The sequence below is a fragment of the Selaginella moellendorffii genome, unplaced genomic scaffold, assembly GCF_000143415.4.
Source record: "Selaginella moellendorffii unplaced genomic scaffold, v1.0 SELMOscaffold_55, whole genome shotgun sequence".
NCBI lineage: Eukaryota > Viridiplantae > Streptophyta > Lycopodiopsida > Selaginellales > Selaginellaceae > Selaginella > Selaginella moellendorffii.
The window spans coordinates 1,165,328-1,226,521 of record NW_003314316.1 but is presented as its reverse complement, the minus strand read 5'-3'; the positions used below and the strand labels follow the sequence as shown (position 1 = coordinate 1,226,521).

At 43.3% G+C, this 61,194-nt stretch overlaps 13 protein-coding genes and 1 long non-coding RNA gene across 18 annotated transcripts; 8 read left to right on the top strand and 6 right to left on the bottom strand.

The window, feature by feature from the left end:
• The first annotated feature begins 14,030 nt into the window (after positions 1 to 14,030).
• On the top strand, positions 14,031 to 15,085 carry LOC9653988 (transmembrane emp24 domain-containing protein p24delta9). The gene is made up of 4 exons (XM_002982908.2): positions 14,031 to 14,287; positions 14,476 to 14,688; positions 14,755 to 14,831; positions 14,893 to 15,085. The coding sequence occupies exons 1-4, from the start codon at positions 14,075 to 14,077 to the stop codon at positions 15,035 to 15,037; spliced, it is 648 nt and encodes a 215-aa protein (XP_002982954.1). The 5' UTR covers positions 14,031 to 14,074; the 3' UTR covers positions 15,038 to 15,085.
• Positions 15,086 to 17,459: 2,374 nt separating this feature from the next.
• Positions 17,460 to 18,884, bottom strand: LOC112350889 (pentatricopeptide repeat-containing protein At4g02750-like). The gene has a single exon (XM_024687873.1). The coding sequence runs from the start codon at positions 18,882 to 18,884 to the stop codon at positions 17,460 to 17,462; it is 1,425 nt and encodes a 474-aa protein (XP_024543641.1).
• Positions 18,885 to 19,297: 413 nt separating this feature from the next.
• LOC9662066 (transmembrane protein 70, mitochondrial) lies at positions 19,298 to 20,038 on the top strand. Its single transcript, XM_002982907.2, has 2 exons — positions 19,298 to 19,355; positions 19,408 to 20,038. The coding sequence occupies exons 1-2, from the start codon at positions 19,328 to 19,330 to the stop codon at positions 19,953 to 19,955; spliced, it is 576 nt and encodes a 191-aa protein (XP_002982953.2). The 5' UTR covers positions 19,298 to 19,327; the 3' UTR covers positions 19,956 to 20,038.
• On the bottom strand, positions 19,976 to 21,106 carry LOC9653987. 2 transcript variants are annotated; one of them, XM_002982780.2, is made up of 7 exons: positions 20,901 to 21,106; positions 20,801 to 20,834; positions 20,668 to 20,738; positions 20,501 to 20,595; positions 20,381 to 20,448; positions 20,223 to 20,333; positions 19,976 to 20,162 (listed from the first exon to the last, which is right to left on the bottom strand). In XM_002982780.2, the coding sequence occupies exons 1-7, from the start codon at positions 21,079 to 21,081 to the stop codon at positions 20,024 to 20,026; spliced, it is 699 nt and encodes a 232-aa protein (XP_002982826.1). In that variant the 5' UTR covers positions 21,082 to 21,106; the 3' UTR covers positions 19,976 to 20,023. The 2 variants fall into 2 exon arrangements, with proteins under 2 accessions (XP_002982826.1, XP_024543560.1); XM_024687792.1 differs by having other exon boundaries at positions 20,801 to 21,106.
• LOC112350850 lies at positions 20,236 to 20,927 on the top strand. Its single transcript, XR_002993910.1, has 4 exons — positions 20,236 to 20,348; positions 20,392 to 20,620; positions 20,696 to 20,748; positions 20,821 to 20,927. It is a non-coding gene; the product is annotated as an uncharacterized LOC112350850 (long non-coding RNA).
• Positions 21,107 to 21,146: 40 nt separating the features above from the next.
• Positions 21,147 to 22,138, top strand: LOC112350849. Its single transcript, XM_024687793.1, has 7 exons — positions 21,147 to 21,297; positions 21,353 to 21,443; positions 21,496 to 21,550; positions 21,620 to 21,694; positions 21,752 to 21,814; positions 21,887 to 21,943; positions 22,016 to 22,138. The coding sequence occupies exons 1-7, from the start codon at positions 21,171 to 21,173 to the stop codon at positions 22,088 to 22,090; spliced, it is 543 nt and encodes a 180-aa protein (XP_024543561.1). The 5' UTR covers positions 21,147 to 21,170; the 3' UTR covers positions 22,091 to 22,138.
• Positions 22,139 to 22,239: 101 nt separating this feature from the next.
• Positions 22,240 to 23,973, top strand: LOC9653986 (UV-B-induced protein At3g17800, chloroplastic). Its single transcript, XM_002982906.2, has 2 exons — positions 22,240 to 22,978; positions 23,045 to 23,973. The coding sequence occupies exons 1-2, from the start codon at positions 22,407 to 22,409 to the stop codon at positions 23,886 to 23,888; spliced, it is 1,416 nt and encodes a 471-aa protein (XP_002982952.2). The 5' UTR covers positions 22,240 to 22,406; the 3' UTR covers positions 23,889 to 23,973.
• Positions 23,974 to 24,022: 49 nt separating this feature from the next.
• Positions 24,023 to 25,901, top strand: LOC9662065 (FH protein interacting protein FIP2). 2 transcript variants are annotated; one of them, XM_024687790.1, is made up of 11 exons: positions 24,023 to 24,255; positions 24,333 to 24,442; positions 24,602 to 24,736; positions 24,800 to 24,955; positions 25,009 to 25,092; positions 25,146 to 25,192; positions 25,252 to 25,325; positions 25,396 to 25,454; positions 25,511 to 25,570; positions 25,620 to 25,700; positions 25,766 to 25,901. In XM_024687790.1, exons 1-11 carry the CDS (start codon positions 24,054 to 24,056, stop codon positions 25,817 to 25,819), a joined length of 1,062 nt encoding a protein of 353 aa, XP_024543558.1. In that variant the 5' UTR covers positions 24,023 to 24,053; the 3' UTR covers positions 25,820 to 25,901. The 2 variants fall into 2 exon arrangements, with proteins under 2 accessions (XP_024543558.1, XP_024543559.1); XM_024687791.1 differs by having other exon boundaries at positions 24,137 to 24,251.
• A 61-nt stretch (positions 25,902 to 25,962) lies between these two features.
• On the top strand, positions 25,963 to 29,738 carry LOC112350848 (myosin heavy chain, cardiac muscle isoform-like). 2 transcript variants are annotated; one of them, XR_002993909.1, is made up of 8 exons: positions 25,963 to 27,323; positions 27,394 to 28,080; positions 28,147 to 28,687; positions 28,760 to 28,922; positions 28,981 to 29,105; positions 29,161 to 29,355; positions 29,488 to 29,526; positions 29,626 to 29,738. XR_002993909.1 is itself a non-coding variant. In XM_024687788.1 (3 exons), the coding sequence occupies exons 1-3, from the start codon at positions 26,115 to 26,117 to the stop codon at positions 28,678 to 28,680; spliced, it is 2,430 nt and encodes an 809-aa protein (XP_024543556.1). In that variant the 5' UTR covers positions 25,963 to 26,114; the 3' UTR covers positions 28,681 to 28,792. The 2 variants fall into 2 exon arrangements, 1 of the variants encoding a protein (XP_024543556.1); XM_024687788.1 differs by lacking the exons at positions 28,981 to 29,105; positions 29,161 to 29,355; positions 29,488 to 29,526; positions 29,626 to 29,738 and having other exon boundaries at positions 28,147 to 28,792.
• Positions 29,637 to 31,353, bottom strand: LOC9653985 (4-coumarate--CoA ligase-like 1). Its single transcript, XM_024687789.1, has one exon. The coding sequence runs from the start codon at positions 30,739 to 30,741 to the stop codon at positions 29,662 to 29,664; it is 1,080 nt and encodes a 359-aa protein (XP_024543557.1). The 5' UTR covers positions 30,742 to 31,353; the 3' UTR covers positions 29,637 to 29,661.
• A 178-nt stretch (positions 31,354 to 31,531) lies between these two features.
• Positions 31,532 to 35,002, top strand: LOC9662064 (E3 ubiquitin-protein ligase UPL5). 2 transcript variants are annotated; one of them, XM_024687899.1, is made up of 4 exons: positions 31,532 to 33,017; positions 33,078 to 33,912; positions 33,984 to 34,570; positions 34,636 to 35,002. In XM_024687899.1, exons 1-4 carry the CDS (start codon positions 31,725 to 31,727, stop codon positions 34,897 to 34,899), a joined length of 2,979 nt encoding a protein of 992 aa, XP_024543667.1. In that variant the 5' UTR covers positions 31,532 to 31,724; the 3' UTR covers positions 34,900 to 35,002. The 2 variants fall into 2 exon arrangements, with proteins under 2 accessions (XP_024543667.1, XP_024543665.1); XM_024687897.1 differs by having other exon boundaries at positions 31,532 to 33,912.
• An 82-nt stretch (positions 35,003 to 35,084) lies between these two features.
• LOC9662063 (aquaporin SIP1-1) lies at positions 35,085 to 36,112 on the bottom strand. Its single transcript, XM_002982778.2, has 3 exons — positions 35,794 to 36,112; positions 35,403 to 35,675; positions 35,085 to 35,332 (listed from the first exon to the last, which is right to left on the bottom strand). The coding sequence occupies exons 1-3, from the start codon at positions 36,079 to 36,081 to the stop codon at positions 35,183 to 35,185; spliced, it is 711 nt and encodes a 236-aa protein (XP_002982824.1). The 5' UTR covers positions 36,082 to 36,112; the 3' UTR covers positions 35,085 to 35,182.
• Positions 36,113 to 36,159: 47 nt separating this feature from the next.
• On the bottom strand, positions 36,160 to 37,536 carry LOC9662062 (ER membrane protein complex subunit 3). Its single transcript, XM_002982777.2, has 8 exons — positions 37,362 to 37,536; positions 37,200 to 37,293; positions 36,999 to 37,118; positions 36,889 to 36,937; positions 36,737 to 36,836; positions 36,628 to 36,689; positions 36,488 to 36,564; positions 36,160 to 36,433 (listed from the first exon to the last, which is right to left on the bottom strand). Exons 1-8 carry the CDS (start codon positions 37,511 to 37,513, stop codon positions 36,329 to 36,331), a joined length of 759 nt encoding a protein of 252 aa, XP_002982823.1. The 5' UTR covers positions 37,514 to 37,536; the 3' UTR covers positions 36,160 to 36,328.
• A 252-nt stretch (positions 37,537 to 37,788) lies between these two features.
• LOC9662061 (disease resistance response protein 206) lies at positions 37,789 to 38,295 on the bottom strand. The gene has a single exon (XM_002982776.2). It carries the CDS (start codon positions 38,293 to 38,295, stop codon positions 37,789 to 37,791), a length of 507 nt encoding a protein of 168 aa, XP_002982822.2.
• Positions 38,296 to 61,194: the final 22,899 nt, after the last annotated feature.

Genomic DNA, 61,194 nt, shown 5'->3' with positions numbered 1-61,194 from the left:
TATGAAAAAACTTAGATAGATGGAGCTCCACTACTTGAACCATATCCTCATCATCACCATCCTCAACAATCATCTTAGAGACTATAATGTCCAAACCGAAATCCATTGTATGAGCAACTATCAGTGCAAGATAAACTTGTGTATTATAACCGCTTAAATGCTCTACTTTCTATGGTGTGGCTACCTAAGACTCTTCACAACCTGTAGCTACCATTATCTACTCCTTCTTACCTTGAAGACAAGAAACCTTATCATTGCAAAAGATAGCAAATTTGGGTTTAGGCATTGTGTTCTCTAAGATGATTTCTAAGGATGGTGATAAGTTAGCCTCTATATAGGCCTATAGAGGGTTCTAAATGTATAATAAAGATAGTGATTGAAACCATGGCCAACCACCAAAGATATTAATTTGACTCTTATTGGATTGTGACACTTCTTCTTCTATGTCTTACTTAAGTCTAACCCCAAGCTCTATAGTGGTATACTGAAATTGTGCTAAATTCTATTTAACACTGTTTTATGAGTATGAGCTAAATACAAAGAGCTATTACTGGCAGGGTATTTTGAATGCATATTGAACCCTCATTTTATAGTGTAACAATCTTGGAGTTTGACTCCAAATTTAGATGCGCTACAAATTTTGATAATTGTTAGATTGGTTTTAATCCAAACCACTTGCTCCTATATATAATCTAAGGTTTTTATACTAATTGAATATGCATATTTTTGACACTCACAACTAGCAATCTATATTTGTTTCAATTTTTTAATATAGGGTTTTTTAAACTAAGAATCCCTTTTTTTTAGTATACACTTGAAAATATATCTTTTACTAACAACCTAGAACACCTCTATGAAAGATTTGATCCTTCACTATAGCACACTTGATTTTGACCTTATATCATATAATGAAATTACCATAGGATAAACACGAAATTAGACATAAGTGCTAAGGAAATGGAGCAATACTCAAGTCTTAAAGCCTTAAACTATTGAGCAAAGGAGGTAAACTTCAAAACTTATAACTAATGAATGAAGGGATAAAGTTATGAAATACTTTAGAGCAACCTTAGAGTATTTCAAATCCTAATGTGAAGGTTAGCATGCAAAATAAAGCCAAATGAAATTTAGCACAATTTCACTATAGAAGTGGCCTAATATAAAGATGTGGGTACTCCATGCGCCTAAGCTTAATATAACAACAAACCTATTATTCATTATCCAATAACAAATTAGCACATTCATTAACTTAGGAAGTTAGGACATTATTCTTATAACTTAAGGACTAGCAGAATTCACCTGGTGACCAAACTTCAACTGCTGGAGCACCATACCTATACACACCAACCTTGCATTTGGGTCCAAGACTAACAAATGATAAAGCAATGCATACAGGAGAAGGCACACAAAAGGTAAAGCTTGACCAAAATGACTTTCCAAGTGATCCATAAACTACCAAGTTTCCATCTTCTTGCATAAGTGCCCAGCAATCAAACCCAAACCCATGAGTTTTAGAGCTCCAAAGTGACTTGCTAGTAGTATATATATAGATGATCAGATTGCAAGTGTAATCCATAAACAATACAATTACTCCAATTTGTGGATGCCCTCCTAGATGAATTTGCTGCCCAGGACCAAGCCTTGAAAAGGGGGTGCTTTTTGTACCACTAATTAGTATGGTTGAGAAAGGGTTGCAAAACTTAGGAGGTGGGTTTCCTTGAGTTAAATTGAGTGATTGAAGATTAATCCAACTTGGATTTGCATTAGAGCCAGTGACTAAACGTGTGTAGCCCCGGATCATGTAGGAGACTCCAAACACCCCAATCTTAGTGACAATTACAACTAATCCATAGGCAGAACGAGCATTAATAATCTCGTCATTAATTTCATCCATAGTATCTCCAAGTGTTGAGTGGATTCTCAAGTTGGAAACATATCTATTAGATCCAATAACAATTGGGCATTGTGGAGGGAAGACACTGAAAAAGTAGAACCCCATCTGAAACAATATCCCATTATAGTTGAATTCTCCAGTAAAGGTAGACCCTTCATATGTGTTGCTATTTGTTCCCAAAGGTATTCCAGCCATCATAAGTTCTGAAAGGTAGTAACCAACTCTTGTTGCTTGATCCAACAGAAGAACATGGTAATCCCCATAGAAGGGGGTATAAAAATATACTATAGAGTGAGATGAACTAAGAAAACATATACTCAAATAAACGAAATTTATAATGCTTTGCTGCTTCATTTATCTTTAGGGAAATTCACTTACCCATTTCACAAATTTAAACAAGTTCCATCAGCACAAAAGTCCAAAAGAACACAAATTAAAAAAATTTCCATCAGCAAAAGAATTCAAAAGTGACTGAACAAGTGCACCACATAAATCATCTATATCTCTACAAGTGTACCTCTCTAGTTGTATGCTTGGAAACAGTACTTTTTAATAAAAACATTTAATCAGCACAAAAATCCAAAAAAATGCTTTAACTCACAAATTAAAACAAGTTCCATCAAAAGTGACTGGACAAGTGTACCACATAAATCATTTATAAATTTGGATGTGTACCTCTCTAATTGTATGGCTTGGAAACAGTAATTCTTAATAAAAAAACATTCAACAATTAGAACTGCATTGATTGATAAGATCCTATTTAAAAATAGTGGGAACTTCTTAGGACAAAGTAGTTTATAAGTCATTGGACATGGGCAAAGGTATCCAGTGAGTGGTGAGAATAGCTAGTGTCACAGCCTTTGCTCTTTGAGTTTCTAGAATAAGAACCTATCATCCATGATCACAAAAACAAATATATACACTGGATGAGCTCCTCAGCTGGTGACTCACATGACCAAGAAGATCAACCATACAAGTGTAGTGATCCATGGAAGGAATCCCTCCAAACTTGTCCTGGATCGAGGATCTAAACAGGCCCCCATGACTGCATGCCAAGAGAGTGGTGCTCAACACCCACGAGGATCAATCTCCACTGCACTATGTTCCATGACACCAAGTTCTTCTCCAGCATGGAATCAAACACATCTCTCTCATTTGCCAAGCTGCCACACTTGCCATACGTGTTGACAAGTGAGTTGTTCACCCAAGAAGCCACTGTCTTGTGTGATAATATGAACTGCTCAACCATCAGCCAAGTTGGATTGCTGCGTCTAGGGCATTGAAAAATCCCACCTTGTTGATGCCAATGCCCTCTAGATCCATGAGCCAAAGAATCACTGGCATGGATTAGCATTGGTACCAATCTTCTGATCCAGATGTTTGGCAACTGCCAGTCGGTTGTCAAGGCCAAGGCAGTGTTTGATGGCCTGCAAGAGGAATCTCTACTCAAAACAGCGCGAGGATGGTCTTCGAGAAAATGCCATTTCCAAGCATTGTGACATGGAATGCCATCCATGGTGCATATGTACAAAGGGAGTTCTTTGAGATGGTGGATTTATTTCTGATATTCCCTGACAAAGATCCAGTATCCTGGAACACCATGGTCATGTCAGGAATCCCCCAATTCTTGCCACATTCCTGACTCTCGCCGGATTCCTGACCTGCAGACCACATTCCTGACTCTCGAGACACTTCCTTATTCCTGACTCTCGAGACACTTCCCGATTCCTGAGTCTCGAGCCACATTCCTGATGATGATGTGGCGCCTCCTCGACCTTAGCTATATTTACGCCGTCCTCGATCCAAGAGTGGTGGAGCTTCATCAACCTATAGTATATATAGGGTTAGCCTTGTTCCATTTCTCCACAATCTGAATCAACGCCAGTTTAAGGCCTCTTCTTTGTTTCCACTAGCTTTTCTCTTTGTCTTTTTGCATTTTCCAGTCTTGATCTTGTCAGGGGTTTTGACAGTTTGATTCAGATTGTGTTTTTTTGTTTTTTGATTTAGCTCGTTTTGATTGTTTGATTACCTTTTGCCTTTTTGTCCCCCTTTTTTCTTTCTTCTTGCCAATGGAGTCTCCAAGCCATCCTGATTTCTTTGCTGAAGTCCTTGCAAAAATCCAGTCTGAGAATACCGAGCTGAAGGCGACCCTTCTTCGCATGCAGCAGGAGCTTGCTTCACTTTCGGCTCAAGGATCCAGCAAAGTTCCTGAACTGAAGGTGAGCTTCCTGGCGAAATTTTCAGGCAAGCGTTCGGAGCTTCGTGGATTCCTGAACCAGATGGAGTTGATCTTCGCACTTCAACATCGGCGGTACCCTACTCCCGAGTCTCAAATCGGCGTGATTGGGACGTTGCTCGAAGGTGCAGCTTTGTCATGGTTTTCTCCTCTTCTGGAGAAGAGCATGAAAGGGGTCGTGGTTCCAGAGCTGATGGATCTTCAATTGTTCAAAGAGAAGCTCGAAGCATGTTTTGGCGAGACGGATCGGGTTCGGGCTGCTACCACAAAGATGAGACGTCTCTCTCAGGGGTCTCGTCCTGCCTCGATCTACGCTGCAGAGTTCCAACTCCTTGCTTTGGACACTCAGTGGGATGAGTGGGCCCTGATTGACCAATTTCGTTTCGGCCTCAACAACGGTGTCAAGGATTTGTTGCTCACCATGGAGGATCCCAAGGACCTGTCGGATGCCATCAACAAAGCTATTCGATGTGACAATCGTCTCTTTGAACGTCGTCAGGAAAGTCGCCGCGCCGCTGTTTTTCCGTCCCAGACTCAGGAATCCCAGCTTGAGTCTTCGGGGCATAGTCCTGAACCTACTGCTCCGGTTCCGATGGATATTTCTGGTACTCCCCGACTCATTAGAGGGAAGTTGAGTCCTGCTGAGAAGCAACGTCGAATATCTCATAATCTTTGCCTCTATTGTGCTGATCCTAATCACAAAGCAGCTGTATGTCCCAAGAAGCCTCCTCGACTGCTCGAGTTCACTCTGCCTCAAAGTCCACCTCTGTTGCAGTCGGGAAATGACCCTATCCAAACAGAGTAGGAGCTGTCTGTTTGGACTCCCCGAATAAAAATCACTTTTCTTCCTTATCAAGCTCCTCACCACCTTTCATCAAAGCTACCACCAATTCCCGCAACTTCCGCGTCCCATGTCTCCTTTCTTTCACCGGACAATCAGGACTCAAGGCTCTGGCGTTACTGGACTCGGGTGCAACTTCCTGCTTCATGGACACGGACTTTGCTGCCCGACATCACGTTCCTCTTTCTCCTACCATACGGGATTTGAGGGTTGAAGGCATCGGCGGGCATTTTGTGTCTCCATCTTCTGGACTTAGGGAAACGTTGCCCGTTCGAGTACACATCGGGTCCACCGTCACTGATATCGCCTTCAACATCATCAACAGCAAGTCCTCCTCTGTGGTGCTCGGTCTTCCTTGGTTCCAACTACATCAGCCTCAGATCTGTTGGAAGGAATTACAGCTCATCTCTCCCACGGCTTCCCCTGCTGTTCATCGAGTCCGAATCAGGAAAAGTTCCCTAAACTCAAATCGGGGTTCTGTTCCTGACTCTATTAAGTTTTCACCCTCTTCTTTTTCCTCTCTTCCATCTTCCACTGGACCGTATCCTCGTCTCATCATTCCATTTAGTCGTACGCCTCCTCCTATCTCCACAATCACTATGAAAGAACTCCTTCATGAAGAACCTCTTTTTCTTTTTGCTTTGCATGTTTCTCTTGTTAGTCTTCCTGAGAAGTATCATGATTTTGGGGATGTGTTTGACAAGAAAAAAGCTAGTGTACTGCCTGTTCATCGGCCTTATGATTGTCCCATTGATTTACAGGAAGGAGCGTCACCTCCGTGGGGGCCTATCTACGGGTTATCCCCGTCCGAGCTTAAAGCCCTCAAAGAGTACGTGGATGAGAACCTTGCCTCGGGCTACATTCAGCATTCGCAGTCCCCGGCTGGAGCGCCTGTCTTCTTTGTCAAGAAGAAGGATGGGAGCTTGCGGCTAGTCATCGACTACTGAGGTTTGAACAAGGTGACTGTTCGGAACCGTTATCCGCTTCCCCTGATCTCGGACCTGTTGGAACGCCTTGGCGGTGCCCGCTTCTTCACCAAGATCGACCTCCGTGGAGCATACAACCTGATCCGGATCCGGCCTGGTGATGAATGGAAGACTGCGCTCCGAACCCGCTATGGCCACTTCGAGTACACTGTCATGCCATTTGGCTTGACAAATGCTCCAGCAGTTTTCCAACACATGGCGAACGACGTCTTTCGGGAGTTTCTTGATCAGATGGTGATCGTCTACCTCGATAACATCCTCATCTACTCAAAAACTCAGGAGGAGCATGACGAACATGTACACAAGGTGCTAGCGAAGTTGCGAGAACATGGCCTATACGCGAAGCTTGAGAAATGTTCCTTTGATCAGCAGTCTATGGAGTTCCTTGGGTACATTGTCACTCCTGAGGGTATCACGATGGATCCTGCCAAAGTCAAGACTATTCTCGAATGGGAGCCTCCACGATCAATGTCGGACGTTTAGGTTTTTCTTGGCTTCGCCAACTTCTACCGCAAATTCATTGATCACTACTTTGATATTGTCCTTCCTCTCACACATCTCACTTGCAAGGATGTTCCCTTCTCTTGGTCTGCTGCTGCCCAGCAGGCCTTCGACACACTCAAGGCGGCCTTCAGTTCTGCTCCTGTCTTGATCCATGCTGATTCCTCACAACCTTTCTTCATCGAGGCTGACGCCTCCGACTTTGCCATTGGTGCTGTGCTGTCTCAACTCGGAGCGGATCACGAACTTCATCAAGTCGCTTTCCATTCTCGGAAATTCCAGCTTGCGGAGATCAATTACGAAATCCACGACAAGGAGCTCCTTGCCATCGTGGATTCCTTTGGAGAGTGGCGCCGTTTCTTGGAGGGGGCGAGCCATCAAACAACAGTCTGGACGGATCACAAAAATCTCGAGTACTTTGCCACTTCCCAAGTTTTAAGCCGTCGTCAAGCAAGGTGGGCACAATTCCTGAGTCGGTTTGACTTTGTTATCAAGTACAGACCTGGAAAGTTTCAAGGCCTTCCTGATGCTCTTTCAAGGCGCTCCTATCTTAGTCTCAGGCTTGGTAATCCTGCCTTCGATCAACAGGATCAAGTTATCCTCGGTCCTGATCGGCTTCAAGTTATGGCAATTTCCCTGGCCCCTCAGGACTCCTCCTTGATGGATGCAATCAGAAACGATCTTCAATCCGATGATCTCGCTAGCGACATTTTCCCCCATCTTCAGGCTGGACACCTAGTGACTCCCGACTGCCGGCGATTTGACGAGTTCGAGTTCTTAGATGGCTTATTGTACCATGGGGAGCAGCTTTATGTTCCTGAAGGTGATGCTCGAAGGTTGGTCTTGATGGCGTGCCATGATAGCCCGACTACTGGTCACTTCGGCATTGCGAAAACCTATGAGCTAGTTGCACGGGACTTTTGGTGGCCTCACATGGACGACTACATCAAAGCTTTTGTTACCTCCTGTGACACTTGTGCCCGGAATAAGGTACCTCGCCACCTTCCTTCAGGTTTGCTTCGTTCCCTTCCAGTCCCTTCAGGTCCTTGAGAATCCATCTCCATGGATTTCTTGAGTGATCTTCCGAGTTCTGGAGGCTTCAACAGCATTTTAGTCGCGGTGGATCGCTTCACAAAGATGGCGCACTTCTTGCCATGTACCAAGGAGTTTTCGGGCGAGGACATGGCAAAACTGGTATTCAGGGAAATTTTCCGACTTCATGGGATTCCTATAGATGTGGTTTCGGATCGGGGGCCTCAGTTCATCTCTCATTTCTGGCAACAGTTTTTGCAGCTGCTTGGAGTGAAGGCCAACCTCTCTTCGGCATATCATCCTCAAACTGATGGGCAGTCCGAGCGAACGATTCAGACGTTGGAACAATTCTTGAGGTGCTTCATCAACTATCATCAGGATAATTGGTTCGATATCCTTCCCCTTGCTGAGTTCTCCTATAACAACTCTGTTCACTCCTCTCTTCGAGTTTCCCCCTTCTTTGTGAACTCTGGCCGAAATCCCCGATTCAATCTCTCACTTCCTTCTCCATCTGAATCCTCTTGTTCAAATCCTCGCTCTGAGGCATTTATCTCCAACCTCCAGGAAATCCACAACTCCATCTCCTTCCACCTCCATCGTGCTCAGGAATCTCATAAAACATTTGCCAATGTCCATCGTCAGGATTGTCCCCCTTACAATATCGGGGATAAAGTCTGGCTCCTCAGGCGAAATATCTCCACCACCAGGCCCTGTCCAAAACTCAATTTCAAACGCCTTGGTCCTTTCCCTATCACTGCCATCATTAATCCTGTCACTTATCGCCTTACACTTCCCTCCTCATATCAAATTCACCCCGTTTCTCTCCTTGAGCCTTATATTCCCAGTCCTATTCCAAATCGGGTCATTCCTCCGCCTCCACCAGTGCAGCTCGAGGATGGGTCTGAGTACGAGGTTCAGGACATCCTTGATTCCAAGATTTCACGGTCTAAACTCTACTATCTGGTGGACTGGATGGGTTACGGACCTGAGGAACGCACTTGGGAACCTGTGGACAACCTGATTCATTCTCCTGACCTTGTTCAGGACTTCCACCGCCGCTATCCTTCTCGTCCCAGTCCTCATTCTTTTTCTCCATCTCCCATCCCTCGCCGCTCATCTCATCCTCCTCTTCGTTCTCGTTCACATCCTCGTTCCACTCGTTCTTGAGGAGGGGGTGCTGTCAGGAATCCCCCAATTCTTGCCACATTCCTGACTCTCGCCGGATTCCTGACCTGCAGACCACATTCCTGACTCTCGAGACACTTCCCTATTCCTGACTCTCGAGACACTTCCCGATTCCTGAGTCTCGAGCCACATTCCTGATGATGATGTGGCGCCTCCTCGACCTTGGCTATATTTACGCCGTCCTCGATCCAAGAGTGGTGGAGCTTCATCAACCTATAGTATATATAGGGTTAGCCTTGTTCCATTTCTCCACAATCTGAATCAACGCCAGTCTAAGGCCTCTTCTTTGTTTCCACTAGCTTTTCTCTTTGTCTTTTTGCATTTTCCAGTCTTGATCTTGTCAGGGGTCTTGACAGGTCACAGTGTATGCCCAACATGGGCATCTGAATGAATCCAAGGTGTCATTTGATACGATACTGATAGAGGAATGTGGTGTCTTGGAACTCAATTGCAGTGGAGCTCAAGGAAATGAATGCCGAGGAGCTCTTCCAAAGCATGCATGAGAGAGATGTTGTCTTATGGACAGCTCTCATGACCAGCATCGTGCAGGAGAGGGATTTGGATCAAGCTTGAGAGAGGATGCCTCTCAAGTCATGGACTGTGATGATCACTGTCTTTTCACAATGGTCAGCTCCAAGAAGCATAGAGCTTACTTGATAGCTTGGGAAAATGCACAAAGTAAGCTTGGTTTAGGTTTTTCCTCATTGTTGTGTTCCTTCTTATATTTTCTTTCTTATTTATTCATTCTCTTAGTATTATGGTTAGATTGGAATATGTAAATTATTCTTAAAATACCAGAAGAGAATTACCAATAAGATATCGATATGATAATCAAAATTATAAAGCTAGTTTAAAGTGGAATTGTAAAAATTGCAATACCACAAGATCTCTCATAACTAGTACCATAAGATCAAATTTGTATTGAGTGTCGTATTAAAATTAAGCACACAAAAATGAATTTGTACAGCTTTTGTCGTGATATTTATATCACATTATAACAAAGTAGTAAACAAATTAGTGGTCTAGGAAGAATTGTGGAAATTGATGAAAGTAAGTTTGGTTAAGTTGATCAACTAGGCCATTTCCGGTTACATTCATCTGAGGCGTAGGATTGTCTAAGGGCTACCTATATCATCAAAGATGAGATTAGTAATGAAATCTCAGCTAGCCCAATCATTTTTCTAAATAAAACTAGACTTTAAAATGAAAATGAGACTTGCATTGTTGATGCTTGCTAGCCAATGTACTTAGGTACATGCCTGGGCCACACATCAGAAGTGACTTTCAAAAACTCTGGACTCTAAAGAAGGTTCTCAACATAATTGCTTTCCATTGCTTCATGAATCTCGTTGTCTGGTCCAGTCATTGTCATCCCGCCTTTTTTGTGTGGAGGAGTTAGACACTTGAACAATTGGTACCATGAGAGTTACTTGTGCAGATTCGGTGCTAACTTGTATATCTCTGTTGTGGGTATTAGGATGAGATCCTCCTATGGGCAGGGGGTAAATCAGAACCAGGAGCACAAATTAATCACACAGGAATGCGGTGGAGGGACTCCTCATAACCTTGGTACTAGGTGATAGCTCGTTTTGGACAAGACCTAGAACTATACTTCATGTGTGCTGCTCATTCTTGTGATGCACAATGAAGCAGCTATTGATCTTGGCATGGGTGGCTGTAAAAGTGTGGGGCTGAGTGAGAACACAACCTTGCTGCTGCCTAGCTTTGTCTTGCTTGTGGATGCGCTCTTGGTGATTGTGTTAGTGGTGGAGAATGGTGAGAAACCCTCTCTATTTTTAGGGTTTGTCCCTTTGCTTCATACCTATCACACTTGCTGCCATGGCTTGCTATTAGGTTTGCTTAGCCATACAATGATTCTTTCAAGTGCAGGATATTTTAGGAATCCAGTGCAAGAGTTTTATTTCTGCCATGTCAAATGAGATCATATCACATTGTGTATCTCATTTTCCCATCTTATTTGATTATCTTTGACACACACATAGCAAAGATCAAGACTTAAAACAATGTTTTGTCCCAAATGTAATGCCATGATTGCTCTGTGTTTTTAAAGAACATTTTTGTTCTATCAAAGTCTTGTTTTGCAAGAATTACAAAAGTGGCAAAACAGTCAACTTATGTGTTGACTAGTGTGGTCGGTGCCTTAGTTCATCAAAGGTGACAAAGCTGGTAAATCATTAAAGCTTTTCTAATTATACTTGATTGGATATTGCATTCAATTTTTTCATAGAATGATATATAAAAATGTCTCTCCTTCTAGTGCAAGTTTGCCGAGTCCTCAACTTGAGGTGGACAATTAATCAGTTTTCTTCATAGATCAAAGAGAATGTCAAGCACTGTATGCCATATATGTCAAGCACTATATGCACTATATGTTAAGCACTGTATCCCAAAACCCTTAACCAATTGGAAAAAAGGATGCATTTTTATTCATAAGCCCTTTCCTTTTATATGTAGCGCACGTGGCTTTTACCCTTTATCCTATGGTGATTTACCATAGGATAAACATGGAAGCGGAATTTAAACCCTCTAAATCCTCTATATGCCATGTGTCATATGCCATGTGTCCAAAGGACAATGGTGTGGAATCCAAGATTTAGAGCCTTGTGCCACTGAATGAAGGAATGGTGCCAAACTCCCAAGCATGGTGCCAAGGAGCAATAGCACTAGAGCATGGAACAACTCTTGAGCATACAGCCCAAGGAGTGAAGGGACAAAAGTACGGAGCAGTTTGGAATAGTCCTAGAGCAACTACCATCCCAATGCTAGGACCAACACACAAAATAGAGCTAAACAGAATTTGGCATTATTTCAACATACTGTAAGCAACTAAAGAGAATGACTTGAGAAATGATCTATAAGGGTTTAAATATAAAGAGAAAGGGCCTATAAATAATAGTGCACCCCCTTTTCCAATCAATTAAGGAAGCGTCCTTGAGTTTGAATAGTATTGGGCTGGGTGACCTCCCGGGAAGTCCAAACTCAGGAGCTTACATTTTGTATTAGAGAGGGTCTCAAGTTTGACTTTGTTGGTTGGTTAGGGAATCGCACCACATGTTGATTGACATTTGGCAAGTCCAGTTTGCTCCCGCTGGGCTCGACCCAAGGGGTAGGGTGTCAAGAGAGCAGGGCTCTTAAGAGAGCTGCAGCTCTCAATTTCCGTTCACGAGGGCGTGAATTTGCAAGGAAGCGTGGTGGATTATAAGCAACCAAAGAGAACGACTTAAGAGACAATCTATAGGGGTTCAAATATAAAGGGAAAAGGCTTATAAATAAAGTGCACCCCCTTTTTTAATCGGTTAAGGGTCTTGGGATATTTGTGAATTTGAATAGTACTGGGTTGGGTGACCTCCGAGAAGTCTAAACTCAGGAGCTTACACATACCAATGGCCTAATGCAAGGACATGGGTACTCCATCAGCTAGCATGGAATGGAACTTGGACTTAGACCCAAGCCGAACGTAAAACAAGGATAGGCACGCAAGCAAGAGCTAAACTATGCCCTCAGTTAGTCAGAACAAGGATAGGCATGCAAGCAGGAGCTAGACTATACCTCAGGTTAGTCAGCCATGCTCAACCTACCCACTATCCTTTTTATCATTTGGGACCCCCTTATACCCCCCCCCCCCCCCCCCTTCCCCCCCCCCGAGGAACACATGCTTTGGGCTTTCACCCCAAGCCTCCTTTAGTATCAAGAGTTAGTCTTTGGGACAAGCTCAAAATTTATTAAATATGGAATGGATACATGATGAACACTATTGTATTTAAGACAATCTCTACATTTCATAAATGTATTAAATGAGAAAATCTAGACACTTTCACTGCATAGCATTTGGGACCGAAATGAGACTAACACAAAAGGCATGATAGCGAGGGTGTTTGGTAGACACGGTAAGCTATCATCTAGCGATATTAAGGGACCAAACTCAATATTGTGGGGGTTCTTGACACTAGCAAGTGCAAGCCAATCACACAAGTTTCTCAAACCAGGCCAAGTATGCTCAACAAAAAAAACATAAGGTTCCTACTTTATGTTTATCCAATTTAAGTACATATTCATTTACTAGTTTTTCAATTAACTCAAGTGGGAACTGATAACAGATCTAGCAATACTGACTTTCTACCGTCATGGTAGTAAAGAAAGAATATCTGAAAAGACTAGCCGACAGATAACTTTCGATACCCAAAGTCACATTCGCAACATATATTTGAATATGGATTGTCTCTCAAGTTGTTCTTTTTAGTTATATACACAAGGTTAATAAAGTGTGTCATAGCCATGGAGGGGGATTACCTCATATGCACTTAATAGAAATATATATAAGAAAAAATATAATTATGGTAGAAGAATATAAAATTTGGAGTAATTGAATATGATTCAGATTGAATATTTATAGTTCAAATGATTCATTGTACTACACAAACTTTAACTAATATATTATACATATATATTGAACAAAGGTCAATTCAATTTCTATTTTTATTTTTATGATTAACTAATAATTATAACTAATATTTTAGGAATAGTGATTGTTGAATCATACTGCAATAATCTTTAAATTTATAGTTATGAGGTATTGGCCCTAAATAAAAGGGGTAAACCTAGAAAATAAATTAGTTTATTTAATCGGGTAAATCTATTCAAATGTAGAGCGGGAAGACGACCCTGGCCATAAATTTGAGCACCATGTCCGTACCATCGCCCGATACATTGTACGTGGAGATGTTGATCTCGCCAGCGGCCGCCAGGAAATCCCCCACGCCGCCCACCACCGCCGCGCTCGTGCTGTAGTTCCCGCTGCCAAGGATCTCACCCGCCACGCTCATCGATCCCCGCGGCCTGATCGTCGTCGTGCTGTTGGTAGAATTCGTGCCCGGCGCGCCCGCCATCGCGATTGCGCTCACCATGATCTGGGTGCCATTGCGAGAATCCTCGAAGGAGACGCCGCGGGCGCGGCAGTAGGGCGGTGTGGATGGATCTGGCGTGGGCGTGCATTTGTAATCGAAAACCCTGCCAGCGCCCATCGCGGCCGGATTGGAAGATCCGAGCAGCGGGGCAGAGTCGGATTGGAGCTGCGCGGCGCTGGCATTGGAGAGAGGGACGTGACAGTAGAAGAGGAGATTGAGTGATGGCTTGGAGACGCACGATTGCGCGGCTGTGAAGTTACACGCCGCCATGGCCGTCGCCGCCAGCGAAAGAAGCACCAAGAAGCGAGAGAATCCGAGCCTTACCGCCATTGCGATCGAGGATTTCGAGCGCGATCGAGCGAGCGATCGATCGATCAAGAGAAACTTGTGTATCTTTTACCCCTTTTGCCCACTCTCTTTTATAGTCAAATCAGCCCTTAGCTATATTTTAGGTCTACCGCAGTCTCTCCGGCGATGGCCAAGGCGCTGTCGGCCGCGCTCTCCGTCCTTGTGATCTCACTGCTCCTCTGCGTGTCGCCCGCGCGATCGCTCAGCTTCGAGATCCACAAGGAGCGCACAAAGTGCATGAACGAGGAGCTCCACTCTGGCGCGCTGGTGTTGGGCGAATATCGCGTTACCGATCCCAAGGAGCTCGACAAGCCGGCGATCCACAAAATCCACGCCCGGGTAAGCTGTCTAGACTCTAGACGGATTTAGCTCCGGAGAAATTTGCTGCGTGTTTGCTTGGTCAACTGGAGAGATAGATCTAGCTTACGTTTCCAATTCAATGTCTTTCCTTGGTGCGTAATTGGAATAACTGTGATGGATAGACGATCAAACTTGGGTCATCTCATCTTCTTATTTTGTTTCCATAGCTGTCTGATCCAGATGGATACACGCTCCATCTGGCCGAGGGAGTTGACAAGGGACAGTTTGGTTTCAAAGCAAGCACAACGGGAGTTTACGTTGCTTGCTTCTGGCTCGAGAATGTGGACGCCAAGGAAGCCGTGGTTGCGGTCGATCTCGACTGGAAGACTGGTGTTGCCGCTAAAGACTGGGGAAACATTGCCAAGCGCGAGCACATCGATGTAAGCTATTTACCTTTTTGTTTCGTATCAAATGTAGAACCATGACAATACTTGGATGTGTTCCAGGGAGTGGAGCTGGAGCTTCGAAAGATAGAAGAGCTAGTGGATTCCATTCACGAAGAGATGCTCTTCTTGCGAGAGAAGTAAGTGATAACGTTTGTTTCGCAGCTTCGTTTAATCGATTGTGAGAAATTGTCATGGCAGGGAACAAGAGATGCGCGCTTTTAACGAGTCCACGAACACAAGGATAGTCGTGCTCGGTGCACTGTCCTTGCTTTTTTGCTTGCTGGTAGCGGTCTTCCAATCGTTACACATGAAAGTGTTTTTCGAGAGGAAAAAACTGCTGTAAACCTTGAAATGAAAAAATAAAATCCATGAATACAACTTTCCGTGCGCACCAGTCTTTGTTTACAATTTAATAGAGTCGGCAGATATAATCTTTAGCTTTTTTGTATCTCTGATCTAGATTTTACTACTTGTAATATGGCATCTTGAGACTGGTTGGCTTTGTACTGTAAACTCTTGGAGTGAATAAGAAAGTGGATCTTGATTGTAGAAAGACTCCTTATTACATTTTTGTTTGAAGTGTTTATAAGTTGTTCATTATATAAGCCCATCCAAATGCTAAGCAAATGTTCATGATGTACACTTTAATCTTGTGAATACACAACAATCTTAAACAACATTGAATTCAAACAATGTGGTAGCTTGTAGTTTCTGCATTTCAAATTGACACCAGTAAACTTCACCATTTAGCTTTAACAAGCTCACTAGCAACCAAGAAAAAAAAATTAAAAAATCAACATAACATATAGCAAATTATATGTTTATCACAAACAAATGTTTTTTCACCTATAATGAATTTTTCCATCAAATCTTATCCATAAAACATTTAGGCCTTTTTTTCTAAGTTATAAATGATATGGAATTAGTGAAGGCTTATCATAAATTAAATAGCTCAAATTGCTTGCATTCTGTGAAAATTATTTAATTTGTATCTTTATAATATATATAAATCCTTATACATAACAAATTTCATAATAATAATAATAATAATAATAGAATACCATTTACTCTTTAAATAATACATTAATTAAAATTGTATTTAATTTATTCTTAATCAAATCAAACAAAAAAATTATTTTTGGTATCCATTTGCTAGCTAAAGCTTATATTTTCTTTTATAAAAGAGTAAAATTCAATAAAAGAACCAATATTTTTAAAATAAATATAATTTTAGATTTTTAAATGACAAATATTATCAATATATAAATAGTGTCTATTTTTAAATGATATATAAATTCTCTTATAGATAGAAATTTTTTATCTCATTTTCATTACTTCATATATATTTCATTTCTTTTTATATTTATCATATTATGTGATAAAAAATATATCAGCATATACAATAAAGTAGGTCCAAACTTAAACATTCATTGCAAATTTGTAAATAATAATCTTGGTATTCAAATTCTAAATGATGAAAAAATAAAGCTTGATCAAATTTAAAGTAGAAAATCCTAACATCCTTTTATATGATGATTTCCTTTTTCGATAGCAAGTATAGCATCAATGCCTTAGTTTCATATTTTTTTCATCCAACAATCTACTTTAAGTGCTAACAGATTTACCAACAAACTATAATACTTTTATAATTTATAATCAAGATAATATAGCTTATGCATATGAAACTATTATTGAATGGTATATATTTTGTTATACAATTTTTCAAATTTATAATGATTCATATAAACAACATTGGTTTTTGCATAAAAAGCTCATGATTAGTAAAATAGATTGACTTAGTGTTAATTAATTAATTAATTATTAAGTTATCACTAAATATCAAGTTTTATAGTTATAAAACTAGCACAGTCCAACTAAAAACTGGTTGAAAGAATTAAGCCAGTGATATTATATTAAACATTCGGAAAAGGAATGTTAGGAATATATGGGAAATGAACAATAAAGGGATTGTTTGTTGAAATAGTCTGGAATAGTTGATCATGTGAAATTTTTTAGGTCAATTAGTATGATATCAAACTGATATGCTCACAGAGACATGCTCAATTCATTGTCTCCAATGGCTGATCTCGGGTGATAGTTGTGGGCAGGAGGGCAGGGTGGCAACAGATGGGAGAGGGGCAGAAAATACAAAAAGGAGGTGCACCTCCACATAAGTGGAGAGGGAGTGAAACAACATGTTGTTTTACAGGAAGTCTCTACTTAGCACACCAAACAACAGTGCCCCTCTACTTAGCACACCAAGCAACCTCCTATGCTAAATAGAGGGGCTAACTGTTGGCTAAAGCTCTCAGTCTTTTCAGCATTGCAATCTTGTGCCATTGTAGTGATTTGCATTTTTATGGTTGAATTATTTTTTTTCCTTCTAGAGCTTGAAACCATGTGAGACTACTTTTAACAGATCTGTTATTCTTGTTCTTGTTGGCTCAGTTTTATTTTGTCTAGACATTTGTGATGTGCTCCTCCTACAAGGTTGAATTTGAGAAACTAGTTTTTCGGAAATGACAATATCCCTTTATCCTCTTGACCATATTGCAAAATACGGCACAAAAAACAGCTCACAAGAGATGTGATTTCCGAGTCACCAAACACAGGACAATGTTGTCCTATAGCAAATTCAAAATCGAAGTGAGAAATGTCTAGCTGATTGTGGTGTATTCTGGTATCCACACTTCTCCAAAACTGGTTGTGAGAAGATCTATAGTCAATCTCTACTGCAAGTAGCGAATGATCTTTGCCGACCATGTTTATAATCTTCCTCTGTTAGCAATGTAGGCGCTAGAGAGAAGCACGTACGGGCAGGCCTCGTCCTGCTGGAACTCCACCACACGCCGCGCGATGCGAGTCCCCCTCTCCGCATCGCCATGGATTTGGCATGCGCCCAGCAGCGTCGTGCAAGCTACCACGTCCTCCTTGAAGGGCATATTGTCGAGCAAATCCTCCGCCTCGTCCAGGCGCTTGGATCGCCCAAACAGATCGATCGCGCACACGAAGTGATCCAGCGTTGGCGGCGCCGCTGTGAGCTCCTCGATCAATCGAAAGCACGACACCCCCTCGGGCACCTTCCCGGCGTGGCTACAGCCGTACAAGAGGCCCACTAATGTGACCCAGTTTGGGCGCGTTCCGTACTGGGCCATTCCCGCCAAGAGCTCTAGGGCTCTTTCGCTGTGGGCATTGCGCGCGTAGGCGTGGATGATCGCGTTCCAGGAGAGAGTGCTCGGATCCGGGACTGTGGAGAAGATTTGCGCTGCTCGATCTAGCTGTCCTTGCTCGGCGTGCGCCTGGATCATCACGTTGCAGGTCACGGCGTTGCGGCTAGGGATTGAATCGAACAGGGCCTTGGCTTGGCCGACGCTGCCGCCGGAGGCGTAGCTCGCGATCACTGCCGTCCAGGTGATCACGTCGCGCCGCTCCATTCTTTCGAAGATCTCCCTCGCTTCTTGGGGATTTCGCTGCTCCAGGCACGCGTTGATCATCGTGTTGCCGGATATTACGTCCTTCTCTGGCAGATCCAAGAACATCTCTCGCGCTTCTTGGATGTGTCCGTTTTGAGCGAAGATTGCCAGCATCGTGTTGAGCGATGCCATGTTCCAGGCGCTCATCCGGTGGAAGATCGAGGAGGCTTGATCCAGATTACCGAAGGAGTAGGCCAGAAGCAGCGAATTCCAGGCCAGGATGGACCGCGATCGCGGTTGCTCCTCCTCCATGGCGGTGAATATCGATCGCGCTTCCTTTGCCCGGCCGCCTTGAGCGTAGGCTTGGATCATCGCGTTCCAGGAGATGATATTTCTCTGCGGCATGGCGTCGAAGATCTTCCTGGCTTCGTCGATCTCCCCGGCTTGAGCAGCGGCGGTGACCATGGCGGTCCAAGAAACGATGTCCCACAGCGGCATTCTCTCGAAGATCATCCTCGCTTCGTCGGCAAGACCATTCGCGGTGTAGGCCGCGATCATCGAGTTCCAGGAAACGTCATTGCGCTCCAGCAATCCCTCGAAGAGCTCCCGGGCCTCTTGGATTTGCCCAGAGAGGGCAAATGCCTGGATCATGGGGTTGTGCGTGAGGCAGTCGTGCTCCGGGGATGAATCCAGCAGCTCTTTCGCCGTGGCCGCAAATCCAGACTCCGCCAGTCCCGCGATCAGGGTGTTCCAAGATACCAGATCGCGATGGGGCATTCTCTGGAAGATGGATTGGGCTCGATCGAGATCTCCTGTTTGGGTATGCGCTGCGAGGATCTGGTTCCAGGACACCACGTCCCGCTGGGTCATGTCCAGGAACACGGCGATGGCGTCTTGGAGGAGGCCGTGCTGCGAGTAGGCGGCCATGAGGATGTTCCAGGAGAAAACGTTGGGGGTTTTGATGGATTGGAAGACGCGCTCGGCTTCGTCAAGGCTGAGGCACTTGGAGTACATGTCAATGAGGAGATTGGAGAGATAGATGCTATCGCGGTACTGGCTTGCGATGATTTGGAGATGGATGCGCCGCCCACTGCAAAGATCTCGCTCGCTTCCACAGTGACGCACAAGCTTGGCCAGGAGGTGGAGACGAAGGGCCATGGAAGAAGCATTATAAGAACATACATTTGCTCAAGAACTAGGGTTTAGGGTTTTTACGGGCTATGGCTGCCGCGGCTCTCCGGCGCCAAGGTGAGATCGTCCACATTTTCCCTGTGATCGACTGATTTGGATCGATTTCTAGGTTTTGCGCTCCGGCTAGCGCGGCTGGAGCACCAGCGATGGGCTTCTCAGCCAGCTCTTCGCGAAGATCTCAAGCAGGGGAAGGTAGCGGCGGCGGCGGCGGCTTCCAAGCCGGAGGTTGTGTACGAGGGCGCCATGGCCGGCACACTGAGGCGAGTGAAAATCCTCTCTTTCACCTCCTTCGTCTTCTCCTCTCTCGGCGCTCCCGTGCTAGCGTTCCACACATATCCCGAGGTCTCCGTCGTTGCAAAGTCCTCCATAGCTTCCATGATGATGATGCTTAGCGCTCTCACTACTGCTGGCTTGCATTGGTACGCTGGTCCTTATGTTCGCAAGCTTTCATGGAAGCCCGGTTCCAAAGAGGTCGCCATTGAGACGCTCGACGTCTTGGCTCGACGCGTCGAGCGGAAGATCCAGCTTAGCGATGTCCATCCTCCCGACACGAACAAGCCTCTTGTTACGTTCTTCGCCAGGGGGAATCACTACTACATTGAAGAGGATCGTTTCCCCAGTCCCGAGCTTCTGAAAAAGCTTGTTCCCAGGAGATGATGGAGAGTCTGTTCTTGGTCTTTCGTTTGGTTTTATGGACTTTGGATAGAAACTTTGATTGATCAGAGCTATTTTGTTGTGGTTATGAGATCTTCCAAGCTTTTTATGTCGACGTCGTCGGTCACAACTTCCGGGGTGTCGTCCAAGAAGGCCATGGCAGCCGCTTTGCCTTGCTCGAGAATGGGCTGTGGAACTGTTTGGAGAAGCCTGAGAGGAACACAGGATATTGTTTGGTCTTGTTTGTTTTTTCACTACGCTACAGGGTACCTGTCCAAGGCTTGCATGGAAGTTCCAAGCTTGGCTTTCATGGAATCGACAGTGATGGAGGTGTCATCTCGAGATCTTCTCAAGAGCAGTGAGTCCAAGTCCTCCAAAGATCTGGGAGCGAGCGAGGTAATTAAACTTTTCTCTTCACTTGTACTTACCTCAAGCACAGCTTTACAGCGTCTGCGGCAGCTGCTCCATCTCCCGATTCCGATGCGTACTCCGCGACCTGAGACTCAGATAAACTTAAGAACAAATGAAAAAGAAGGATCGATTTTTACAGCACGAATGTTGCTCCTGAGGGATCCTGCTGGTCCGGAACGAAGAAGGGACCGTGCGTCTTGATACTCGACCTTCTCGCCTCCAAGTTTGGCTTCTACTTCCAGCGTCATCAACGTAAGGTTCGTTTGCTTCTTTCAAAGAAAGTATTTTCTCTTGACAGGCTTACCGAGCTCCTGAAACTGCGATTGGCACAGGATGATACCTGGGATATAAGTCTCTAGTGGATCCAGCTTCTTTCTGTGGAATGGTTTGTACTGAAATTCCTTCACAGTTTTATGTAAGCTCCAAGAAAAACTTACTTTTTCATGTATTTCTCCAGGCCCGCTCGAGCATCTGGATGGACGAGAAGCAGCCATTCACTTGTCAGCCCAATCCAGACCGAGACGAAGTTTTCTCTACCTTCGGTGACGGAAGTGAAGAGTCCAGCTACCAATCCAGAACTCAAGACGAAAGCCCTCCTACCATTTTGTGCTGCTGGAACTGGTGAGAATTGCGAGGAGCAGCAGCAGTTCAATCGCGCCACCCCGGAAGAGCGTCTCGAGCAGAGCAAAGGAGCTGCAAATTCGATAGAATGAGTCATCTCATCCGACAGGCCCGCAACAAAAATGGAGATCTTTTACTGGAACGGAGCGTAATTACCTAAGAAGTAAGAGCAGCAGTGGTAGAAGAATGGCCTGCTCCTGCCTTGGAGTGGTGGCACTTCCTGGAACTCTACGCTGGAATTCCATTTCCCATTTGCCCATCAGAGCTGCTCGAGTTCCTTGTGCACTAGCGTCCTCTTCCTCACTGATCTCTGGTAAGTTCGTCGCTTTTCCATTTTTCCTCCAGGGTTGTCTCAATCGGTGCTCTAGACAGGGATGCCAATCTCAAAAGAGGAACTGTTGGGGAAGAACGATTCAAAGAGAGTGCTGTTCCAGGAACATATTATTGGAGTGGTGAGAGGTGAAGTTCTAAAGTTTTAGCATCACTTAAGAAAACTAACATTTTTGCACAGCGACAAGTCGGCCGAGAAAGTGGAGGTGAGATTCAACACTGGCAGTGGAGACAATGTGAGTGATCTGCTCTTCAATCGAAGATATGGTTTTCATTTTTACTTTCTTTTATTCTTGCTTGCTCAGGTGACTGTGACTGCGAACTCTGGCGAGAACCTGCTGAAAGTGGCCGAGCGTTGTGGTGTTCTTGTTCCAAATGATGTAAGCTCTCCACTCAAAACGTTTTGCTTGAATCGAGTCTCATTTCTCGGCCTCCAGGACTTTTGCTTCGAAGGAACTTGCTGCCACTGCGAGCTGGACGTGGTCGGAGGCGCACAAGAGGCAAGTTTGATCTTTTCGAGTTCTCGACTGAAGTAAAAAACTTCGTTTTTTTAATTCTCTCGCTCTTTTCAGGCTGGATACCGAGCCGAGGCAAATCGAGGAAATCTTGTAAGAAGCTGCATTTGTCCGGTAAGCTTTTAATCGATCAAAAGCTAAGCTCTTGTTGCGATCAAAAACCATATCCTTTTTTAATTCTTCCAGATTCCATCGGGACGATCGACTGTAGAAGTGAACGTTATCAGCGACGAAGAAGTCTGGGGGGATAGTGTTGTGTAGTAGAGGAGATTTTTCTTTTTTCCAGAAGCTTATCTTTTGTCCGGGGAATATGCTCTGGGACGCGTGGTCGGCTTATCTGTGCGTACTCGACGGCCACGATCTCGTCCTGGCAGGAGGGTGTCCTAGCCGTCCGTTTCGGGTGTGTGGGCTAAGAAGATGGCGGTGGCGGCGTGTGAGCGCGAGGACGAGGATGAGCGGCGCCGCGATGAGCCGCCGATAATCGGCTAGCGCAGGCTTTCAGTGGATTCGCAATGCATCGATCTTGAGAGGTTGAGTTCTTCAGGAATTCCAGTCGCGAGATCACTGTAGGGAAGCGATGAATCTGGAAGCTGCGGCGTCAATCTGCCGGCCTCGCCACGCTGCCACTGGAAAGATTTCTTCCTCGCTCTCGCTGGAGGGAGGATCGATTGCCCTCTGGTCGCTGGCATCCCCCTCGAGCTGCTTCATGACAGGAAGAAAGGTACCAAGTTTTGCTCGTTCTTGCAAGAATGGAGCTCAGGGACGAGATTTCCCAGTGGGGAGTGGGAATTCCATCCCAAAGGCGACCTGGCTGCCAGATTCCTCCTCGCCGCCAACGATGCTTTTCTCATCCAAGAAATCGGTGTGGGCGGCTCGATCGTGTGGAGAGGAAGGCGGCGCCACGGCGAGCTCCTCCGACGAGGATTCGCATCAGAGGGCCATCGAGATCGCGGAAGCTCTTGTCGCGGACAGGCCAATCGCGCCGCTGGAGCCAGGCTCTCCCGCCGGCCAGTTCTTGATGCAAACGCTCAAGGGAAATCCACACCTCTTCCACGCCGCGGCCGAGCAGCAGCTCGAGCTACTCGATTTGGAGAGGAGGAGCGCGCTGGAGCAGCCAAATCCAGCCGGCAACGATCACATCCTCTACAAGTAAGAACTTTTCTTGTTCTTCCGCGATGATCATCCTTGGAGTTGACGAGCTTTGGATTGGAACAGGAGGATCGCGCAGCTCAAGTCCGAGGAGCGGCGACGAGCAGTCCAGGAAGTGATCTACGTCCTCGTCGTGGAGAAGTTCCTCAAGGCCGGGATCAAGATGGTTCCAAAGATCTCGGCGCTCGTCAACCGAGAAGGAGGAAGCGCTTGCTCCTGGCCGATCCAAGAGAAGGATCTCGAGAGCGTCCACTCGCCGGAGGCGTTCGAGATGATCAAGGAACACATGGAGATGGTTCTCGGCGGACACGCGACGCTGAGCCGAGTGGAGCCACACACGGTGGCGCAGATCAGCAAGCTCCGAGTCGGGCAGATCTACGCGACGTCGGTCATGTATGGCTACTTCCTCAAGCGCGTCGACGAGCGCTACCAGCTGGAGAAGAAGATGAAGATCCTGACGAGGGTGGCGGAGTCGGGGCGGGGATTCACCACCCAGTTCTTGAGCATCGAGAAGCGGGAGAGCTCCGAGATGATCCAGGCAGCAGCAGCAGCGAGCGAGCTCGATCTGGTGAGCTCCTCCTCGCGATCGCCATCGCAGGTGGCGCTCAAGAACAACGATCTGCGAGCGTATGTTGCCAAGTTTGATCACGAGACGCTGTCGAGATACGCGACGATGAGGACGCACGAGACGGTGGATTTGATCGAGAGGCACGCCGAGGCGCTGTTTGGGAGGCCGGATTTGCGAGTGGCGGCGGATGGCAGCGTGGGTCTTGCGCGAGACGATGCAATCCAGATCAAATTCGCGAGCTTGAGAGCGCTGGTGATGGAGGCGGCGGCGTTTGGGAGCTACTTGTGGGACGTAGAGAGCTACGTAGACATACATTATAGAGTGGTGCCGAGAAGGAACTAAGCTAATTTTGTAAAGTAATCGGGTTTAGCTGTAAAGCTCTATCTTATTAATGGTAATAAAGAAAGACCACCCTTTTAAAAGTTAACGGATTTAGGGCTAGGTTTGAAGTTAAATAGAAACTAGGAGAAGGGCATTTTCATTTTCATCCCTAGGGGAGGGAGGGGGATGGCGATAGAGGATGGGGCCTCCCAGAGCGATGGGGATGTGTCTGTGGACGATTCCTGTGTGGCCCGGGACGAGGAGGCCGCGTGGAGGCTGGCGATCGGAGAGGGCAAGCCGTCGCCGCCGCCGCAAGATCTCGATTCGCAAATGCGGGATCTCCAGGAGCCGGCACCGGGTGTTCCATCGATCGTTCATCTCAATGTCGGTATGTTTCGGCCCTAGGACGCTAGATTTTGGAGAGATCGCCGCTGGTTGCTGATATTTCGGGCGATGGGATGCCAGGAGGGATGCAGTTTACTACCACAGTGGACACGCTAACGCATCGGGACACTGGATCTATGCTTGCGATTATGTTTAGCGGGCGGCACCGGCTCCACATTGATGCAAACAAGGCAAGCGCGCTTGGTTTTTCTTCTTTTTCTTTTGTTTCGTTTTGTTTGCTCAAGAGGGAGGAAAAGAGAAAGGGATTAAATAGCTTTTGATGCGTGCCAGAGTAGGAGTTTCATGATCTTTGTTGTTTGTTTGTTGCATGTCAAAATGGATGTTAGCAGGGATCAGTGTTTATTGACAGAGATGGAACTCATTTTCGACACATATTGAATTACCTTCGTGATGGTGTAACTCCAGCCTTGGACACTTCCTCCGTCCAGGAGCTTCTACGCGAGGCCGAGTACTATCAACTGAGTGTAAGCTTTGTAAGCTTTGCTTTTGCTTTTCAGAAATAACGGCTTTTCTTTTCTCTTTGGCAGGGTTTGATTGAAGCTCTAACCGCAGTGTCAAATAAAAAGGATGAAGACGACGAAGACACTGCCGAGTTGACGAGAAAGGAAGTGATTAAATGCTTGCAAACCAAACGAGTTCGACTACGTGGTGTGAATCTTTCCGGCCAAAATCTCTCGAAACTGGTACGGTGTTTTTTCCCCCAGACGCTTAAGCAGGCTTAAGATCGCTGTTTCAGGATCTGTCAGGAGTGGATTTTAGCAATGGACGGCTCATAAGCACATTTTTTAGTCGAGCCAACTTACACTCGGCGAATTTTCGGGTTTGTTCATCAGTCTTCGTAAGTCCATCTTACTTGACGAGGCCAGATTGCAGGATTCGGCAGCCGATTACGCCAACTTCCATAACGCCATACTTCGAGAGTATGTTTCGATTTTTTTCTTTTTTCTTTTTGCTTTAAGCTGGCTTTTGGCGATCACAGGTCTGTATTTGTTGGAGCGTGCCTCCGTGGTTCAGTTCTCTCGGGTGCTAATCTTCAAAGTGCCAACATGCAAGGTCTCAAGTTCTTAGTTTTTCAAGCAAAAGGAAAGTTTTCTGACTGGTTTCTACGTGGTTGGATTGCCAGATGCTTGCTTGGCGGACTGCAGTCTTCTTGGTGCTGATCTTCGCACTGCACACTTACAGGTGGCCTCTCGTTAATCGTTCTTGCGGTACTAAGCCAAAACTTTTGTTGATTCCAGAATGCTGACCTCTCAAATGCCAATTTCGCCAAGGCGAACTTGGAAGGAGCAAATCTTAAGGTATTTTCCTTGGCTTCGTCTCCATGCGAGCGAGAACTTTTGTTTCCAGGGAGCAAGATTGAATGGAGCCGATCTTCGCTCAGCAAATCTCCAGCGAGCGTACTTGGCTCATGCTGATCTTCGAGGAACTGTAAGACGATGTGACGATCTTTGCGATCGAAAAAAGTTTAATCGCGCTCTTCCTTGTGTGTGTAGAATTTGGATGGCGCGAATTTAGGAGGAGCAAACACCAGTGGCATGATTAGGTGAAGGAATAAAAAGAAAAGAACGCTTTCAAGTATGTACATAGTAACATCATCTTTATATGAATATGCTCTAGGTGCCGATGGAATATTTTTCTTTCATTTGTTTCATTCCGGAGCTGCCCTGGCGCGTGGCGCCGGCGAAGGATCGACCGAAATCGATCGATCGAAATCGCGATAGAAGCGGACGCTGATGCTCGCACAGGTAGATTTCTTGCTGCGGCAGCGATGGGCTAGGTTTTAGATCAGATCGGGGGCTTCTTTTGAGGGATTGTGGCAGCGGCATCGGCATTCCGAGAAATATGGAAGAATCGCTGTTCGAAGGCATGGATTTCGTGCTGTCTGTAGCTCCGGAGCAAGATGGAGAAAGGGAGCCATCGCCGCCAGTCAGTGCTGTGGCGGAGGCTCCTCCTCCGCCTGTGGAGAGCAGTTCTAGAGGGGCTTTGGACGAGGATCTATTCACTGGAATGAGCATGCTATCGATCTCATCGAGTCAAGAGGCTGCGGATTCTTCGGGGAATGGCGAGGCAAGGATTTCTCTCTCGGATCCTTCATGCATGGGAAGGAAGAGCTTCGACACTATCCTGGCTGCCTATGACAGTGCTCCAAGCGCAGGAACCAAAGCTACTAGTACGAGTACGATCTCGATCTCTTCAAGAGGTGGTGCTGGCAGGAAGAAAAAGAAGAGTCTTAGGATCGGGTATGGTAGAGACAACGAAGATGGAGAAGATAGAGAAATGGTTTTCAGTGACCAGGCAGAGATCAAGAAGCTCGTGCACGCTTCCGAGGTTGTAGAGCTTGGGACGAGCTTTCCAGAGAGCGATGGAGTCTCGGTGAGCGCCTCAGAGTTCTCGCAGCAGGAAATGGAGTTGGAGATCGAAGATGGACTGGCCGACGACACGAAAGTTTTCAAGGAGGATACACAAGTTTTTCCCAAGGAGGACAGTGAAATTGCGAGGGAAATCACGAAAGCTGGCGATGAGAAAGAGGAGAAAACTTTGCATGCCTCGGTTGAAGAGTCTAAGACTGTTGTTCTCGTGGAGGCCGCAAGGGTGGTGGAAACAGCACCAGAAGTGGAAGACAACGTTGATACAAACGATCCGAAAAGTAGCACGGTGACTTTGGCTATGCGAAGGAGGCTTGAGGCAATTCAGGAGGACATTGCGAGAAAATTACGAGACCTTGAAGCCAAAGCTGCTGAAGCGTCGTCTTCAAGAAAAATGGCGGCACAGGTACGGAGAAGAGCTGCGGAGGAGCTATCTTCGACCACAGCAAAGCGGAAGGCGTTGGAAGTTGAGCTTGAAAGTGCGTGCGAGAGAGAAGACTTTGATCTGGCTGATAGATTGAGCCAGGAGGTTTCAGATGCTGAGAAGTCGCTAGAGTTGGCAGACGTGGCTTTCAAAGAGGCTGATTCAAAATATGATCTGGCTGCAGTGGAAATGGAGACGATAGTATCACTGAAAATCAGTATAGAAGAAGAAGGAGCCGCAGCACTTGCAGAATTCCAAAAGGTTTGCAGATAATGTCGTTTTTCATCCTAGCCTTCTTTTCTGACATGTTTTCTTGGTTTTTTTTTTTCAGGAGGCACAAGCCGCAGCAGAAAAGGTGGAAATGGAAGCATCAGAAACTGCTAGGTTGGAAATGGAAAGTCTGACCTCCAAAGAAGAGGAGCTGGACATGAAAAGTACTCAATATTTGCTCGAACTGCGAGCATTGGAAGAAGCCAAGGTCGAACTCAACAGGACGATTGACGAAGCCGTTGAACCAGATGTCCGTGACAAAACTGGCCATTTAGCAGAGCGTCAAGTGCTTGTTGAAGAGCTCGAAGATCTACTCAGAAAGGTGAAAGACAAAGAGTCCGAAATTGCCAGGCGCGACAATCTCATCAAAGAAATCGATCTGAAAATTGCTGCTGTGGCTGCGACTTTCGAAGAGAAGCAACTCAGTATAGAGACGGATTTGTCGAGAGTCACGAGCTCTTTGGAGGCGCTTGACACGGTTTCAGCTGGTATACAATCTGCACGGAAGGATGTGGAGGAAAGCTTGACTATGGCCGAGGCAGAGGGAGAATGTCTAAAGACCACGGCAGAAGCTGCGCAAGAGCGGGCTATATTTTTGCAAGAAGAACTTGGAAGGTGGCGGAAAGCAGCTAAGCTGTCCAGGGAAATTAAGGAGAAAAAGGGGGATCTTGTTAGGAAAGAAGAAGAACTTCTAGCGGATTCTCAGGCACTAAGGCAACAAGCATCGGAGGCGCGAGCGTCGCTACAGGTTTGTAACGATATTTTTTTATTTTTTTCCTCTTTCGCCAATCACCTTGACGCTTGCATTATGCAGGAGTTGTCAGCAACGAAAATGAAATTACAAGAAGACATCCGCGCCGCAAAGCAAAAGCTGGCACATCACGAGAAACGTGGCCCCGCGCTGGAAGCTGAGAAAAGGCTTGCGGCAGCTACACGCAAATTTAAAGAGGCAGCTAGACTTTCAGCTGAGGCCAAAGCATTCCGGGCAGAGCAGGAAGCTGTCACAGAGGAACTACAAAAATGCAGCTCGGAGCTGCAGCAAGTCGAGGAGCGTATAGAGACCAAGATTGTTTCTCTCTCAAACATCGAAGGCTTGATAGCCGTCAAGGAAAGGGAGGCAGCGCAGGCGTGTTGTGAAAGGCTGAGGCTGGTTGCTGTGGCTGCCAGAAACGAAAGAAACGTGGCGATCGAGCTCGATGACATCGAGGAGGCGGAGAGTCTACAAGCCGAAGCAGTTGCGGCAGACGCAGAGGCAGACGAGCTCCAGCGAATACATCAGTTTCAAAGCGCGTTCCAAAGCCTTTCAGCGGAAGGCGAGGACAGAGATGGCGACGCCGTAGAAAATTGAAAGCCAGGTTCTTTGTTTGATGAAACAAGACGTTTGGCTTGACATCTGTGAGCTCAACGTTATTTTGCATTCTTTACAGGACTACCGGAGGAAGCTAGCTTGATTTACTCAAGGTTTTGTGTTTCAAGAGACTGTCGCGAAGCAGCCGGCGCATGGTCTTCCCGGCTGGTGACTTGGGGATTTCTGACACGAATTCAATCCTTCGTATCTTTTTGTAAGCTGCAACCTGTACGAGCAAAAAGGTAGTGTGGTGTTAAACGTTTATTTGGATTGATTGACAAATCTTTCTTGCTGCTGCAGAGAGAGTTACCTTGGACGAGACAAAATCAAAGATTTCTTCCTGCGAGAGATCGCTTCCTTGCTTCCTCACGATGCATGCCACAGGAATCTCTCCAGCAGCTTCATCCGGGAATCTGTAATTCACAGTGAGTGCATCTGGTTTTCACATTATCACAGTGTGTTTAACTTACGGTATGACAGCCACGTCTTCGATGAGAGGATGAGATATTAGAATTGCTTCCAGCTCCGCTGGTGGAACCTACGTGAACAAGACAGCATAAGTTCCTCTCTTTCTGAAAACCCGCTCTCACCTGAAAGCCTTTATATTTGATCAGCTCTTTTACTCTGTCAACGATGAAAATGTCACCGTCGTCATCAATGTATCCTACGTCTCCGGTATGTAGCCAGCCCTCGTCATCGACTGTGCTTCTTGTTGCATCTGGATTTTTATAATAGCCTGTTTTCCTCCTATAATGAGTTAGAGACGACGCACACAGCTCAGTTTTTTTTTTTTACCTTTCATTACAGCTCCTCCGCGGACGCAAATCTCTCCAGGAGTGTTCGCTGGTAAGGATTTACCCGTGTCCGGGTCTATGAACTTCATTTCCGTGTTTGGTATGATGAATCCGACTGATCCCTTTTTTGCGTTGCCTCTCGCATGTCCAGGTGCGCAGTGGGAGAGCGTAACACAGCTATATTCCGTCAACCCATACGCCTGCAGAGTTCTAAGCTCAGACGAATCTTGAGAACCAGAATTATTACCTGTCTCATTTCGACGCCTGGGAACTTTGCTTCGAATGCTCGCTGGAGCTCTGGTGCGAGCGGTGCGGCTGCGGTCATGACGGCATTGAGCTTCAGCTTGCTGAGATCATACTCGTCGACCAGGGGATTTTTCACGAGGGACAGGATAATCGGTGGCACCAAGGGAGCAAACTGGACTTCGTACTTGATGAGAGCCTCCAGCATCTTTCTCAGCTCGTACCGCTCCATGACGACAACTTTCCCTTTGAGCCTCATGGTAGAGCAGCCAATGCCAGTGATACCGTAGATGTGGAAGAACGGCATCAGTCCCAGAGCGCAGTACTGTGGAAGGGCCTCACGGATCTCGGGTGGAATTCTCTCGTAGTCGGCGAGAGTTTGGCTGAGGATTGATAGAATGTTCCTGTGTGTCAGCATCACTCCCTTGGATACGCCGGTTGTTCCAGAGGAGTAAGGAAGAGCACAGAGATCATCTGGACTGGTGGAAAATGGAAGAGCAGCCTGACCGTCAGCTTCGAACAGGGAGCTAAGAGGAATCGCTTCCGGGGGTGGATTCTCTCCAATGACGACGATCGGCAACTTAAGATGGCAGACTTTGTCGTAACCGGCCAAGTTCGTGATCACCATCTTGGCCTCGGAGTCCCTGACCTGCTTCTCGATCTCAACCGAGGGAGACGCTGGATTCACACCCGAGAAGACTCCACCGGCGGCCATGGCTCCGAGCACCACGATGAAGTATTCGGCCATGTTGGGAAGAATGACAAGCACAACGTCGCCTTTCTTGAGCCCGTGCTGGACCATTCCTGCGGCCGAGTTCTCCACCAGCCGCTTGAGCTGCCTGTACGTGTACTCTCGGCCATCGGAGGTGTCCACGATCGCTACTCTCTCCAGGTAACTCTCTACTCCTTGGAAAACGTACTGAGGGATTGTAAGCTCCGGAACTGTTGCAGGAGGAAGCTTGCTGGTAAAGGTGTGATCCTCGCCGGTAGCAGGGGTGAAGTCGGGTGGTGCGTAGTCTCCCATGAGTTCGAGCAGACGATCCGGAAAGATTAGACCGAGCAACTATAGGGGCGTGGTCGATCAAAGAAAGACGGTGACTCCGGCTTGTTGCATCAAGGAGAGCTGGCTCGGGAGATCAAGGAAGATGGTGGTCGATCAAAGGAAAAGACGATGCTGGTGATCGATCAAAGGAAAAGACGATGGTGGTGGACGATCAAGGTAGACGATGGTGGTGATCGATCAAAGGAAAACGATGGTTCTGGCTTACTGGACACTTTGCGTCGACTGGCTTCAAACAGGAAGGATTCCCTCTAAAAGAAGGAAGACGATCGTGGTGGCTTGCGAGAGCACGGATTCGAGGGAAGCCGCGGATGGATCAAGAGATTTGGATCGAGGAACAAGATGGTGGTGGCTTATAACAAGAGAGAATTGGTTTGGTGGTGTCATGAGCTTTGACTCGGCGAAATTCTTTGGTTTTTTCTGGGCATTTTGTTAGGTGAATTGGTGACAATCTTCGTCTTGGGCCTCCAACTGGAAAATGCGAGAAGAATGGCCTCTCTTTTCTCGCCTCGCCTCTTTTCTTGCTCGCCCACGTAACTTATGCCACGGGCATATTCGCGGGAAGATGCCATTTCGGACTAACAAATCTTCGCCGTTGGATGGCGCCGGGCATCCAACGGGCGGGAGCGCGCGGTATAGAAAACGTTACAAAAGGGCCGGATATTCGTACGGAGGCTTCTTGGGGATTCCCTGTACGGTCGAGCTTTGTTCTTTCTCTCTTTTTCTTTTTTTGTTTTTCTTGTGTGTTGGTTTTCGTGCGCGAGGTCTCGATCTAGCCCTCGGCGGTGGAGCGGCGATCGCTACTGCCGATAATCCGCGCCATGGCGAGGGCGGCATCACCGTGAGTGGCGCTGGATCTGCGCGTAGCGATCGCTGTTAGGGTTCTTGCGATCGCGCGATCGCGGGGGGTGCGCGATCGTCCCAGATCATGGCCTAGGTCAAATTAGATGGTTCTGACGGGCCTGGTGCAGTCGCTACAGAGGCTCTTCAGGAACATCCGCGACGCGACCATGGTTTCTTGCGGGCCTTTCAGGGATCCATCCATGGCGGCGGCGCCAACGAGCATGGAGGTGAGTTGCTCCTCTGATGAATCTTCCAGTAGGGTAGCGGCGGCCGCGGCAGCCGCGGCGGCGATTCTCACTGCCGATAGGGCACAGGAGAGCTTCATGGCGGCAGCTCGGATTCCCCCGCCAAGGAATCCATCCAGCAAAAGGAAGCTGGAGGAGTTGGACATCAGTTCCATCGAGTTCTCTGCTCGTCTCAGGAGGGAGGAGCCACAGGACGCCGAGTCGAGTGGGAGGCAGCGAAGAACAGACGATCAAGAGGGTGGTGCTAGAGAAGATGGTGGCTTTCTAGAGGAGTCTAGCAGCAGTAGTAGTAGCAGCAAAGGATTTGGAAAGGAAGGAGAGGGAGGAGATGGTGGGATTGATCCAGGTCCTAGCACCGATGGAGACAAAGCTGAGACTGTGGCGATGGAGGTGGACAGGGGCGTTTCGTGCCCGAGTTCCTCGTCACATCTCCAGTTCTTTGTCAAGACGTACATTGATGGCAAGACGATTGTTCTTCACGCGACAGCGTCGGACACGATCGAGTCGGTCCACCAGCAGATCCTTGTCCGGACAGGCCTGCCTCTTCTCGAGCAAAGGCTGATTTTTGGTGGCCGCCAGCTCCAGCACGATCAGTCACTGGAGACTTGTCATGTCACCAACGATGCGACGCTCCATCTCGTGGCGCGGATGCGCAGCACGGCGCTTCCTCACTCTTGGCAGCTTATCAACGACTTGGTGGCGACGATCCGGAAGATGTATGGCTTGTCCGGGGACGAAGTTAGCAGACTAGGATCAAAGTTGACGCAGTGCCAGGATAGCGTGAGAACGGGGGTCCAGGAGTTTTTGAAGATGACATCCAAGTCAGTACCGGTGCTAGAACACATGCAGGTGTTTCAGCTGTCTGGAGCAACGTCCGCTCTCGTCATGCTGCTCCTCTCGCCGGTGGAGTCCAACAGAATCTGCGCCGAGGAGTCTATCAAGTTCTTCCTGACTGGCAACGATGACTACTTGCCGGTTCACTTGCATTGCCACTCGGCGCCGGTTCTTCTCGACTTTTGCAAGCTCCTGTCAAAGAGTGCTCCAAGCCACCCACTGTATCGCTCGTGCCGGAGTGCGCTGGCCCGGCTGCTGGATGGCAGTGATGCCGCTCACGGCAATCCGTTTTTCCATGAGGTGAAGGCCGAGACCATTGTGAGTGACTTTTCCCCGTTTGCTAACGAACTGGCCGAGAGCTTGTTAACTCGTCTACAGGACTATCGTAGCTTTCCAGGCCAAGAGTTCTCGTCGTATATCAAAGAGGCCAAGGACTTCACCGCTTTCATCACGCACATCTGCAAGTCGATGGCAGTGTGCAAGGTGGTCGACTCGGAAGATCCGGGAAATAGTTCCATGGATTACTTGGAGTTGAGACTGGGATGCAGTGATGAGACAACTCAGGCACAGGCACAGGCACAGCAAGTGGGAACAGCGGGGTGGCTGGATAGTATTTTCCATAGGCTGCTGGTGGAGCTGGACAAGTGCTTGGTCACGGTACTCTGGCAGCACGAAAAGTTTCAAGAGGGAGGGCCGAGAAGCACACAAGGGGTTGAGGAGAGGCCGTTTGCTCGTGCTCCATTCTTGTTCGTGCTCAAGGGGCTCCATGCCGTGGCGAAACTCTCCGATATCTCGTCGATGAAGCTCTTGTCGCTGCTGCGAAGCCAACGCTTGGCCTTGAATGTGCTGGTTAGTCAGTCACGGTGGCAAGATCACGACTTTTGGCTGCTTGAGTACAAGCGCTTTTTAGAGTTTGACTCGAAGAAGCGGCTCGTCATGGCTATGCTACCGGAGCCGCAGGACGACCACGAGGAACGCCAGGAGATTGTTATCCAGCGTTCGCAGCTCCTGACGGAGTCACTCGAGCAACTGGTTTACGTGGAAGCGGAGAACATACAGGGTGGCCTTTCGGTGGAGTTTTCCTCAGAGGAAGCGACAGGGCCGGGTGTTTTGAGAGAGTGGTTCTTCATGGTTTGCAAGGAGATCTTCAATCCTCAGTTTGCGTTGTTTCTGCCGTGTCCCAACGACAGAAGAAGGTTCTACCCAAATCCAGGTACGTATACTCTTCTTTGTTTTTTCTTTGCTTTTGTGAACTCTCTTTTAAACTCCTCTCTTCTCTTGCAGCTTCCGGAGTCAATCCTGGACATCTCACGTACTTCAAATTCTGTGGACGAGTTATAGCGCTGGCTATGATGCACAGAGTCCAGGTAGACGTCACCTTTGCTCTCTTCTTCTTCAAGCAGCTGGCTGGCCTTCCCATAACCTGGGAAGACTCGAGAGACGCGGACCCGGCACTGTACGCGAGCTGCAAAAACATCCTAGAAATGGACCCGGACAGCATCGACTCGGACACGCTGGGCCTCACGTTCGTAACCGAGATGGAACTCCTGGGATCACGAAAGGTGCTGGAGCTTTGTCCCGGCGGGAAGGATATGGCAGTCACCAGCACGAACCGGCGTCACTTTGTGGATCTCATGGTCCAGAGGCGTCTCGTGGCCGCAGTAGCAGATCAAGTCAAGTGGTTCTCTCAAGGCTTCTCCGACTTGCTGTCCAACACCTCCATCCACCAGTTTCTTCGCCCGCTGGATCTCGAGGATCTGGACCTGATGCTCTACGGCAAAGATCGTGAGATCTCAGTGGAAGACTGGAAGCAGCACACCGAGTACCACGATTACACCGCCTCGGACGAGCAAGCTCGATGGTTTTGGGAGGTATGCTTTCTTTTGCTCTTCCTTCTTCTCTTTGTTCTTTGCAAACTCTTATCGCTTTCTCTCAGGTGGTAGAAGAGATGTCCCCCGAGAGACGGAGAAAGCTGCTGTTCTTCGCAACGTCGGTGACGCATTTACCGCCGGAGGGATTCGCAGGCTTGACGTCGAAGTTCCACATCCACAAGTCGCTCACCAACGTGACTTGGTTGCCGACGGCTCACACTTGCTTCTACCAGTTGATACTGCCGCCTTACTCGAGCTTTGACGTGATGCACAGAAGCCTCTACGCGATCACGGCCGATCACATTGCGGAAGGCTTTGGATTTGCTTGATGATCAGGGTCTCGTTTTTTTTCCTCTCTCTCTCTCTCTCTCTCTCTCTCTCTCTTCTTTCTCAATAAGCGAAGGTGAAAATAAGATCGTTTCCTTCTTCGCTTGTCATGGCATCTGATGAAAGCGTACAATGTAAATTGCGTAGGTCTTCTTTGTAATCTTCTTTTTTTTTCAGGCGCTTTTAATTTACATAAAGAATCGTGATTTGGATTGAGGAAGTAAATTGAGAGTATAATAATAAATGGATGTGTGAGAGAGAAAGAAAGATGGCCAGTTTTGTTATCTAGGCCGTCTTCTCTTTGTTTTGCCCGAGAGCGAACATCCGCTTGAAAACCATGGACGCGGCCAGCGAGCCCAGCAATGGAGTTAGCCAGTAAACATACAAGTGCTCGTTGGTGTTGTGGCTCTTGTTCACGTACGCCCACGCAAACGCCTGGAAGGAATCAAACAAACCAAACAAATCAAGCCGAGGAGGAGGAAAAGGAGGATTTTTCTCGACTTACATTGGCAGGATTCATGGCTGGGCCAGTGTATCCCGAGCCCAGCACGATGAGCGCGATGGTGGTGGAGATGATGATCCCTGACTTGAGAGCAGCGTTCCTGGGGCCTCGCAACACCGCCCACAAAACCACGAACGACATTATGAACGAGAGCAGCCCCTCGGCGATCGCCCCCGTTCGCAAATCCACCTTGAGGCTCGGCCCCCCTAGAGTTCCCTTGAAACTCGACGGCATCAGCTCGAAAATCGCCAGAGCTCCAGCGGCAGATCCCACAGCCTAGAAGCAAACAACAAAGGAGATCGATCCATCACAACCTTTCCTTCGGAAGAAAGAAAAAAAGGGAACTTTGGGAAGAACACTAACTTATCAAACGCTAAGAAGAAAAAAAGAGTACCTGCGCGGGGATCCGGAGCGCCAGATTGAAGATTGAATCGCCCACTCCCACGCCCGAGAAGGCGAGCACCGCGGTTGGATTCCAGCTCGCGCCTCCAATCGCCTGGGCCAGAGCCGAGAAGACGATGATGAGCAGCGCGATGAGGCCAAAGACGATGTAAAACTTGCGATCGCCCTCCACGCCCGCGCACGACGCGATAATCTCGGTCGCGGCGCCGATGCACGACGTGCAAAACACCCACAAGAAGGAGATGGCGGCATCCGCGAGGATGAGCTTGAGCATCCCCATCGCTCGCTCCCCTCTGCCCTAAAAATCTGGGTTCCAGCTCCAAATCATTGGGCACGCCTTTTATAACACCTTGGAAGATGGAGCGATAGAACTTTGCTAAAAATAAATTCCTTTTATCCTTTGTTTCTCTCTCTCTTTTTTCTTGTAAGTTTTTGGTTGTTGTCGAGAGCAAGTATTGCGTGAGCAGCCTACTTCGAAAATGGTCTCTTCTCTTCTCTGTTTTTCTTTTTTTTTGTGATCGAGCGAGTTACGCGAGAATCTGGCTCAACACTGCTGCTGCTCGCTGCTCGATCTGGGGGAGAAGCCACTCGTGCTGGACTAAGTCGAGACCTTCTTTCTCAGCTCCAAGGGCCTGTTCCATGAAAAAGGTTGAGCTTTCCTTGTGAAATCTTAGAAAGCTTCTCACCTTTGCAGGATCGGCTCCAAACCCGCCCATTTGCATCGCCATTTGCGTTTGCATCAGCTTCTGGGTATCATCGGTGGCTGCAAGTCGAGCACCAAACGACCAAAAGACTTAGAATGCGAGCACGAAAGACGTAATCTCACCATTGTCTTCTCCGAGGATCAAGCTGAAGAGGCCTCTCAACCCGAAAAGATTTAAGAAATACCTGTCGATACACACCGAGCATGAAACTTAACCTTGCTAGCAGCTTACCATGAACGGCTGCTGACATAGCTCACATCCACCGAGCTCAAGTCGATTCCATTTTGCAACATCCCTCGGAATCTTTGCGTGAGCGGGAAAGGAATTTTGGCTGCAGGCAAACGATGCACGTAAAGAAGAAAGGCTTGTATAAAAAGTATTACCGGTGACAAATCCGGAGAAGAAGAAGTTCACCCACGCAAAGGTTAAAGTCTGCAAAAGAAACGCCCGAAAAGTTGGCTCGAGACCGAGACAAGATTTTGGAACGCCAAACCTGAGGAATGATCATGGACAAGTTCTTCTTCATCATGTCCATTGCCATGTTTGGGTCCGAAAGCATTTGAGCCTGGACGTTCTGGCCCTGGCCCTTTGGAACATGTAACAGCCCATTTTCCTGGCACAAGAGAAAATACAGCATCAGCTTTCTTTCTTCTTGACCGCAAAGAAAAGTAGCATTTTTCTTTTTCTCGCCTACCTCGTTGTTGAAGTAGGATTTTCTCATCCGGAAAGACTTGGCAGGAATGTAATTCGCAGCCGCTCTCAGGTACCTGGCGCGAAGAACAATTTGCCTTGAAGGAAGTTACAAGAGCGAGATGAGAAGAAGAAGCTCGGCCGAAACAAAGAAAAAAAAACTCACGATTCTTTGAGAGCCTTGGCGTCGGGCTCCGGCTGCGAGGACATACACTTGGAGACGAAGTGGCGCAGCACGCCGATGAGAACCATCACCAGCGACAGCGGCACCAGCACCCAGTCGCGGATCGCCGAGTCGAGCACCAGCTCCTCCGCCATGGATCCACACAGAAAAACCCTAACTCCAGATACCCAAGATATTCGGGTCAAACGGTCAAAAAGAGAATCTCGAATCTTTGACTTTGAATAATCAAGCTTTATTTCTTTGGGAAAAGATAGTTTCAAATTCACAAATTATTTGAGATATGCGGAGGAGGAATAATAACAATAATAATAATAATATAAAAACGTTGATAATAATTATTTAATAATAGTAATATAATGATATCAAATTTAGTAGTTGGCTGATCGAGTGACAATAATATTATTATATGTCAAAAGTAGAACAAGGTGACCACGACTTTGAGAACAAAGGTAACGCCAGAAATGGATTGAGTCGAAAGCCTCGCGATTCCTCTGGCCAGCTCAGAGTCACCCGTACCACCCACAACAGATATGTCCCTGTACGGCGACAACACAGGATCAGCGCCCACGAAGTTTAGAGTCCCGTTGAAGCCATCCTCCTGGTTGAAGAGCGCTGTGAAAACAAAAATTGCACTGACCGACTCTTTTGTCAGTTGGTCGTAGACGTAAAATCCTTGTGCTCTTCCAACAGGTGTGGAGTCAGGGGAGTAATCCATAGTGAGCGGATCGTCGAAAACAACCATGGTTCCATAGCCCAGGACAGTGAGATTGGAACGCGGGGCCGCGACTACCTGGGCGGTGTTCGCATCTGGATGGGTTTCGTTGAGGACAGTGCTGTGGAAGTAGAAAAGCATTGAAGGTGGCCTCTTCGGGGGACTAGAACTATGAACTAGGAGAAATGCTATGGCTACTATCATCACCCACATGAATAGCTTCATCTTTCTTGATCCTCTTTCTTTTTTTCTCTCTTTGTTAACCATTTAAGGGATTATAAAGCATAGCCAGGTCCTTATGCTTTGCTAAGCTACATTGACACTTCCATGTGGAAAGTTGGTGTCCCAATCGTCAATATACATTGACTGTATGGTAAGCTTTGTTATTAACAATAAAACTGACATGGTTTGTGCTCTAAAAAGGCGTGACGCTCTGGAGTTAGTTTACAATATGGGAAAATGGAATCAACCTTGAGAATGTCTGAACCTTGCCATCAAAGGTGATGATTTCTGTTTCTGTCCAAGTGTTGTCAATTGTTGGGCTTGTGATCATGAAGTTGAAGAGAAAATTCGTAGGAGCGAATGGAATTTCCAACTTGAGTAGCAAACGCCAGGATCTCAGCTGATATCTTCTCATTGTACGTTATGGATTTACTTGGAGGGTCGCACCCAGACATCCAGGAGAGCAAGTGGCAGCACTAATACTTATAAAACCAAGACCGCACCGCTATCAAATTAAGTTGAAATACCTTGCAAATGGAATTGTTGCCGGCTGGAAGTAATACTGAAATTTTTTATCTAGGCACAACTCTCAAATCCCCCTGCCGCTGCCCAAAATCATCCACCTCCTTGATCTCCATAAGAACTTACAAGATGATAGAAAGCAGTGTGGAGCCAGCATTAGGGAGTTATCTCTACCCCACTCCTGTACTTACCTCATAAGTGGAACTATCTTCCGGGATGTCATAGCTAGGAGAACGATGACTGATGTAGGTATATAAGCAAGGCTCAATTGACGCATAAGTCTGACCTGGATTTAAAATTATGGATGGGAAAAAGACCAAAAGATTCGAATCAGCATATATACCCAAATTCAACTTCCAAAATTTATAGAACGGGTTCTCTTCATGTCAAGGACATCTAACGACCCTGGCATATCTGCTTAGTCACCAAAAAATGTATGATAGGCATGAATGATATTTCACAATTTCGTTTGTAGTTTATAGCTTAATTTGTTATCAGTTTTAGAGCTACTTTTGTTATTTGGTTTGTATTTCTATTATAACCATTATCAAACCAAAGGCACAAATTTGTAAGAAAAGTCACATTACTGATCAATTATGTTGAATTCTAATTTCAAACTCATCCCATATAGGTGATGGTTGAAAAACTATTTTTTTTGCGTTGTCTGAGCACTAAGCCATTGCAATTGCAAAAAGAGCTCATTTATTCAATGTTATCTAAGCTTAAGGTCTTTGCAATCATTAAAGAGTTCTATTTGTGATTCTTAGTGCTAGGCATATTTGGAACTTACAAGCAATTTTCTCCCAATTATTTTTCAAGCCAAAGAGTGATAGCTTATCTCCCTATGGTTACCAAAAATGAGTAAGGTTTTTTTACCTATACTCACGTTCTTGCCCCTGCTTGCAAAATAGTGACAAACAAATAGAGACAAGAATGTAGAGAAAAAAAGAAGAATAAAAAGAGAATAGAAGAGAATTTAATCTAGAACCCCAACTGCCAAAAATACACGCATCAAGAATACAAACATAAGTTATCCTGCTCGGGAGCTTACTATGAGTAGTAGCTCCGTGGTGGAAAGCATGAGTAAGGATAAGCATATATCACTTTCTTAACTCTACTTTACACTAATGTTTATAGGTGGAAGAAAAAATGGTTAATTCAATACAAATGCATATAATAATGAATGGGGTTGTTTTACAACACATTTAAGTGTTATTTATATACTACATGATTTTATAACCGTTCATAATTATTTCATGCTTGTATATAATGAGTGTTTCTCTTGTGAATGTGACTTTGGGTATCAAAAGATACTTTTCGAACAGTCTTTACAGATACTTTTTCCTTACTGCCATGACAACAGGAAGTTAGTACTATTGGTTTCCTATAGTAGCCCCTCTTATCCAAGTGTTAATTAACTAGGCTTAGCACCTGTACTTAGCTAAATGAATGTAAGGTAGGAACTCTTATATGTTTCTAACTAAGCATTCTGGGCCTGACTCTTAGTTTTCTTTTGCTCTGTCTTGCATTAGCTTGGCAAGAACCCTTGTGTATTAAGTCTAGTCTCTCAATATCGCTACATGATAACTTACTGTGCTTGCTAAACACCCTCGCTATAATGCCCTTGTGTTAGTCTCATTTCAGTCCTAAATGTTATTTATGAAAAGTGTCTAGATTTGCTCATTTGGTATATCTACGAAATGTTGAGTTTATCTTGAACACAATGGTGTTCATCCCATGTCCAAATTCACAATCTAAGGATATTTCATATTAAGTTTTGAGATTGTCCTAAGTCCTGGTACTAAAAGAGGCTTGAGGTGAAAGCCTAAAGCGTGTGTTCCTTAAGGGGGGGAGGGGGTTTCAAATGTATAGTAGGGATAATGGTTGGAATGCATGTCTAACCACTTAAGACATTAATTTAGCTCCCGCTAGGCTGTGTCGCTACTTGTTTTGCGTTTAGCTTAAGTCTAAGCCCAAACTCCACACTTCTCTAGTTGGTGGGGTACCCTCCTCCTTGCGTTAGGCCACTGGTATACTAAAATTGTGCCAGACATTATCTAACACCATTTTACGTGCAGGTGTTGGATACAGAAAGCTGGTGTTTGTAGGATTGTACCGGACCCTTGTTTCATAGCGTAACGGGTTTAGAGTTTGGCTCCAAATTCATGTGCGGTACAGTTTCTTAGGTTGGGTCTTTTTTCTTTTGATGCTTAATCTTAGATGTAACTTCATTTCACCTAAGCTTTCTTCTTTTGCCCTATCTGGGAAGATATATGAGATAAAACATTTATTTCTTCATTAGATCTATACAAATAATATTACTATTCCTTTACAACAATGGTTACAACATACAACTCTTTAACTCATTGTCTTAAGTAAGATTGTAAAATTTATCTCATCAACCTTTGAAATATTGTAGAAACATTTATTAAACTAAATGGTATTACCAAAAACTTGTAGTGATTCATCCTCATCTAAGATGTTGTCTGTAGAACATCCTCCAGCTTAACATATATCTAATGATACCCTTGTCTTAAATCAATCTTTAGAAAATATCAAGCACCACAAATACAATTGAATAAATCTTTGATATAAAATAATATATTCTTCACTATCTTATCATTTAATCTCTTGTAATTCACATAGAAATGCCATGTACCATCTTTCTTTTTTACCATTACCATTGGAGTAACTCAAGAAGACTTGTTTATTTGCAACCACTTCTTCTGAAGATACTCAACAATTTGCCTATTGATCTCCTCCTTTTTAGTGGGACTAGTATGAGTCAATTGTTAATAATAAAGAGTACCTCCAAAAACTAAATCAATCTCATATTGAATATCATGTTTTGAGGGTAAACCATCAAGCAACTCGCCTGGAAATATGTTATGGAACTCCTTCTAATTATAATTCATTTGATCCTCATATTCATGAATATACTCCAAATGAAACATGATTATATTAGAAAGAAATAGATGCACTATGAAAGAACTAACTATTTTATGTGTGCACTTCACCAACTCCAAAACATTAATAAAAAGAGTTTCACCACTATTTGTTTTGATAATCTTCTTTATAGTGCTACAAACTTTAATATACAAAATATTATGCTCCAAATAAATCCCTAGCTTTCCATCATAAAACTATTATCTCCCAAAAATGATATCTATGTAACTAAAATCTATAACTTATAACAAAGGATGGTTGAAAAATGCTTAAACTGTCAAAGGAATACTCAAAGCTCATTCATTATAAATATGAGTATTATGTTTATTTGCCATGTAAATCACCAAGATCTTTTTTTATAGGAAATCTAAGTTTCTTTAACACCTTGGAACTCAAGAAACTATATGTGGCATTTGGATAAAAATAAATGTTAACTTTATTACTTTGAATGTCCCTCTTGGCCTTCATAACATATTAAGCTTCATAAAGATGATTCAAATTTAAGACTTAAGTTTTTTAAGTTTTGTCATGGGACATAGAAGAGCTGACTTCTAAGCTATGATAAATTCCACCACATTCACTTTAACATTCTTTGACCCTTTCACAAGAAGATAATTCTTGCTATGATGTTTGGCCTTTTGGCCTTTGTTTTATGCTTTTCTTTGTTTGAATGAAGCTTCTTAGCTTCATTCTTTAGAGTTGATAGTGGTTTTAGCAAAAAAACCTAAGCATTAGTGATAGCATTAATTACATATTCATTAAGCTCAAATCTTTGATAAAACAAACTTAAATCTTTAATAAAACATTGTCTTATAAGACTAAGGTAAAGATAATGGAACTTGTGGACATACGCATCCAAAGATAAAGTCCTATATCTAATCTCTAGTAGTCAGTTTATGATTGACCTCTTCAAATTTTTTGATAAATAAAGTGTGATCAAATTATTGAAAGAAGTAGTTCTTCTATCACGAAAAAGTATGGCCCATAATTTTCACTTGATCCTGAGATCAATAACTTCCATAACCAACTATATTAAACTTAAATATATGATGATGACTTCTATTCTATGATACCATAGTCCTTACATGCTTGACATACCAATGCTAATCATCAACACAAAATTGATTTATATATTAAAGGTTATGTGAATTAAGAAATCCTTGATGAAAAATCTTCACCTATTAGTGTACTCTAAACCTCAGTGAGTTGGCATCCTTGCCTCTTGACAAACATCAACAAGAGTCTCTTCCTCCTTGTTAATATCCTCATAAATAACACTAACATAATCGATAAATTACATAAAGTATTTATGCCTCTAGGGTGATAACTATGAGCACCAGCCTAGGGGAGTGAGTTGTATTGTTTACTTTCAAACTTTTGTATATGTATGCTTTTATGGCCTTATGCTGCTTTAGAACTTGGAACTTTAAGAGATTACTTGGGTCATCAACAAAAAACTGGATTTTTTGAACATAGAATTATGTTATTTGGTGCTTTCCTCTTCTCTTGACCATCTAGTATACAATGGCGCACATGGGACATGTTTTCCCTAGTAGAGTCACCAACTAATATGGAGAGATCCTGAGGACATATGAAATAATAATAACGTACAAGAATAAAAGGAGAGAGAGAGAGACCAGGGTAACACTTTTGTATTGCCCCTTTTTGGAGAAAGGAAGAAAGGAGCATTCCGACATATCTTGCATTTGTCGAGCTTGAATAATATTCAGCTGACTCTGGCAAACTTGATGCACTGCTTCAACTGGAGAGCTAGCAGGCAGAATGCATTAGAAGAAGGTGCTGGTGCCATAGACGCGCTTGAAGCAGTGGCTTCTCCTAGACTTCTGGTTAAGGTGTTAACCCCCTGTGCCATACTTGAGTTAATTAATCAAGCTATCAAGCTCCATATCACCAGGATTGAGACTTGGAATGTAATTCGTAGACAAGCCTTTATGAAGTGAGATGAGAAGAAGCTTGGCCAAAACAAGAAAAGGACTGCTCTGACTTGGAGACGAAGTGGGGCAGCACACTGATGAAAGCCATTACTAGTTGCAGATTGCTGAGTAGAGCTTTGTTTTTCCTTTTTTGTTAAAACTTAAGTACTTAGGCTTTGTTAAACAACATATTTAAAAATGGTGTCCCAATCGTGTGGTGAGCATGTATCTTCCAGTCCACACAAGTAGCTTCATTTGTGGGATCCTAACAACTATGTGTGAGGTTATCTCTGATTTGTGCTTAACAAAGTTCGACTGTAAAACTTATACCTAAAAACTGATCAGACATCAAACATACATTTTGTCCATGCAGCAAGTTCAGGAAATACTTTCAAAGCTCAAGTATTTCCATTGGCATTTGAAAACTCTATAACACAAAACTATATCAACTAGGGGATTAAGGCTGTACTGTGCCTGGCTCTTTTTATTACTGATGTTAATTTAAATAAGTTTTTTTTTCTTTTACTATGTAAGATCATAATACCAAAAGAATTGAGCACTTTAGCTAACAATCAACAAGGATCCTATGCTAGTTAGCAAATCAAACATTGAATGGACCACCCTCCGATGGCTTACTTTCAACATAGGTGATGCCAAGAATAGCCATAATAAGCCTAGCCAAAATGAAATGTAAAAAGACAAAGAAACAAGAGTACATATAGTGTATGTGAATATTATTATTATGGGTCCTTCAAATCTTAGAGGATAAATAGAGATAAAATAATTATTAAAGACTCTCTCATTAAATAATTTTTCCTTTTCTACTACATCCAAAGCCCAATTAAAATCAACTCAAAATCCTAACCTTTGACATCTATGGAATTGCTAAGGAACTTCTCCGGATGGAACTCTACCCACAGTGCTGGATCTTGTCAGATGGCATAGACGTTGATGATGATGGTGGCTCCTTTTGAAACGTGGTAGCCAGCTAGATCGACATGTGAGGCACAAGCAGTGGAACAGGGGGATGGAGTTGAAAGGCCTCCTTGATAATGGCTTGGAGATAAGGCAAGCGTGGAAGAACGGCCTTGTCCACTAGCCGGGAGCATCCAACAACTGTGTCAAGCTCCACTTGAGTTTTGGTCAAGACGTGTGGAGCATGGTGGAGGATTTCTGCGAAGGTCCACTCGAGAGTAGTCGCTGATGTCTCTGTTCCGGCTGACACGAGCTCCTGCAAGTAAGTTTCAGTAAGTTCTTGGTTTTGAGAACAAAATTTTGCCTTTGGCATGGCTTACTGTTATTGCAGCTTTCACCATGTCTTCTCCTTTGGGAACCCCATCCAAAAGCTCCAGCATGAGGTCTATGAAGTCTTTCTTGGAGGATTTGTGCTTCTCATACTTATGTTCATCTTTGATAAACGCTCTAGTTCATCCACCTGAGGTAGGCTGGAACAAACTCGCTGGTGTGAAACTATAAGGTGATCTCCGAAAGTTTGCTCAACACTGCCTTAAAAACTCTAGCTTCCCTTGAATCAATGCCTTGCAACTCCGCTGGAAGTACCTCTTGTTCATCAAAATCCGGGTGATGATGTTGAAGGTAAAACATGTGAAAACGTTCCTCATGTTTACTGCCTGATTCCTGTCGTGTGCTTTTAACAGCGCTCACAGCATGTGAGAGAGCTCCTCCAAGCGCAGCAAGAGGAAGGAATCAATCCTTTTAGTGGTGAAGAGCTCCAAAGTGTAGAGTCTCCTCAACTTCTTCCAGTGGTCACCGTAAGCTGCAAGTGCCATCCCCATGAAGTGGTAGCCAACGTCCTCTCCAACAAGAAAGTAAGCCCTGGAAGCAAAGGTCAAGTCCTGATTCTTGAGTGCCACTTTTGCCAGATTAGCAGTGGGGATAATCCCAAGTCGCAGGTAGAAAATGGAGCCGTGCTTCTTGGCCAGTGCTTGGAAGGATTGGCGAGGCAGTCTTCCCAGGAGATGGAGGTGGCCAATTAGTGGCAGTCCGAAAGATGGGGATGGTGGTAACCGTGACTGCTTAAAGGCCTCGAAGTACTGGGAGCAAGATCATGAGAAAAGCGGTGACAAGCTCCATCAAATGGGAGCAAAGAAGGGAATTTGGAGGGCGGTCCCACGGTGGCAACTATAGTTGGGACTTCGAAAGGATCTGATCGCATTTTGGAAAGGCATTCTGGCAAACATGCAAGACAAACATTAACTTCCATATCGCAGTTAGAGCATGGCATTTGCACAGCTTCCAAGGTAGGTGTCACGAAATATTGAAATATTATAGCAAAGATATACAAGATTCATGCATTTCATCATGCTAAAAGCTCGCTACTGATGATGTTACTTTGATATCAGTGATAAGTCGGCAGCGGAAAAGTGGTGTGCCGAGAGATTGCCCGGAGGTAAGGCCAGGACTTCCATTTGATTCGGGACGAAGAGCATTGGATGGTCGTGTGTAGAGTGGAGCAAGGGGTGGAGTTGAAATACTTGGAGACAGGACTCGTCCACCATATGGGAGCGTCCAAACAACGGTGTCCAGTTCCTCGTGAGCTTTGGTTGAGACGTGTGGATTATAATCTCTCCGAAGGTCCACTCGGAAAGAGTATCAGTCCCGTGATCTGTGACACAAAACACTGGCGTCAATGCAAAAGCTCCAGCATAAGGTCGGATTGAGCTTTAGCTTTGCACTTTCTGGAAACTGCTCAAGCAGACAGCTTTTAATAGCTGGTGGAATTGACCATCATGAGAAATTTTTGGACCTTTCAAAGAGAGTTATAGCTACAGCTCTAGTACCTCCCTGCTCATTGCACTTTTCTTTTTATGCATTACAACTCAAATGTTTTGATGACCATATGGTGGCCATTGCCAAGAAACTCAAGTTCAAATTATTTAGCTACCAATTTGTTGAGAAAAATCCAAAAGAAGAAAGAATGGAGTTTGTTTAATATAGAAAACAAGGTTAATTACTTTAGAATTCTTTCCTTTTAAGCATTTAGAGGACACATTTTTTAATAGCGTGTCACAATTTTTCTAGGCATACACAAGGAAAATTGGGCACTATAACTTTTGTTTTCGACTCTAAATTAAAAAGAACTAAAGCTAATTTGTCTAGATTTGAAGTAAAATCTTCCATAATTTAATTCTGTAAGGTGTCTGATGTATGTCACACACCAAACACCTTACATTGAATTAACCTTAATAGCTACCTAACATTATTCCATAAGAAAATTGATCTAAAAAGGACTATTATGTGTTAGATAATTTGACTTTTATATTGATTCCATAGGGAAATTTTATGGAATGGTCTCCACACCCCATTCAAATTAGTCTTTAGTGTTAATTCATTTAAAAGAGGTTTGTCTAAAATTTGCCGAGAGCAATAAAACCACTCTTTTTAATTTTATAGTTGTAAGGGCAAGGTTGGCTGTAAGCTAGAGGGTAAAACCCACTGTAAAGTAAGCAAGTTACTCTGGAATTGGCTATCACACACTAAACACTTTACACTGAATTAATCTTAATCACATTAAATATGAGTAAAAAGGAAAAGTCCTTTTGTGCACTTAGGTGGAGAGATTGAGGATTGACAACCCTCCACAATATTGATAGAAGTTGAATAGGGGAATTGGGGTAAACAAAATAAAAATGTTTACTAGCAATCCACCACACTTATCAAAAGATACATTTTCTTATAAACTCAGATAGAAATTAGTTGATTCCCACTTTATGTGATTAGGCAAAAGTATAAGAAAACAAAAACTAAACTATCTTGTATGCCTAACTAAATTAGTGAATGATAGATTTAACAAAATTGCTTAAATAGTTTAACAAATTATCGAGTGAAATATTTAACAATATTTTGCTCAAGGTATATAAAAGTTTGACTCATGGTACCTTTACTATTGTCAAAGAAGTTGTGATAATACACCTAAATTGCTTTAGAGATACACTGTGTAAATGAAACTTATATCTATGGAGTTACTTATAAAAAAAAAAAAGTATCATGATTCTTCCTAGACAAAAAGATAGTTTAAGATAGATATAAATCCTAAGTATTATAACTTACAAAGGATTTATAAAATTTTGGATACCTATAGGTAAAAATACACTTGTTGATAATTAGGCTAATAGACATTAGATTAATCTTGAATCTAGATTAATAGGAAATAAAATTTTGAGTAAAATTCTTTGAAAGTGAACAACACCTGAGCAAAATATATACATTGTGAAAAACAACATTTGTTGTTGGAGAAATTTCTGGGACTTTCATGTAAGAAATGTCTTAGACATTTGGGCTATAGATGAAAGCTATCCTTATTTCAAAATTAATTTAGAAACTAAGTGCTTGCTTCTAAGAGTGATTTATAAGCTAATTTACAAAGGGAATACATTGCAAACCAAAATATTGTACCACTCACTTCATGAATGAGGTATAATAACTAGGCTTGCCATAGTAGTAATGCTAATAGACCTCAAAATATATAAGTGTAGACCAACAATTGATCTTACCTATAAAGCTTTAAAGGGTATAGTCTTTATACATAAAATTGTCAATTTTTATACCAAATAAGGTAATAAATATACAACATTAGTCCCTATGCATAAAATTGTTACTGTTTATACCAAATAAGGTAATAGATATACAACATTTCCCTCATAATCTGATGAGCAGAAGGTAGTCTGAAAAAAAGTATTCACAAAATCTAGAACGAGAATAGAAAATAAACTTAAGCATATATCAACCAACACAAAGAAAATAATAAGAGACCTTTTATTATAAAAATGAGCTTGAAAAGTAAACACTAGATGAATTATTGCCGAATGAACCCTTTAATGATATTTTTAAAAGAAAGATAGAGGGGTTACTAATTTATTTATGCAAGGACCCTTTATTACTCGTGTGACTCCTCATTTCCCAAAAGCATCTCAGTGTCTAAATTTTCCATTGCAACAGCATTAACATGATATTGTTGATGCTAAAGTCTCCACCTAGGAAATAGAGATTGCTAAAAAATGCTAATAACACTGATAAATGTAACTAATTTCATCACACGCCCAGCAATGGACATTATGCCCATGACTACGTGCTTGCTCTTGTCCTTGAACTCAAAGCATAAACTTTCATTGGAATAGGGCCATCTCCCACAGGAAATAGATTTGTGTAGCGAGAAGTGGAAGAGGCAATGTCTTATAACGTTATGCTAAATAAAGAGCATCATTAAAGGTGGTTAAAGCAAGTGCATACATAAGTCTTATAAGATCTTGACAAAGTGCTAACCATAACATTCTCAACTTGATCAGCTTTGACATATTTGGCTCCACACCAAACAAAAGGCCTTGAAAACAAATGCCAAATTGCATCACTGACTCAGATAGATCTTAATGAAGATGATGCAATTGTTGGAAGGCATTATCATAATCATTAGTATGTCCAAATTCACATTTGAAAATATTCGAGTGAATGCTCCAATCCTTACAAGTGGCTGCACTCAAACCATTGTACCACTATAGCGCCATCCCCTAGAGACACATAAGAAGCTTACGCAAATGCCAAGTATCATCCCAAGAATGATATGTGACAATTACCGTAAAGTGATCAAACCAATAGTACATATCATCCCAAAATTTTCATAGAAGAACTCCGGCCGGACACAAGGATTGGCAACAAATGCAAGAGGAGCTATACCATGTGCCGTGAATGACACTATCAATTGAGTTTGATTATTCAATTGCAACCACATAACATCAAGTAATTGCACCAATTGCTACTCTAAAGTCAAAGGAAGAGAAGTTGCTATAAAAATGAACAAAAAAGAAAAAAAACAAAAGAGAAGAAATTGAAAAAGCTATAAGGAAAGGGAGATTTAGATAATGCAAAAGCTATATCTAAAACACTCTTTAGGGACAATTAAAATTGCCCCTTATCTCCACTAATATGAATGTATAGAATATGGAAATGAAATACAAAAATGTGCATTTCAATTAGCCCAAAACCCTAACTTATATACAAGAATGGAGTGATCTGGATTGAAACCAATCTAGAGGCATTTATTTGAGCTTAGGATGAAATCAATTATTAAAATATATGTATATGATTATTTGACCTACTAAGTGGTTAAAATTGACCACAAAAAGGTTACTAGCCTCTATCATCCTAAATGTGTAGTCGAGAATAAATAGGATAACATTTCAATAAACTAACACTAGTTTGTCCAAGACTTTTTGAGGAATGATGTTATTTGGGTTGTGAATCATTTGATGAAGACTTATTCCTAGTAAAGATAACAATTAAATTGCTTCCCTCAAATTGCTTAGGTGTTTGTAAATTAATTATTCAATCTTTATGGTTTGCCAGGTGATATTATGAATTCAAAGTTCTTTAGCAAATGATTTTTGAGAAGCTAGAAACTAAGTTGAGAATGAATAGTGGGAGCATTCATAATTAAATAGGTAGAAAAAGTATATGAATTAGCTATTAGAAGATATACTAAGGTTTTTTATGGGAATTTTGATTTAGAAAGAAGTATAGGAAACATACTTGCCTTTGTTTTAATTTGTTCACGATAGTGCTCAACAAGCAACTATTGGTATGTCTCCATTCTCAACAATGTATAGATATGAGCCAATGGCTATTATAGATTTGAGTTTGTTTTCCATTTGAGTACCTCTTACTTATGATTTTCACAGAGATATGCAAAACAAGCTTGAGTTGGCAAAGTTGGTGACAAGATATTCTTTGAGTTATACGAAGCAGAACATTCTAAATCTCTAAAAGGAGATGGTAGTGCTAAGTTGTTTCTATGGTATTGTGAGCCTTGAACAATTTTACAGTATATAGGGAATTTTGCTTACATTTTAGACATGTCAATTAATTCAAAGATTCATTTAATATTCCATGTGAACAAGTTTAAAATATATTTGCACTTTGATGATATTATAGATATGGATCAATCTATAATCAGGTCTCATATTGAGAAAGTTGGTTTAGCCAATATTCTTGCTCAAAAGTTGGTGAAAACACCTAGTAAGATAACTTGAGAATTGTTAGTTTAATGGAATGGCTACTTCATATACGAGGCTACATAGGAAATTAATGATGATAGAAAGAGAGTGTTTTTGAGTTTTGATTATAACTTAGATAATATTCTGAGGGGAGAACTACATTCTATAGGCACATTGCTATATGATTTAAGGTATTACTCTATTCTTATTTTTTTGTTTCCATAACTATATTATCATACAGGAAAACCCATATTGTTCTCTATTGTTAGTTGTGATATTGATATTATTCTATACATATATTTCTCCATACCTTTGACTTGTTTTATATGAGGTTTGTTTAACTTTTCAAGGTTGCTGTTTATGGATGGTTTATGAGGGAGGGGAGAATGATACCACATATAGGAATAATTTAAGAATATTCTATAGCCTAAATACTACCAATAATAATATTAATAACATTAATAATAATTATAATCATGTTGTGAGTGCTTGGAATATGGAAAAGGAATGTAGAAAATGTGCATATCAATTACCCCAAAAACCCTAACTTATATACAGTAGTGAGTGGTCCGGATTGAAACCAATCTGACAATTACCAAAATCCCATTATACTAATATTAGTATACATCATTGTAACTGTACACTTGGACCTCACATCATCCCCTCCTCTCGAAATAATGGAAGACCATCAGGGTTCTCTTGTAGATGGGCCGGGATCTAAAGAATGTCAAGAGGAGGCGGCGGATTTGTAGGTGGTCTCAATTGTTCCTAATCTCTTTGTATGAAGTGTTTCAACTGTTACACATGCACAATTTTTGGAGGATCAGCTTGCTATATGTTATGCTGAACCTCATAAACTTGCAGTCCAACTTATCACAACACTTAATACAATCCTTTCCACTGAGCAAGGAGCCCCTTAGATAAACCACATACCATAAAATGGGGAAAACAGACTAACACCAAATCATCCACTTTGTACTCCATATGTGGATGATGATGGGAGTTGTAGTGCCATTTTTGTCCCACTTGTATGTGGCCTAAGTATTCGGCAAACTCTGCTCGAATAAGTGGAAGAATGCTCGTCAAATATTAATCCCACAATTTAGCATCGGCAGCTCGTGGCAATTGCGAAAGTAAACCCAACTCCATTAGTAATATTGAATCATGACCATATAAAAGTTTATATGGTGAAGCACCAACAAAACTTTGCACCCCTGTAACATATGCATACCAAAAAAATGGCAAATAACCATCCCAATCCGAATGCTAAAAGTTCACATACTTTGCGATCATTTCTTTGAATTTCCGAACAATCCATTCCACCAAATCGTCTAATTGTGGATGATAAGCACTCATGAAAGTGTGGCTTATCCCCAACCGAGATGTCAAAACATGAAATGCCTCAACCATAAATGCGGGACCATTATCTGAAAGAATCCACTCTAAACAAGAATGCTAAAACACCACTCAATTGAGGAGGAAGTATCCAATAGCAGTTGCAGAGGCACTAGCAAGAGCACCAACTTCCACCCAATGAATCAAATATTTAGAAGCAATAATAACATATTAATAGCTAGCAGTCGATCATGAAAAAGGTCCCATAAAATCAAACGCCACCAACTCAAATAGATGGGAAACTGCATTTAACTCCAACTGTCCTTTCATGGCGTGAGGGGGAGTATTATGAGCTTGGTACCAAATATAGCTACGCACATACCAGATAATATCATGTCACATCTCTGGCTAATAGAAAGACTTGCATAGCTTCTTGGTCACACGACAATATCCCATATGCCCACCTAGAACAAGAGAATCGTGGTAGGCATGGAAAAACTATGGAATAAAGATAGAAGGCACCACTATCCGTAAATGATCATCAAGATCCGTCCCCACAAAATAAAGAAAGCCGTCTTCAAAGCGATACTGAGAATATAAATGCCGGAATGGCAAGTCATTAGCAAATGATCAGGATTTTCAAACCCATCTCGAAGCCTTCGAATCCATAGCTCAACCTTTTAAGCCTTGCGAACCTCATCAAGAAAAGGTAGATCTTGCTTTACACCTTGTGAACACTGAACATCAAGTACAACAACCGCCGATGACACAGAATCCTCGTCTAAAAAATTCACATATGCCAGAACAATAGGCTCATCAGAAACATGAGAAGAGTGGAGAAGGAAGAGGAGCTCGAGAAAGGGCATTAGCATCAGCTATAAAACTCCTTGGGTGATGAATAACATCAAAATTATATATCTGAAGTTTCAAAGCCCACCGAACAGTATGAACAACCAGGTTCTTTCACTTCAATAATGAAGTAACGGCAACATGATCACATTCAAGTAACGTCTGAGAACTATGTAGATATGCATGACATTTCTTGAACCCAGACTGCTGCTAAATACTCCTTCTCTGTCGTGGTGTAATTCACCTCCACTAGTTGTAATGTACGGCTTATATATACAATGGGATGGTGCTGACTAAACACACTCGGGCTCTTTTGCATCAATACACTTCCAAGACCAACATCAAAAGCATCCATGCGCAAAATAAAAGGTCGAGTGTAGTCAAGATATGCCAAAACTGGAGGAGTCGTCAATAGCTCTTTGAAATCCGTGAATGCCCACTCACAATCCAGAGACCAGATGAAAGATGATGTTGATAACTTCAACAACGCTCACAACGGTGTAGTGTGATCAGAAAAATGATCCACAAAACAACTGAGATACTACACCTTGCCCAGGAAGCACTACACATCATTCACACACTTCGGAGTAAAGAATTTTAAAATAGCCATAAGTTTGTCATGATCAACACGAGAAATACAATACCTAAAATAAGTTGTGTCCTTGGACCCAAACACACACTTTGACCGCTTCAGCTTTAAACCAACGTCCTATAGCCAATCCAACACTTTACAAACATCACAAACGTGCTCCTCCCACGTCCCCTCCAAATGGATTAAAACATCATTAATGAAGTCAACTATCACTTCTGGCATATCGCAAAGAATCTTGTCCATCATCTACTGGAAAGTTGTTAAAGCATTATTCAAACCAAATGGCATCACCAAAAACTCGTACAAACCAAATTGTGTATAAAAAATAATCCTAGGAATATCTTCTTTGGCCATTGGTACTTGCTAGCACCCAAAAGCAAGATCTAGCTTGGTGAACTAACGACTTCACCCTAGACTACCCAAGAGATTAGTAGTGTGAAGAAAAGGGTACATATCCGGGATCATTTCATTTAATGGACGATAGTCAATACAAAAATGAATACTCCCATTAGGCTTTATTACAATGTGAGGTTCACATGTCCAAGGACTCCACAACTCCTTGTTTCCCATATGCATCTCAATGTCCAGACCTTCCACTGCAGCAGCACTAACAAGACATTGTTGACGCCAAGGTTTCCATCCAGGAAATAGAAGTTGCTAATCCAGAAAACACCGACAACGTTGATAAGTGTGACCAACTTCATCACATACCTAACAGCGAACGTCTTAGCCACGACCACGTCCTCACCCTTGTCCTTGGACTTAAGCAGCAATAGCATCAACCTCCATTGGAACAAGACCATCACCCACAAGAAATGGAGCAGAAAAACGTGCAGCAAGAAGTGGAAGAGACGACATCTTATAATATTGTGCCAAGTGAAGAGCATCGTCAAGGGTGGCTAGAGCAAGTGCATGCACAAGTCCAACAAGATCTTGACGAAGTGCTGGCCACAACATTCCTAGCGTGATCCGCTTTGACATATTTAGCTTCGCACAAAGCAAGAGGCTTTGGAAACAAACGCCAAATTATATCACCGACTTATATGGCCCTTGAAAAAGACGATGCAATTGCTGGAAGGCATCATTACAGTCGTCAGCATGTCCAAATGCACGTTTGAAGAGGTTCGAGAGAACACTCCAATCTCTATGAGTGGCTGCACTCAAACGAATGTACCACTTTAGCGCCATCCCTTGGAGACATATGGGAAACTCACTCAAACATCAAGCATCATCCCAAGAATGATATGTGGCAATCATTGTGAAGTGATCGAACAAATGGTACACATCATCCTCAGGATTCCCACGAAAGAACTCCAGCTAAACACAAAGATTAGCACCAAGAGCACGAAGAGCTGTACCACATGCCGTGAATGCTGCCATCAATTGAGTTTAGTTGTTCAATTGCAATTGCATGGTATTAAGCAATTGCACCAACTGCTGCTCTAGAGTCAGAGGAGGAGATTTTTGCTCTGCCATGAAAATGAATGAAAAGGAAAGAGCAAAAGAAGAGAAATGAGAAAAAAAAAACTAAAAGGAAAGGGAGATCTAGAAATGGAAAAGCTAAATCTAAACCAAAATCTTGAAAAGAAAGAACAAAAGAAAGGAAAATAGAAAAAGTTAAATTTATATAATGCAAAAGCTAGATTTAAACAAAAATCCCAAATTCAAGCACTCCTTAGAGACAATGAAAGGTGCCCTTCACTTCCACCAATGTGAGTGTTTAGAATATTAAAAGGGAATATAGAAAATGTGTATATCAATTAACCCAAAAACCCTAGTTTATATACAAGAGCAAGTGGTCCGGATTGAAACCAATCTGACACCTACCAAAATCCCATTATGCTAATATTAGTATAAGGCATCGTAGCCATACACTTGGACCTCACAATGCATAATAATTTTGTGCGTATAAATATAATGCTCTTATCACAACTCACTTCTTGAGCATATAATCTTGGGGAAATACACCATATGCTTAAAAGCTTTAAGTGTTTCCATTGGTATTTGAAGTTGGCTCACAATAGTAACCAAGTAAATGAAGGCTTGTTTAAGAATTGACTTACTTTGATTTTGCATATGCTTTGGAGTTTTGACTTTGGTGTTGAATGCACAAATTCAAGGTTTACATCCATGTGAATCCTTGTAGGCACCTTGAGGATGGTATGTTAGAGGTATGCATTAGTATGTCCCATATACTAAGGGTTTAGCATATAGAGCTACTAATCATAGTTTTGTTCAGCTAGAAAATTTAAGAAATAAAATAAAGAGAAGAAAAAGAACAAAAGACAAAGAATAAAAGAAGAAATGAGGAAAACAAGCGCTAATTTGGACTTTAACATGAAAAAGGGAGGAAAATAGCCATTGATTTGACAAGGCTATCCTCTTTAAAAGTGGGAATTGCAAATATTTTTTCTATACTAAAAAATTCAACATCATTTTTTCCTTTCAATGATAATAACTAAGTTAATTCTTCAAATTTGGGAATACTTTAAAGGCTCTTGTATATTTGGATGCTCCAATAGGACTTTCAAGAATTCTTTTGTTGTATATAAAAAATTAATATTATTGCTATGGAATTCTTAACATCTCTTACTTCTATCACTATAATCCTTTGTTATTATTGCAAAGAGGTTCATTCTTACTCTACTGGACACTTTCAAAATTGTATTGGAAGAATAGCAATAAGAACAGATCCTAATGATTATTGTAGGTGTTTATCTAGAGTATGGAATAGTTATTCCTCTAATAATTACTTACAAGGGGTATATACAGCTCAAATTGGAACTTTAGGTTGTTTTTTAACCATTGGGGACCTCAACGAATATTCATATTACAACTTTAAAGAGGCTGTTTATGATATTTGGTTTAGTTGCCTTATCAATTTTTACCCAGGAGGTATAATTACGCTAGATAATGGATCCATGGTTTTACAAGTGGAACATAGAAGGGATGAACTTTTAAAGACAAATTCACAAATAAATATATCAACAGTCTTGCTTACTACTTGTGATGTTTATTTGTGAGAATACTTTAATAATGAATGTTTATAAGTTTAAAAAGTCTTACATTACTAGTAAGTGCTTGTCCTCTTGATTTTAATAATAATTCAAGAATGCCAAAAAAAGATAGTGTATTCTATTGTTTTTATATATATATGAAATGATTCATTTTTTTGTAGTCCACCTTGAAGGGATTGAGATTCCAGGAATATTCTTAAGGTGTGAGAAACACATCCCCTACATTCATGCTTGTATCTTTGCTTTGAGCTACAAAGATTTCTTGTTCTTTAGCACTTAGAGCAAGTAAATGCACCCAGACATGCATTATATGGCAACCAAGGTAGGATGGGCCAATTCTCTCTTTTTCTTTCTTTCTTTTTTTCCTTTTTTGGCCTGTTTTGGTGAGACTGAGAGGAATTTGAGCAGTTTTCTATGTCCTAGCACTTATGAGCACCCTGGAAGCTGTATCAGCATTCTCAGGTATGCCATTCATTGCCATTGAGCAGAATTTCCTCTTGTGTTAGTTTTTCTTTAGGTACTGAAAAATCTTGTTCTCACACTCCACTTTTGTTTAATAGAAAATTAAGTAGATGGGCCTGAAGATCTTATCCTTCTCTATCCTCTGGTATCATAAATCTGCAAACTTAACATAAAAATCACAGCATGCAAGAAGATTTGCAATGTGCAAGAAATGACCATCTTTTGTAGTAATTCACACTCTCTAAAACTACCAATTTTTCAGATCTTTCTTTTTCTTGGCAGATTTTCTCCCAAGGTTTCCACAAGGCTCTTCTCTTGCTTGATTTGATTCATTCTCTCGTGAGATCTTATTGTGTTTCAACTGTTAAAGGTTGAGCAATACTTTATCTTTGTCTCACAATTTTAGAAACTATTTATTGGATCTTTTTCTTCATAATCTGATGAGAGCATTCTTTTGAGGATTGTCTTGTGAATTTTTGGTCTAGTGAGTTGAGAGATCTAATGTTATTTCTCTTTTTCAACTTGATGCAAGGAGAATGGGATCATGAGACACGGCTAGAGCAATAGCCTAACCTCCCTCCAATCTCACTGTCTATGAGGAGTTTGGAACTTCCTCAAGTTAAGTTTAGTCAGTTTTTGGACATGGTGGAGGTGGAGCAGTGGCGCAGAGGGCTTGAGGGTGGCTGGGTGGTGATCTACTTTATATCAGTGTGGTAGGATAGAGTTTGAGAATCTGTAAGTTTGTTGCTATGGATTCTACAGGGCAAGCTGCTAATCAATTATTTATGGAGGTTTGGACAATAGATAAGGTAGTACTAGAATTCTTCAACAACAATATCCAAACCCCTAAGGTTGACATGCCTTTGGCAGACATATATAAGTGCATTAAGAAGATCGAAGAATTCTTGAGGTGGCTAGAAATCAAGCTAAATTCCTGAGTATGTGGCACTCAGTTAGCTACAGAAAACCTTGAAATTGATCTAAGTTCCAGAAATTTTAGATGAAGATATTGATCCTTGCAGAGGTGGTGTTAAAGGCCGGATTACACATTTGTGGACTTGCCTTTTGAACTCACCTCTTTTCTGCTCAGATTTTCTAAGACTTATTTTGTCCAAGAGCTAGAGTAGGCTGGAGAAGTGTTTTTTGTTTTTAACTCTTGTTTATTTCAAGAGCTGGTAAATTTCCCACTTTTGGTTGGTTATTAGAGTGACAACTTAGGATTGTTTATCAAGGTTGAGGTGGCTAGGCATTTGCCATCTTTGGGCATTTGTGGTTCATGCCCGTGTGATGAGGAGCAGTTCTTTAGAGCACAAGATATGATTTATCCCTCTAAAGCATGCCCTAGAAGAGTTTTCAAGCAGCCTTCTTCTTCTATCACAGATACTGAGCCTAGGCATTTTCTTTCCGACATGGAATAGCCAAGATGCTATGGACTTGCCTCTCTTCAGTCCAACCTTGGGACTTCTCCCACAGAATCATATCGACAAATTCTTGCAATATTATGCATCCAATCACATCTTAGGCGATGTGACATGATGCTTGGAGTTTGCACAATCTTTGATGGGCAAAGCACAGGCCTGGGTGAGAGCTTTGATAGAGGTGGAGTGCAAGGTCTTGTCTAGATTGTTGGCTTCCTTTCGTAAGGCATTCGAGATTCTTAAGGCATTCGAGATTGAAAAGACATGCAATAGCTACCTTATGAACTCTTTCTTCTTTGGCAAGGTGATAATGCCTTCTTTGATTATGACATGCTTCAAGCTCTATTGGAAGATCTACTAAGCAAAAGAGCCAATGAAGGATGAGAATGTCCCCATCTCTGCTTATGTGAGTGGGCTGAAGCTAGGGATTCAGCAAAGGTAAGTGACATCACTTAAACATCTGCACATACAATGGAGATTGAGAACTTGACATTTCTTTGAGAGAGAGCTTTGGTCTGTCACCTTCTGATGTTGTTTATGCCATTTCCAGGGCACAATCTTGTTCCTCCTTTCCGGTTTAGGGTTTAGGAGAGAGTACCTACCAGGCTAGGTTGCAACAAAAAGCCATTGAAGTACAAGATCATGGCAAGGCTTTTGCACAAGTGGAGTTCATGATGGAGGAGACCATTGCAACTGTGACACAAGGCAAGAAGAAGAAGATCCTAGTTTCTATTGAGCTTGATTAGGAACCAACACCAATTGCTGCACCATCTCCACTTACAGCAGTGCAGATGCCCTTTCCAAATACATCTGCAATGACATCTACAGTTCCTGCTACAGCTTCTCAAAAAACAAGGATTTTTCCTCATGATTTACAGAAGAGTGTTCTTGCTTTCTAGGATATGGAGATACTTCCAACTCATCTTTGGAGTAAATCCAGGTGCTTAACTTTATAGTTTCACTCAAAGACTTGCTCAAATTTATTCCAAGTTTGGCTGATCAGTTGGATCAGTTTTCTCACCTTCAAGCTGACTCTAGGGCTCCTCCAACACTTCTAATGTGGTTGTACAACTGGTGGAGACTCTGATAATCTTGGATCCATTGCTCCAATCACAATAGCTGGACAGGTTTTTGAAGAGATATCCAAGCCAAGATAATGTATTAAGTGACATGACGCTACTCCTAGAGCCAGAGTCAAGCAATGCGAATTCTACCATGGCAATTATGCTGAAAACCTTTGCTGATCATACAGTGCTTCTAACACTAATAAGCATTTGCTGCAGCATATGCACTTACGTTCATGTTGTGGAGGCCATGGTGGATTTCCTAGTCTTGGATTATGAGTCTGCTAGAGCATCCCACAGTGGAGACCAAGTCATCCTTGGTAGCGCTTGGCATGAAGCAATGGATTATGAGTCAAAATGACATTTAGGCAGTATGATAATTTCCAACAGGTAGCATTCTACAATTCTTCTCAATGAGGCATGGCTAACGTCTTCAATTTGAGCAGCCTAAGGCTGTGAACACCGTTGAGGCAGAGCCACCAATATATGATGATCTTTCAGTGGTTTTCCCAAAGCTTCTTTACTATGAGAGCTTACCCAAGCTGGAACTCTATGATGACCCAATGTTGAAGTGTTCTTAGAGAGATAAAAAGGACTCCATACCAAAGCCTCCAGGTCCATCACATACTCAGATGGATGTGCCTTTGTTGCAAACTCCTTCTATTGCACAACTACTAAAGATTAAGATGGTGGAATGGAACACAATTGCTGTCTTCCACACTAGCTCGACAATATCATCTTAGGGTTGCTCCTATCTATACTCATCTATTTAGAATGCATTTAGGACTAGCCAGTCACAAGATATACCAAAGATTTGGTAGATTCCCCAATTGCCTACTATAAAGGATTTGGAGACAACAACTGACCTAGGCATGATTTTGCTTCTATAACCAGTAGAAGAGCTTTAGAGTACTCATGTGGAGGTCATGCCACCCAGAGTTCTTTTGAGACTATGACCTTTTTATTTAAGGTTGTGTTCATACCAGACTTAGTGGAGGAGGTTATGATGATCCCTAGGCCAGATGCACACTATTTTCTCTTGAAGTCAATGATCTTCTTTTATTGCTAGGCATTACTGCAAAGGAGTTTTCACTTAAGGCCAGCTTTTGTGCTCCTATGTTCTCTTGTTTACTAACATATGGACACTTTTGAGCTTCCATCACAAGGGGAGAGTTTTTTGCCTATGCTTTTTGCACTAGCTCTTCATGGTGACTCTCAAGAGACTCTCCTCTTGACATTCTTCATCCATTAGCAGAGACTTTGGATGTGTTGCATGTGAGTTTTGGGCTCACAAAGCTAGGGATGCCACAAGGTTCCAGCAAGTTTTTCTATTCCAACTTGGAGCAATATTCAGGCCTTGTTTAAAGCAATTTATCCGCTTAGTGACTAAGGTGGTGGACACAAGAATCCTAGGATCTTTTCACACCTTCAGTGCTTGCTTAGTGAGACTCCCAGCTCTTAGAGAGCACATAGGCACTTGTCTTCTACTCAGCACAATAGGTGGAGCACGTTTCCTCCAGCTTTGTGATCTCGACGTGCTAGTGTGTAATATACCTTTCGGGGGAGACACCACGTCATGCATTTAGGACATCTTCAGCTTCTCATCAGCGCCTTGGTTCATCATCCAACTGCACTCAATTCAACTTTTGGGATAGTGGTGCAGGTTCCTAGGACACCTATAGGACATTTACAACAACTTTGAACTCCCAACTTCAATCTTTGTTCTTTCTTTCTT

Bases quoted from the DNA above. Each gene is read 5' to 3' on its own strand.
- LOC9653988 (XM_002982908.2), top strand. From the start codon at position 14,075: ATGGCCAAGGCGCTGTCGGCCGCGCTCTCCGTCCTTGTGATCTCACTG. The intron at 14,288-14,475 runs GTAAGCTGTCTA...TTGTTTCCATAG, and splicing joins TCCACAAAATCCACGCCCGG to CTGTCTGATCCAGATGGATA. The intron at 14,689-14,754 runs GTAAGCTATTTA...GATGTGTTCCAG, and splicing joins CCAAGCGCGAGCACATCGAT to GGAGTGGAGCTGGAGCTTCG.
- LOC112350889 (XM_024687873.1), bottom strand. From the start codon at position 18,884: ATGCCCCATCGCGATCTGGTATCTTGGAACACCCTGATCGCGGGACTG.
- LOC9662066 (XM_002982907.2), top strand. From the start codon at position 19,328: ATGGCTGCCGCGGCTCTCCGGCGCCAAG. The intron at 19,356-19,407 runs GTGAGATCGTCC...ATCGATTTCTAG, and splicing joins CGCGGCTCTCCGGCGCCAAG to GTTTTGCGCTCCGGCTAGCG.
- LOC9653987 (XM_024687792.1), bottom strand. From the start codon at position 21,081: ATGACTCATTCTATCGAATTTGCAGCTCCTTTGCTCTGCTCGAGACGC. The intron at 20,596-20,667 runs GTAAGCCTGTCA...CGCTGGAAGTAG, and splicing joins ATCGCAGTTTCAGGAGCTCG to AAGCCAAACTTGGAGGCGAG. The intron at 20,163-20,222 runs GTACCCTGTAGC...TGTTCCTCTCAG, and splicing joins TCCATGCAAGCCTTGGACAG to GCTTCTCCAAACAGTTCCAC.
- LOC112350849 (XM_024687793.1), top strand. From the start codon at position 21,171: ATGGCCTGCTCCTGCCTTGGAGTGGTGGCACTTCCTGGAACTCTACGC. The intron at 21,551-21,619 runs GTGAGTGATCTG...TTGCTTGCTCAG, and splicing joins ACACTGGCAGTGGAGACAAT to GTGACTGTGACTGCGAACTC. The intron at 21,815-21,886 runs GCAAGTTTGATC...CGCTCTTTTCAG, and splicing joins TGGTCGGAGGCGCACAAGAG to GCTGGATACCGAGCCGAGGC.
- LOC9653986 (XM_002982906.2), top strand. From the start codon at position 22,407: ATGAATCTGGAAGCTGCGGCGTCAATCTGCCGGCCTCGCCACGCTGCC. The intron at 22,979-23,044 runs GTAAGAACTTTT...GGATTGGAACAG, and splicing joins AACGATCACATCCTCTACAA to GAGGATCGCGCAGCTCAAGT.
- LOC9662065 (XM_024687790.1), top strand. From the start codon at position 24,054: ATGGCGATAGAGGATGGGGCCTCCCAGAGCGATGGGGATGTGTCTGTG. The intron at 24,256-24,332 runs GTATGTTTCGGC...ATGGGATGCCAG, and splicing joins GATCGTTCATCTCAATGTCG to GAGGGATGCAGTTTACTACC. The intron at 24,737-24,799 runs GTAAGCTTTGTA...TCTCTTTGGCAG, and splicing joins CCGAGTACTATCAACTGAGT to GGTTTGATTGAAGCTCTAAC.
- LOC112350848 (XM_024687788.1), top strand. From the start codon at position 26,115: ATGGAAGAATCGCTGTTCGAAGGCATGGATTTCGTGCTGTCTGTAGCT. The intron at 27,324-27,393 runs GTTTGCAGATAA...TTTTTTTTTCAG, and splicing joins CACTTGCAGAATTCCAAAAG to GAGGCACAAGCCGCAGCAGA. The intron at 28,081-28,146 runs GTTTGTAACGAT...TGCATTATGCAG, and splicing joins AGGCGCGAGCGTCGCTACAG to GAGTTGTCAGCAACGAAAAT.
- LOC9653985 (XM_024687789.1), bottom strand. From the start codon at position 30,741: ATGGGAGACTACGCACCACCCGACTTCACCCCTGCTACCGGCGAGGAT.
- LOC9662064 (XM_024687897.1), top strand. From the start codon at position 31,725: ATGGTTCTGACGGGCCTGGTGCAGTCGCTACAGAGGCTCTTCAGGAAC. The intron at 33,913-33,983 runs GTACGTATACTC...CTTCTCTTGCAG, and splicing joins AAGGTTCTACCCAAATCCAG to CTTCCGGAGTCAATCCTGGA. The intron at 34,571-34,635 runs GTATGCTTTCTT...GCTTTCTCTCAG, and splicing joins AAGCTCGATGGTTTTGGGAG to GTGGTAGAAGAGATGTCCCC.
- LOC9662063 (XM_002982778.2), bottom strand. From the start codon at position 36,081: ATGGGGATGCTCAAGCTCATCCTCGCGGATGCCGCCATCTCCTTCTTG. The intron at 35,676-35,793 runs GTACTCTTTTTT...GTTTGCTTCTAG, and splicing joins CGCTCCGGATCCCCGCGCAG to GCTGTGGGATCTGCCGCTGG. The intron at 35,333-35,402 runs GTAAGTCGAGAA...GATTCCTTCCAG, and splicing joins CAGCCATGAATCCTGCCAAT to GCGTTTGCGTGGGCGTACGT.
- LOC9662062 (XM_002982777.2), bottom strand. From the start codon at position 37,513: ATGGCGGAGGAGCTGGTGCTCGACTCGGCGATCCGCGACTGGGTGCTG. The intron at 36,938-36,998 runs GTTTGGCGTTCC...TTTCTTTTGCAG, and splicing joins TGTCCATGATCATTCCTCAG to ACTTTAACCTTTGCGTGGGT. The intron at 36,565-36,627 runs GTGAGATTACGT...CTCGACTTGCAG, and splicing joins GATCCTCGGAGAAGACAATG to CCACCGATGATACCCAGAAG.
- LOC9662061 (XM_002982776.2), bottom strand. From the start codon at position 38,295: ATGATAGTAGCCATAGCATTTCTCCTAGTTCATAGTTCTAGTCCCCCG.